This window comes from Phyllobates terribilis, unplaced genomic scaffold (assembly GCF_046119375.1).
Source record: "Phyllobates terribilis strain yellow unplaced genomic scaffold, ASM4611937v1 Scaffold_3__8_contigs__length_932513732, whole genome shotgun sequence".
In the NCBI taxonomy this organism is placed as follows: domain Eukaryota; kingdom Metazoa; phylum Chordata; class Amphibia; order Anura; family Dendrobatidae; genus Phyllobates; species Phyllobates terribilis.
In genome coordinates this window covers 150,450,069-150,522,157 of record NW_027362763.1, presented here as the reverse complement: position 1 = coordinate 150,522,157, position 72,089 = coordinate 150,450,069, and positions in this window count along the sequence as shown.

Genomic DNA, 72,089 nt, shown 5'->3' with positions numbered 1-72,089 from the left:
GCTCTGGGAGGGTATTCTGTCCTCATGCAAAACAATTGAAGCAGAAACCATCCAAAACCTGACAAATTCAATGGACGAGAGAGTTCAGAAGCTCCTTTCGAACAAGGGGTCCTATGTGAAAATGTAACATCACCTAGAATAAAGTTTTGAGTTGAAAACTGATTGATTTCAGTTTCTAACAACCTGCTAATGCTTATAATTTCAAAAATGACCATTTTTTTGGTCTTTATTAAAATGAAAAGGTTGATCGAAAAGTTTGGGGGATCTAAGAGTGTGGCAACCCAGTAGTCATGATTACTTCGAATTCTGACAATATGAGGGTCATGCTGCAGGTCGTGCAGCAAGAAGGCACTTATGTGTCTTGCGCATCTCGGAGCCCCAAAATTATTTTCCAGGCTAGATGCAGCTAAAAATTATTTTTAATTTTAAATCTGGTGAAGCTTATTATAGATGGCCTAATAGGATCAGTGCTGCACACTGCTACAAAGCCCAAATTATTTTCCAGTCAAGGTACAGATAAACATGATTAGTAATTTGAAAGCTTAAAACGGTTGGTAGGGTGATTTTAACCAATCATCAAGCTTTTACTCTCCCCAGGATGACACAGGGGTAGAAAAGTCGTTTCGGATCCATGATTTGTTCATCTTTATGAACGTGAGTCTGTCTACATTATCAGTGGAGAGCCGCGTGCGCTTATCTGTCAGCACACCACCAGCAGCGCTGAACACACGTTCAGACAGAACGCTGGCTGCGGGGCATGACAAGATCTCCAAGGCGTAAGTGGCTAGCTCCGGCCATTTATCCAGATTGGAAGCCCAAAAAGAGCAAGGGTCCAGTGACACAGTCGTGGCTTCAATGTTTACTTGGAGATACTCCTGTACCATCGTCTCTAGGCGTTGACTATGTGTCAGACTTCTTGTCTCCTGTGGCCTTGCAAAGGATGGGCTAAAAAAGTGGTGAAATGATTCCGCAAAATTGATGTTACCAGCAGATACTGTGGTTCTGTTACGGTTTGAGTGCTGAACACTTGACGGTCCCACGGTTGGCAAGTTGGAACTGTGAGATTCACTACGTGCACCACTGGTATTTTGTGGAAAAGCACATGTAAGATTCTGCAACAGTCTCTGCTGATACTCCTGCATGCGTGCATCCCTTTCTATGGCAGGAATAATTTCTGCAAATTTACTTTTGTACCGGGGATCTAACAGTGTGGCAACCCAGTAGTCAGGATTATTTCTAATTCTCACAATTCGAGAGTCATGTTGCAGGTAGTGCAGCAAGAAGGCACTCATGTGTGTTGCGCATCCAGGAGCACCAAGTCCCTGTTGTGTTGGTGGCGAGGTAACAATCATGCTTCCTTCCTCTGTCCTCTCCCCCCAACCTCGCACAACAGAAATGTGATCAAGGTCTCCCTCATCTGATGAGTCTTCCATCAGTTCGTCCTCCACTTCTTCCTGGGCTCCTGCACCTTCCTCACTAGTTTGGCTGCTACCATGCGCCCTGGTAAAACCATCTCCCCCACCCTCACATGCCTGCCGCCTTGGTGCTGCCGACCTTCTGGACCTTGCAGATGTTAGCCCTTCCGCATACAACTCCTCCTCCTCTACTTCCTCCACCTCCTCTTGTGCCACCACCTGACTCCGAATTCTGTTTAACATGTGCTCCAGCATGTAAATCACCGGAATAGTCATGCTAATAATGGCATCGTCAGCACTAAACATCTTCGTCGCCATTTCAAAACTGTGCAGAAGGGTGCATAGGTCCCTGATCTGAGACCACTCCTCCAGCGTGATTTGCCCCACCTCTGAATCTCGTTGGCCCAGGCTATACGTCAGAACGTATTGCACCAGGGCTTGTCGGTGCTGCCACAGTCGCTGCAACATGTGCAGAGTTGAATTCCACCGGGTAGGCACTTCGCATTTTAGCCGGTGAAGTGGCAGGCCCAACGACTTCTGTAGAGATGTAAGTCGCTGAGCTGCGGGATGCGAACGGCGGAAGTGAGCACACAGCGACCGTGCCCTCTGCAGAAGGCCATCTAGTCTGGGATAGTGGGCTAAAAATTGCTGGACAACCAGGTTCAACACGTGAGCCATACAAGGCACGTGTGTGACATTGCCCCGGCGAAGGGCCGCACCCAGGTTTGCAGCATTGTCGCACACGGCCTTCCCTGGTTTCAGGTCCAGTGGAGACAACCATTCATGAAATTGGTTCTCCAGAGCTGACCACAACTCCTCAGCTGTGTGACTCACATTTCCCAGACATTTCAATGTAAAAACCGCCTGATGACATTGCGCCCTACTGCCAGCATAGTAAGGAGGTGTGCAGGATCCCTTCTGCGCAGTTAGAAAGCTTGTGGCATGACCAGACAGGCTTTGGGTGCAGGTGGAAGACCGAGAGGAGGTTGAGGAGGCAGAAGCAGTGGAGGAAAAATGACATAAAGAGGATTGACGCACAACTCGTGGGGACGGCAAGACTTGGACAGCAGCCCCTTGTCCTGCTGTCACCATAGTTACCCAGTGCCCAGTCAGCGACATGTAACGCCCCTGTCCATGCCTACTCGTCCAAGTGTCTGTGGTGAAATGCACCCTGTCACACACAGAGTTTCTCAAAGAAGCGGTGATGTTGTGTGCGACATGATGGTGGAGCGCAGGCACACCTTTCTTTGAGAAGTAGTGCCGACTGGGCATCTGGTACTGGGGCACTGCGACGGACATAAGGTCTCGAAAATCCTCTGTGTCCACCAGGCGGAAAGGCAGCATTTCTGTAGCCAAGAGCTTGCAGATGGTGAAATTCAACCTCTTAGCTTTCTCATGGCTAGGAGGAAATGGTCTTTTACTTGTCCACATCTGAGGGACCGAGGGCTGGCTATTGTGCTTAGACGGGGTTGATAAGGGTGTCCCCGGCAAACTGCCGGTCTGTGAGGAAGATGCAGGCGGACATGTTAGGTTGCCTTGATCCAAAGGTGGTGCTATCGATGTCGGACAGCGCTCAAGACCAGCTGGTGTTACCACCTCCAAAGAAAATGATGACCTGCCAATCACGCTGGCTGTTGCGGGTAAAGAGGTGGCAGGTCTGCGCCCCAAAACAGGTGTGACTGCTGTCCCCCCAGTCACAGAGGATGAAGAGGCTGCGGATGCACAAGATATGGCAGACGGTGGTTAGCCCGGCCGGCTAGACCGCATTGTAGCACAGTGAGCTTCCCACTGCAACTTATGCTTCATGTCCATGTGCCGGTTCATGCATGAAGTACTCAAACTATGTATTTTTTGGCCTCTACTTAGCTTTTGCTGACAAATGTTACAGATAACACGAGTTGGGTCATCTTTATCGATCTGAAAAAATGCCCAGGCTATGCAAGGCTTAGCACCCATGCGACCTGAAGAGCCACCACGACTTGTGGTGAGAGGCAGAGTTGTGTTTGAGGATGCAGTTGTTGACGTGCTTCCAGTACTACGTCTCTGTCCAGGAAGGCGCAACCTGACCTCGTCGTCACTAGCATCTTCCTCCACCTCCTCTGCTGACCTCATCTCTTGGCTGACTGTGGGTTGACAGTAAGTGGGATCTCCGACCTCATCATCATCACCCTGTGCGTTATCACACCAGTCGTCCTCAGAGCCAACCTGTTCCTGCCCTGACAAAAAACTAAAGTTGTCGCTCCAATCAGGTATTTGAGTCTTATCATCGTCTTCCTCATTGTCTCCACCAACAGGAGTTACAGTTTGGGAATGAGGGTCTACATTATGGTCAGAACCTTCTGCGTCTGGTCCTGGATCCGACTCATAAAGATTCTGGGCATCAGTGCAGATCATTTCCTCGTCTGGATTCACAGAAGCGCTGGAGTCGACCTCTGATTCCCAGGCTATAGTATGAGTAAACAGCTCTGCAGACTCAACCATCTGTTCTACCTCATACTCAGACGGGCAGCTGGAGATTTGGGAGCTGTGAGGAAGCAAGTGCGATTTGGGTGACACCTTTGAGGACTGGAGTATTTGTGATGTTGAAGTTGATGTGGAGGAGAGCCCACTTAAAGGAGCACTTGATATCCGTTGAAGCACCTGCTGTTTTTGTGCCTCATCTGGAATTTGTAGCGATTGGCGTGGCCGTAAGAAAGGGATCTTATCACATTGTCCGCTAAAAGAAGTAGACATTTTAGTTTGGCTGGAAGATGGTCTTTCTTCTGCACCTACCCCACGGACACAACCTTTTTTCCCCTTCCCAACACGCCTATTCCCCTTTCCACCAGCAGCAGGCCTTTTTCCACTCATTTTGGTGGTTAACTAATTCACAACTCTGGAGTTGTTTGCACAAAAAAACAATGGATGGTAACCGAGCAGAGCTGAGTGGCCAAACTGTGGTATTAGGCCAAAACTATTGGCTGGGTTAGATGCAGAAAAAAATTATTTTTAATTTGCAACCTGATGGAGGTCAGTATAGATGGACTAATAGACCAAGTCCCACACACCGCTAGAAGCCCAAATATTTTTTCAGAGCTAGATGCAGAAAATTTTTTTATTCAATTTGCAACCTGATGGAGGTCAGTATAGATGGACTAATAGACCAAGTCCCACACACTGCTAGAAGCCCAAATATTTTTTCAGAGCTAGATGCAGAAAAAAATTATTTTTAATTTGCAACCTGATGGAGGTCAGTATAGATGGACTAATAGACCAAGTCCCACACACCGCTAGAAGCCCAAATATTTTTTCAGAGCTAGATGCAGAAAAAAATTATTTTTAATTTGCAACCTGATGGAGGTCAGTATAGATGGACTAATAGACCAAGTCCCACACACCGCTAGAAGCCCAAATATTTTTTCAGAGCTAGATGCAGAAAATTTTTTTATTCAATTTGCAACCTGATGGAGGTCAGTATAGATGGACTAATAGACCAAGTCCCACACACTGCTAGAAGCCCAAATATTTTTTCAGAGCTAGATGCAGAAAAAAATTATTTTTAATTTGCAACCTGATGGAGGTCAGTATAGATGGACTAATAGACCAAGTCCCACACACCGCTAGAAGCCCAAATATTTTTTCAGAGCTAGATGCAGAAAAAAATTATTTTTAATTTGCAACCTGATGGAGGTCAGTATAGATGGACTAATAGACCAAGTCCCACACACCGCTAGAAGCCCAAATATTTTTTCAGAGCTAGATGCAGAAAAAAATTATATTCAATTTGCAACCTGCTGGAGGTCAGTATAGAAGGACTAATAGAACAAGTCCCACACACTGCTAGAAGCCCAAATATTTTTTCAGAGCTAAATGAAGAAAAAAATTATTTTTAATTTGCAACCTGATGGAGGTCAGTATAGATAGACTAATAGACCAAGTCCCACACACTGCTAGAAGCCCAAATATTTTTTCAGAGCTAGATGCAGAAAAAAATTATTTTTAATTTGCAACCTGATGGAGGTCAGTATAGATGGACTAATAGACCAAGTCCCACACACCGCTAGAAGCCCAAATATTTTTTCAGAGCTAGATGCAGAAAATTTTTTTATTCAATTTGCAACCTGATGGAGGTCAGTATAGATGGACTAATAGACCAAGTCCCACACACTGCTAGAAGCCCAAATATTTTTTCAGAGCTAGATGCAGAAAAAAATTATTTTTAATTTGCAACCTGATGGAGGTCAGTATAGATGGACTAATAGACCAAGTCCCACACACCGCTAGAAGCCCAAATATTTTTTCAGAGCTAGATGCAGAAAAAAATTATTTTTAATTTGCAACCTGATGGAGGTCAGTATAGATGGACTAATAGACCAAGTCCCACACACCGCTAGAAGCCCAAATATTTTTTCAGAGCTAGATGCAGAAAATTTTTTTATTCAATTTGCAACCTGATGGAGGTCAGTATAGATGGACTAATAGACCAAGTCCCACACACCGCTAGAAGCCCAAATATTTTTTCAGAGCTAGATGCAGAAAAAAATTATTTTTAATTTGCAACCTGATGGAGGTCAGTATAGATAGACTAATAGACCAAGTCCCACACACTGCTAGAAGCCCAAATATTTTTTCAGAGCTAGATGCAGAAAAAAATTATTTTTAATTTGCAACCTGATGGAGGTCAGTATAGATGGACTAATAGACCAAGTCCCACACACTGCTAGAAGCCCAAATATTTTTTCAGAGCTAGATGCAGAAAAAAATTATATTCAGTTTGCAACCTGATGGAGGTCAGTATAGATGGACTAATAGAATGATGCTATGCCCAAAAGATTTTACTTCACTAGGTGCAGTAAAAAAATTGGTATTCTATACACAGGTGGTATATCTTGCAACACAGATAGGCTACTCCACTGACTAACACACTCTGCAGTAGGCCAAAAAGGATTAGCTTTGCTAGATTCAGCCAAATGCTGTGAAAAAAACTTGCACAGCACTGGCACAGACCTGCCTGGCAAAAACTGATAGGAACTCATGTAACCTAGTCCTGAAAAGGACTGCAATTACAATTAGTCTTTACTCCCACAACCGATCTATTTAAGAGCACAGACCTCCCTGATAAAAGTCGTAGGAAATGCTGTAACCTAGTCCTTAAAAGGACTGCAATCACAACTATTCCCTACTCCCAAGCTATCTGTATATTTGTGCGAAAATTGGCTTGAAATTAACAAGGTATAGCGCACACAGCAACAGCGGTGCCGTCTAACACGCAGCTGCAGCAGTGAGAAAATGGTGGCGACGGGGAAAATGGCTTGGTCTTATAGGGCAAGGACATGTGACATACACTGCCAATCACACATGCCCTTGCTTGTGTGAAAAAAAGCACTTCGCTCCGTGTGTGCGCTGCTGATAGGCTGACAGATTGCACCTCCCCACTGCAAATGCGGGAAAGAGAAAAAAAAATGGAGATCTTCATTGTTCCTGCAGAGATCCATCCCCTGCCCCTCCCCCCACCCCGCTGTACACTCAAACTGCGTATTAACATTAATTTTCATCATTACTGAGAAAAAATCCAGTTATGATTTTGGTGCACGAACAGTTATCGAACATAACCTCGAACAGCCGAATTTTTCTCAAATTGTTCGTGTTCGCCGACCGGCTCGAACACCGCACAAAACAGCTCGAATTTGAGATTGGCGAACAGTTCGAGTAGAACAACGCTCATCTCTAGTTGTAAGGCTAAAACAATTAACTCTTATTACAGATACATATACCATGTATAAAAGTAAAAAATACTGTATATAGGAAGACAAATACCAGTACACTGGTAGCCAGGCAATGTATATTAAAAGTGGGATAAGTACATTGAAAGTTTACAGATAGTCAATACAATAGAAGAAATTTCAAATATCAACAAGTACCTATTAACATATACATAGTGAAAATTGCATATTTCTATGATGTAATGTGTAATTTTTCAGCAAAGTGGAAAATCAATACTACATCTATAGACAAATGAGCTAGGCATATTGGAAATACTATATATACTTTGCAAATAATTAACACAGTGGTCAAAAAGTACTAGATTCCCAGTATGTACGTATTCACATATATCTGGCAGAAAATAATGTATCTAGCCTGGTCATCAGAAACATATAATCCCCAATGCACGTTTCGCATGTAGTATTCTTGCTTCCTCAGGGGTTTAAATCATGTGTTTATCAATTTAACCACCTGAAGAAGCATGAATAATAAAAATTAACTGTTTTAGCCAAAAAACTCCCTGTATGTTCTCTCTGCATTTGTGTGGGTTTCCTCCGGGTACTCTGGTTTCCTCCCACACTCCAAAGACACACTAATAGGGAATCTAGATTGTGAGCCGCAATGGGGAGAGTGATGATAATGTCAGTAAAGTGCTGTGGAATTAATGGTGCCATATAAGTGAGTAAAATAAATAAATAAAGTTTCAAGCTGCTAAGGGTGAATGCACATCACTGTATTACAAATACAGGAGGCACAGATCCCTAACTTTATAGCCATAGATGGTTTAAACCCACCAAAATGCTGAGCCTCACAATAAAATGTTAATTACCTTCCCAACAGCATGATCACCATAAAACTTTAGTACCCCAAAACATAGTGACAAAACACATACCCCCAGATATATATTGTTCTGCAATATCTGCACACAAATATATACCCCCCAGACTCTCCCATTTCATACTTCCAAATAGTTCCAATTTGGTCGATACAATCCTGCCATCTAAGATGAAAAGTGAAGTGACTATTGTAAACCTTTCACCAAAGTTATCATTTTAGGTCTGTCACACCCGCAAGTGGACCCACTTTGCCACAGGACCGAACCTGCATAGGAAGGGGCATATCTAAGCAGCTACCTGGTGTTCACTGGAGCACCTGATGGTGGAGACAGGCTGGGCTGCAGGTAGCCACCAGGTACCACTTCTAGGCAGTCACCGGTACTGCAGCTGCTGACACCAGGCGTCAGGTTTGCTGACATGGTCTCAGGCTATGTTCAGACTGAGCTGCTTCAGAGACTTGTTTTAGCAGTCCGGATACATGGATAATTCGAAGGCACATGTACAGACACAAAGGTCTCGGATACTGGTACTGGCACCGGCCGCACACAGACCGGGAGATGAAGGTCAGGCACTGGCCATACTAGGACCAGGGACTACGAGTTCAGGACTGGTCACACAAGGACCAAGGGGTTCAGGTTCAGGACCCTGGCCATGCAAGGACCAGGTGTTCGGGTTCAGGACACAGGATAAAGGAATAACTGACGGATTAAGGATGGGGGACCTGACAACATACAGTTGCACACACCACACCACTAACAAACTAACTATAGGGGATACTCAGGCACCTCCCTATTGGGGTTGGTGGCTATTATGCAAGTTGTCCCCCCACTATTGACTGGGAGCTATCTTGCAGGTGTACTCATTTACTAAATGCCTCCCAGCTGTTGGCTGGGGAAATTTTACTATGTGGTGCACTGCCCCTTTAAGAGCAGGGGAGCATGTGCACTAGGTGCGCTGCCTGGACTCAGTACGGGATCCACTAGGAAAGGAGGGAGAGAAGTTCAGCTGGAGTGGTGAGTATATTGGCGTCACTGCTTGGAGGGAGCAGAGGAACCATGCAGGGACGCTGGCAAAGGCTGTTACAATAACTATGTATTTTGTGGCAATTTGTTTACATACTAGATACTATATGCACTTTTCACCTCCTTGGACTACATGCCATATCATTCCCATAGATTGTCTGCTGCTCCAAAGTCCCTTATATTTGAGCAGATGATTAGCCGAATGAGCATTCATTCTCGATAATTGCACCATGTAAACAGTGGCAAATAGATAAAAAGTAATCACTTACGATTGGATATTTCTTCATGTAAGCAGAGGATATTCTGCTGACCGCATACAAGCTGTGAAACCCGTTATAAGGCTTTCATCAGACTGAGTAAAATTAAACATGTGCTGATCGACTTTTTATACTGTTAATCTTTGTCCATTATGGGGAGAAATTTGCTTGTGTAAAAGCACCTTTCGTCCTTTGATGAGGAGATAATTGATAAATATCCTACTACTTATCAGGTTGAAAAGAAAGGATTTTCAGCACATGCACCATTAAAATCCTCAATCCTTATTGAAATAACAATCAAAAAGTGATCCCTTATGGATGAAAAACTGACGCATTTCTAGCATATAGTATGCCCTTGGGTGTTAGTTCTTCTTCCATATGGGATCACTTTTTTATGGGGTTTTTTCAAAAAATTTTCTACAATTGCTGCTAATGTCAGTGTTCCAGTTGTCCTTCTACAATTTGACCACTGGTGGCGGCTATTATTCACCTTAATAATTGTGCTGCAGTCGCACACTTTACCACTGGAGGCTGCTGTTAACCTAGTTTCCAGTCTCTAACCTCCTGAACATTCTTACCTGGATTGTTCTCACCTATCTACAGATTGTTTCCTACAACTCCTGTTGCCAACTACAACAACTTTTACTATCGCTTGCTGTTTGGCTCGTGCTCCAACTGCCACTGGTTTCCAGCAGTTCTATGCCAGTATTGTGACAGTTAATTAATAATGGTATCTGGCATCCATGGCCTCAGGGCTGATAGGATAACCATTACTACTAAAATGTGGTAAACTCAATAGATTTTTCTTTTCTGCACTACTAATCTGATTATTGCTAGTGTTGAGCGAGCAGTAAAATGCTCGGGTGCTCAAAGCTCGGGCCGAGCTCACCCTGATACTCGAGTGCTCGACCCAAGCAACGATCCCAATGTTAGTCAATGGGAGACCCGAGCATTTTTGCGGCGGCACCCCCGGCAGTCTGTAGAAAGCCTAAAAAGTGCCCAAAATGATAGTGACAGTGCTCAAATGACATGGGGACAGCATGGGGATCTCCCCAGGAAGCATTTCTGACCCCCAGGTCACTGCTGTCAACAATGTGGTCAGAGGTATTAAGCCACTTTTACGGGCTCACAATAAAACGTTCAAAAACAAAACTGAAACTGCTTTCCTGTGAAATATGTTAAGGAACATCCTTTCCAGGGTGGAGACTTGTGTATAAGGTAAAATAAATAACCAAAAACAAAAATACTCCTCCACAACTTGGGCTATGTTTTAAAGTAGCATTTTTGATGCGTTTTTGCACTTTTGTATTGCTTTCAACCGTGACAAATGCATTCACCGGGAAATGTCATTTTAAGATTTTACCACCTTATCTGGCCATGTGCTGTGTGACACATGCATATAGTTCTGAAAAGACATGCGAACAGCATGGGGAAGACCCCTGGAAGCATCTTTAACACCCAGGTCACTGCCAAAAAGTGTGCCTATCAGAAGTGATCCTTTCCGCATCAGAAGATGCAGACTTGCAACTATCCCTGTGCAAGCCCTTGTCCCAGGGCAGTGTTCAATTGTACCTCCCCCATTCCTTGCAATGCAAGCGCAAGTATGAAGCCTGCCATACACCCACCCACCGGGCTACAATACCATACTGCTTGCTTGCTTGCACTTGAAATTGGGCCTTTTCGGCATGTGGAGGCGGAATCTGGCCACCATGTCATGGCTGCGTCGGCGGCCTGGTATCCATACTCAGTCCCCATCCGCCCCCGGCGGGCGGATGTTCACGCTTGGTCCCCAGCCGCCAGGGGTCGGCCGGGTGTCCATATTCGGTCCCCAGCCGCCCCGCGGACGGGTGCCTACACACGGTACCCAGCCGCCTGGGGGCGGCCGGGTGTCCATAAACGGTCCCCAGCCGCCCCTATTTGTCCCGGTGCGCCTTATACTCAAGCGCGCATACCAAAACATTACCTGTGCACTCCCCATTGCATTTAGTGGGAAGGATAGCCTAACCACAAACACGTGGACCAGTGAATGTGGCCAGGGATGGTCCATCTCACTGACGCCTTCACACTGGGTTAATATTGTGGAAGCCGGGAAACAGTTGGACACTGGGTTGCAACACGTCCTCCAAACATAGAGGATTGCGGGCCCTTGGTCAATCAGGCTTCAACACAAAGTTCAGAAGGTAGACAGCAGCAGTGTTCGGCCTCCTACACAATGAGTAAATTATTCATGATCATGAGGCCATCCATCTCCTTAGCTTTCTGTTCCTTGGAGTGCAAGCGCATGTATGTAGTAGCGGCTAGGCCTGAGGTGGTCAGCGTTTTGACGCATATCCTACCACCTCCGAGAATTGCTGGATGTTTTCCTGCTATTATCCCAGATCTATGACTCCCGTTAAAACAAAGCTTCAGGTGATGAATGATGGATGAGGTGGTGGCAAAGGAGAAAGAGCAGGAGGAACAGGGACCATTCACATCAATATCAGGCCAGTCAACCACACATGTCTTGCAGGATATGTTTCTGTACCAAAAGGAGCGGTTCGGCTACACAATAATAGGGCATGCAGTGAGTGCAATGCCTACCAAAAATTTCGAGGCACTCCTATGCCCCTTGGAAGTGACATGGAGGTCAGAGGTCCTTAAGTAAACCGTTTTTTCCATTTACAGCAACTGGGTCTCCTGTACACTGTTGGCCTAAGCAGTGAATGGAAGGCTTTCCAAAAATTATGAGGAACTGCAATGCCCCTAGAAACAGACATGGATTACAGCGTACTAAAAACCTTCTACCCATTATTGGGGAGTGGGTCTCCCTTAGTGTTCACCTATGCATTGAAAAGCAAAAGCTGACTAAAATTAGGAGGAAATGCAATGCCCGTTGGAAGAGTCGTGGAGGTTAGAGGTAATTAAAAACAACATTTCAATGACCCTTGGAAGAGCTGTGGAGTTCAGAGTAGTTTAACAATACGGTTTTAATGCCTCTTGGAAGAGACGTGGAGGTCACAGTAGCTTAACAAGACGATTTTAATGCCCCTTGGAAGAGATGTAGAGGTCCCAGTGGAATAAAAAGACAATATTAATGGCACTTGGGAGACTGGTGGAGGTGGCAGTGGAATAAAAAGGCAATATCAATGCCCCTTGGAAGAGACATGGAGGTCACAGTAGCTTAACAAGACGGTTTTAATGCCCATTGGAAGAGGCGTGGAGTTCAGAGTGGTTTAACACGACGGTTTTAATGCCCCTTGGATGAGACGTGGAGGTCCCAGTGGAATAAAAAGACAATATCCATGCTCTTTGGAAGAGTGGTGAAGGTCCCAGTGGAATAAAAAGACAATATCAATGCCGCTTGCAAGAGTGGTGGAGGTCGCAGTGGAATAAAAAGACAATGTCAATGCCCTTGGAAGAGTGCTGGAGGTCCCAGTGGAATAAAAAGACAATATCAATGATCCTTGGAAGGGACATGGAGGTCACAGTAGCTTAACAAGATGATTTTAATGCCCCTTGGAAGAGACGTGGAGTTCAGAGTGGTTTACAAGACAGTTTTAATGCCCCTTGGAAAAGACGTAGAAGTCACCGTAGCTTAACAAGACGGTTTTAATGCCCCTTGGAAGAGACATGGAGTTCTGAGTGGTTTAACAAGATGGTTTTAATGCCCCTTGGAAGAGACGTGGAGATGACAGTAGCTTAAAAAGACGGTTTTAATACCCCTTGGAAGAGATGTGGAGGTCCCAGTGGAATAAAAAGACAATATCAATACCACTTGGAAGAGTGGTGGAGGTCCCAGTGGAATAAAAAGACAATATCATTTCCCCTAGGAAGAGTGGTGGAGGTCGCAGTGGAATGAAAAGGCAATATCAATGCCCCTTGGAAAATACGTGGAGGTCACAGTAGCTTAACAAGATGGTTTTAATGCCCCTTGGAAGAGACGTGGAGTTCAGAGTGGTTTAACAAGACGGTTTTAATTCCCCTTGGAAGAGACGTGGAGGTCCCAGTGGAAAAAAATGACAATATCAATGCCCCTTGGAAGAGCGGTGGAGGTCCCAGTGGAATAAAAAGACAATAACAATGCCCCTTGGAAGAGACGTGGAGGTCACAGTAGCTTAACAAGACAGTTATAATGCCCCTTGAAAGAGATGTGGAGGTCACAGTAGCTTAACAAGATGGTTTTAACGCCCCTTGGAAGAGACGTGGAGTTCAGAGTGGTTTAACAAGGTGGTTTTAATGCCCCTTGGAAGAGACGTGGAGGTCACAGTAGCTTAACAAGACGATTTTAAAGCCCCTTGGAAGAGACGTGGAGTTCAGAGTGGTCTAACAAGATGGTTTTAATGCCCCTTGGAAGGGACGTGGAGGTCACAATAGCTTAACAAGATGGTTCTAATGCCCCTTGGAAGAGACATGGAGGTCACAGTAGCTTAACAAGACGGTTTTAATGCCCCTTGGAAGAGACGTGGAGTTCAGAGTGGTTTAACAAGACGGTTTTAATGCCCCTTGGAAGAGACGTGGAGGTCACAGTAGCTTAAAAAGACGGTATTAATGCCCCTTTGAAGAGATCTGGAGTTCAGAGTGGTTTAACAAGACGGTTTTAATGCCCCTTGGAAGAGTGGTGGAGGTCGCAGTGGAATAAAAAGACAATATCAATGACCCTCGGAAGAATGGTGGAGGTCGCAGTGGAATAAAAAGACAATATCAATGACCCTTGGAAGAGACGTGGAGGTCACAGTAGGTTAACAAGATGATTTTAATGCCCCTTACAAGAGCCATGTAGTACAGCATATTACAAACATTATTCTCATTATTGGGGAGTGGGTCTCCGATAGTCTTTGCCTATGCCTTCCAAGCAAAAGCTGCCAAAAATTAGGACGGAGGAACTTGCAATGCCCCTTACAAGAGCCATGCAGTACAGCATATTAAAAACATTATTCCCGTTATTGGGAAGTGGGTCTCCCATAGTCTTTGCCTATGCCTTCCAAGCAAAAACTGCCAAATATTAGGACGGAGGAACTTGCAATGCCCCTTACAAGAGCCATGCAGTACAGCATATTAAAAACATTATTCCCATTATTGGGGAGTGGGTCTCCCATAGTCTTTGCCTATGCCTTCAAAGCAAAAGCTGCCAAAAATTAGGATGGAGGAACTTGCAATGCCCCTTACAAGAGCCATGCAGTACAGCACATTAAAAACATTATTCCCATTTTTGGGGAGTGGGTCTCCAATAGTCTTTGCCTATGCCTTGCAAGCAAAAGCTGCCAAAAATTAGGATGGAGGAACTTGCAATGCCCCTTACAAGAGCCATGCAGTACAGCATATTAAAAACATTAATCCCCTTATTGGGGAGTGGGTCTCTCATAGTCTTTGCCTATGCCTTCCAAGCAAAATCTGCCAAAAATTAGGACGGAGGAACTTCCAAAGCGGGCAACACGAACCACAGTCACCCTGGTGGTATAGTGGTGGTGGAGGCTGAGGATAAGGAGAAGAGCAAAATACAGCTGAAATGAGGAAGCATATACCCATGTGTGGGTGTGAAGCGGTGCATGGGAATACACCTCTCGAAATAACACAGTGGATTTGACTTTATGTTACTCTGCTGTCATTTGGTGGTGATGAGAAGTCTGGCCCAATCCAGCCCTTGTTCATTTTGATAAGGGTGAGCTTGTCCGCATTGACAGTTGACAGGCGAGTGCGCTTATCAGTTATAATTCCCCCAGAGGCACTAAAAACACGCTCCGATAACACGCTAGCGGCAGGGCAGGCCAGGACCTACAAGGCATAAAGAGCGAGTTCATTCCAAGTGTCCAGCTGGGATACCCAATAATTAAAATGCACAGAGGAAGCACGGAGGATGCTGGTACAGTTGGCAAGGTACTCCCTCACCATCTTTTGAAACTTTCCACTCCTTGTGAGAATACCCCGCGCCTCAGACCCTGTAAGCTGGATGGGTCTCAGAAAACTGTACAAGAACGTTGACAGTGTTCCTCTGCCTCTGCTGGATTGGACTTGCGTCTCTTTCGCCTGTACGCCTTGGTTGGGCAACAAACTGTGACCTCAGCCGCTAGCGTGTTCAGATGGGAATTTTTTTTAACAGTTCTGCCTTCTGGTACTGCCCCATTTTTGTAGACCTCTCCACCTCAGGAATAAGAGAGTGAAAGTTCTCCTTGTAGCGGGGGTCTAAAAGTGTCAACAACCAGTAATGACTGTCACCCAACATTTTGACAACGCAAGGGTCACGGTTAAGGCAGCGTAACATAAAGTCAGCCATGCATGCCAGACTGGTAACGGGCAAGACGTCTGTGTCCTCACCAAGATGACGACTGACCATGCTCTCCTCCTCCTCCCCCTGTCCTCTGGCCACCCACGCTGAACCGACGGTATAAGAGTTGTACAGGTACTACCGTCTACAGTGCATGATACCAGCTCCTGTTCTTCCTCCTCCTCCTCCTCTCTCTTATTGTCCCCCAATGTATGTTGGGATGAGATGAGACTGGGCTGTGTGTAATCACCCGCTACGGCTTCTTGATCCTTCTCATCATACTCTGGCTGCAATGCCTCCTCTTTAATTCTCTGAAGAGAGCGTTGCAAAAGACAGACAAGTGGGATGCTGACGCTAATGATGGCGTCATCGCCACTCACAATCTTGGTGGACTCCTCAAAGTTTGTCAGGATGGTACATACGTCAGACATCCAGGTCCACTACTAGGGTCTTATGTGTGGAGTCTGACCTGAATATTGACGGCCTTGTTGCAGCTGGTACTCCACAGATGCTCTCTTCTGCTCACAAGTCCTTTGCAATATGTGAAGGGTAGAGTTACAACCTGTGGGGACATCACACACCAGGCGGTGTGCTGGACGCTGCAAAAGCTGCTGCAACACAACAAGTGCGGCGGAAGCTGTGGCCGAGTTCCAAAAATGAGCTGACAGGCGGCGTATTTTGACGAGCAGATCTGGCAACTCGGGGTACGATTTAAGAAACCGCTGATCCACGAGGTTAAGCACATGAGCCAGGCATGGTACGTGTGTGATCTCGCCTCGCCTCAGAGCCGCCACCAGGTTACAGCCATTGTCACACACGACCATGCCTGGATGTAGGTTCAGCGGTCTCAGCCACAGATCTGCCTGCTGTTTCACAGCGGTCCACAACTCACAAGCAGTGTGAGGTTTATCATCTAAGCTTATGAGTTTCAGCACAGCCTGTTGCTGCTTGGCTGAGGCAGTACTGCAGTGCTTCCAGCTTGTAACTGATGTGGTGATATCTGAGATGGAGGCTGAACATGAGGAGGAGGAGGATGCGCAGGAGCTGTACACTGTGGGGGCAACTCTGACTGACATACGGCCCGCAATCCTCAGTGTGGGGAGGATGTGTTCCGTCCCATTGTCCGACTGGGTCCCGCCTTCCACTATGTTTACCCAGTGTGCCGTCAGGGAGATGTACCATCCCTGACCACAAGCACTTGTCCACGTGTCCGTTGTCAGGTGGACTCTCCCAGTAACTGCGTTGTTGAGGGGGCGGCAGATGTTTTGGGACACGTGCTTGTGTAGTGCGGGGATGGCACACCGGGCAAAATACTGTCGGCTGGGGACCGAGTACCGAGGGACAGCTACCGCCATAAGGTTGTGGAAGGATTCCATCTCCACCAGCCTAAAAGGCAGCATTTCCAATGCAAGCAGTCGTGAAATGTGCGAATTTAGGACTGTGGCCTGTGGGGCGTTGGCTGCGAATTTGCGCTTTCGTTCAAAGGTCTGGGAAATGGACAATTGAATGCTGCGGTGGGAAGTGGACATGGATGTTGATGCTTATTCTTGAGAAACTGCCATAACAAGTGAAGACTGAGAGGAGGGGCCATCTTTGCACAATGTCGGGTGCTTTGCTGACATGTGCCTGATCATGCTGGTGGTGGTCAGGCTGGTAGTTTTGTCACCCCTGCTGATGCTGGCCTGGCAGGTGCTACAAATGGCCTTTTTGGGGTTATCAGCAGAGTCTTTAAAAAAATTCCAGACTCTGGAAGACCTACCGGTTGTACTGGCAACGTCCCTCGTGTTGGTGTTACGGGGAACGGTTGCCTGCCTTCTGTCTGCGACCACCACACTGCTTCTTCCTGCCTGTTGGGGTACTCTGCCTCCCTCCCCCTGTGTACTGCAGTCCTCGCTCTGCGTGTCCTTTTGCCACATTGGTTCAGTTACTAGATCATCCACCACCTCCTCCTCTTCCACTTCTGCACCATGGTCCTCCTCCTCACTTCATGGCAATTGTGTCTCGTCATCGTCCACCTCTTATGACAAATTGCCATAGTCACCTTCCTGTGGCCGTGGCTGTTCAAATATTTGGCCATCTCTACAAGGGATCTCCTCTATCACCACTTCAATTGGAGAAGGCGAGGAGCTCAAATATGAAAATGGACCAGTGAACAGCTATTCAGAGGTTCAACTGTGGGATCAGTTGCTGTCTGACGCCACGCATGGTGGGAGGAAGGAGCATCAGGGTGAGGAGAAATATGCAGTCGAGACTCACGGCTACTAACACTTGACCATTTTGAAGACAGACCAGAGGTGGTGGTGCCCAGTTGACTGGAAGTATTATCTGCTATCCAATTAATCACCTGTTCACACTGATCAGTTAGCAATAGTGGTGCTGTTGTGTGCTTCCCTAGTAATTCGGTCAAGAACTGGGAGCGAGAAGATGTGGCTGTTGGTTGTGGCACATTTTCACCTTGGCCACAGCCCCGTCCTCTGCACGCACCATCCACCTGAAAGTCCAGTTCCACGTCCCTTGCCACACGCCTTGCCCATTGTAAATGAAGTAAAACAGCTTACACTCGCACTATCAATGGCAAAAGGGTAATAGAAAGGAGATTTGAACCGTGGAAGAGGAAAACCACAGTTCTAGTTATCTGGCCTACACCAGAATCATTTAAACAGATATATTTGTGTCTGAACAGTCAGCAAGACACTCAATCTGTTTTTTTTATGGAAAAAAGGCAAAAAAAGTGGATAATACAGAGATTTGAACTGTGGAACTGCAAAACCACAATTCTAGCTATCTGGCCTACACCAGACTCCTTTAATATTTATTTGTGTCTGAACAGTCAGCGAGACACTCAAAATGTTTTTTTATATGGAAAAAATGCTAAAAAGTATATAATACAGAGATTTGATTTGAACCGTGGAACTGCAAAACCACAGTTCTAGCTATCTGGCCTACACCAGACTCTTTTAAACAGATATATTTGTGTCTGAACAGTTAGCGAGACACTCAAACTGTTTTATTTTATGGAAAAAAGGCAAAAAAGTGGATTGCACCCAGATTTGAACCGTGGAAGAGGAAAACCACAGTTCTAGTTATCTGGCCTACACCAGAATCTTTTAAACAGATATATTTGTGTCTGAACAGTCAGCAAGACACTCAAACTGTTTCATTTTATGGAAAAAAGGCAAAAAAGTGGATAGTACAGAGATTTGAACAGTGGAACTGCAAAACCACAGTTCTAGTTATCAGGCCTACACCAGAATCTTTTAAACAGATATATAGTTACATAGTTACATAGTTTATAAGGCCGAAAAAAGACAAGCGTCCATCCAGTTCAGCCTATTTCTTGTGCACTGCAGCTATTCCACAGCGTTGATCCAGGGGAAGGCAAAAAAAAAACCCATGAGTTATAGGCAAATTTACATCATTGAGGAAAAATTCATTTCCCGACTCCAATATGGCAGTCAGATTAAATCCCTGGATTAATTAACTATCACTAAGCAGAAGATGTAATTTTATTGTTCTCAAGAAAGGCGTCCAGGCCTCTCTTGAACTCATTAAGTGAGTTGGACATCACCACTTCCTCTCCCAGAGAGTTCCAGAGTCTCACGACTCTGACCGTAAAGAATCCCCTTCTATGCTGGTGCAGGAAGCTCCTTTCCTCCAGACGCATTGTGCGCCCCCTCGTCTTTGTCACCATCCTTGGTATAAACAGGTCATGGGTGAGATCTCTGTACTGCCCCCTGATGTATTTATACATGTTTATGAGGTCTCCCCTAAGCCTTCTCTTTTCCAACGTAAATAGGCCTAATTTTGACAACCTCTCTGGGTATTCTAGTCCCTCCATTCCCTTTATTACCTTAGTCGCCCTCCTTTGTACCCTCTCTAGCTCCAATATGTCTTTCCTGAGCACCGGAGCCCAGAACTGTGCACAATATTCTAAGAGCGGCCTTATCAGCGCTTTATACAGAGGAAGAACAATGTTCTCATCATATGCCCCTATTCCACTTCTGATGCATGTCATAACTCTATTTGCCTTCGCAGCTGCTGCCTGACACTGGGCACTCCAATTTAATTTGCTGTTAACCAAGATGCCCAGGTCCTTCTCACTGTCAGATTTCCCCAATGGTTTTCCATTTAATATGTATGGGTGACTGCTGTTTTTCTTTCCCATGTGCATGACCTTACATTTATCGGCATTGAACCCCATTTGCCATTTTTGGCCCAACTCCCCAATTTATCTAAATCCTCCTGTAGCTGTGCCCTATCCTCATCTGTATTAACTACTTTACAAAGTTTAGTATCATCGGCAAATATTGCTATTTTACTATGCAACCCTTGCACTAGATCATTAATAAATATATTAAATAATATAGGGCCCAAGACAGACCCTTGAGGCACCCCGCTAGTAACCCTGACACACCCTGAGCTTACTCCATTGATAACCACCCTCTGCTTTCTATCACTCAGCCAGATACTTACCCATTTGCACACATTATCCCCCAGACCAAGCATTCTCATTTTATATACCAACCTTTTGTGTGGCACGGTATCAAACGCTTTGGAGAAGTCAAGGTATACAACATCCACTGACTCTCCCCGGTCCAGCTGTGAGCTCACCTCCTTGTAGAAGGCGATCAGGTTTGTTTGGCAGGAGCAATCCCTCATGAATCCATGTTGATATGGTGTTAGACAGTTATTATCATTAAGATATTCTACAATAGCATCTCTAAGAAATCCTTCAAACAATTTACCCACAACAGACGTTAAGCTTACTGGTCTATAGTTCCCAGGGTCGCTTTTAGACCCCTTTTTGAATATTGGTACCAGATTTGCTTGGCGCCAGTGGGACAGTCCCTGCCCATAAAGAGTGCTTGAATATAAGATACAGCGGTCTGTCTATCACATTACTTAATTCTTTTAGTACCCGGGGGTGTATGCCTTCTGGGCCTGGTGACTTGTCTATTTTGATATTATTTAGGCGTTTCTGAACTTACTCATGGGTTAGGTGGGTGATATTTAGCGGAGGGTTTACTTTATCACTCTGCATTTCCTCCGATAAATTGTTTTCTTTTGTGAAAACAGTGGAGAAGAAGCTATTGAGTAGGTTTGCTTTACCCTCATCGCCCTCTATGATTTTACCCAGGTTATTTTTCAATGAGCCAACTCCATCAGTTTTAATCCTTTTACTGTTTATATAGTTAAAGAACAGTTTGGGATTCGTTTTACTTTCCTTGGCAATTAGTCTCTCTGTCTCCTCTTTTGCTATTCTTATTTGTTTCTTACAGATTTTGTTTTTTTCCCTATAAGATATTAGCGCTTCCTCGCTGCCTTCTTGTTTAAGTTTACCGAAAGCCCTTTTTTTGTTTTTCATTTCCCTCTTGACTTCCTTATTTAGCTACATTGGCTTTCTCCTATTCCTAGCCCTTTTATTCCCATAAGGTATGTACCTTCTACAGTGACTATGTAGGACTGTTTTGAAAATTTCCCATTTTCTATCCGTGCTCCTATTACTGAAGATACTATCCCAGTCTATAAGGTGAAGGGCATCTCTTAGCTGATCAAACTTTGCCCCCCTGAAGTTCAGTGTTTTTGTGACTCCCTTGCTGGGCACCCTACTGAAGCATATGTGGAATTGTATAATGTTGTGGTCACTATTTCCCAGGTGCCCCCCGACCTGCACCTGTTATTCTGTCTGGCCTGTTAGTTAATATTAAGTCTAAAAGGGCGGTCCCTCTAGTTGGTTCCTGCACAAGTTATGACAAATAATTGTCTTTGAAAATTGACAGAAACCTATATTTCTGTCTGAACAGTCAGCGAGACAGTGAAACTTTTTTTTATTCAAAAAGGTGGATTACACCCAGATTTGAACTGTGGAAGAGTAAAACCACAGTTCTAGTTATCTGGCCTACACCAGAATCTTTTAAACAGATATATTTGTGTCTGAACAGTCAGCGAGACACTCAAAATGTTTTTTTCTTATGGAAAAAAGGCAAAAAAGTGGATAATACAGAGATTTGAACCGTGGAAATGCAAAACCACAGTTCTAGTTATCTGGCCTACACCAGACTCTTTTAAACAGATATATTTTTGTCTGAACACTCACAGACACACTCAATTTTTTTTTTTGGGGGGGGGGGATACCAAAAGGTTAATAAGACGGGTACAGTACAGTACAGTACAGTACAGTACAGTCTGAGTGAGGAAAAAAGAAAAAAAAGAGGATTTAGATGAAAAAAAAAGGATTTTTCCTGGCCCCTGCGACCTGGGGCTAAGTCTAGCAATTTGAAAAGCATCACACAGGACTGTAATGCAGTGTTTGCTGGTATTCCACTGCGTCTCCTATACAGCCTGCCTGCCTACCTGCCTTATATCTGGGATGGATATTAGTCCTGAGAAGGACTGTTTGTTTGATTTTGCAGGCTTTAGAGACCCTACACTACCTATTTCGCAGTATAAATCTCTCCCTAGCTCAGCAGCAGTCTCCCTACACCGTCTGATCCGGAGCGACAGTGTCCAAGATGGCGGCGCCCGGTTTTAAATACTCGAGGTGATGCTGTGCGGCCAGCCAGTCACTGTAATGCCCACAACCAACATGGCTGCGGCATTACAGTGACTGGCTGGCAGTCTCTGCATGTTCATTGGCTCTGTAAAGAGCGCCAAACATGAGACCCGAGCTACCCGCCCGGGTAACCCGGAAATGCTCGGTGCTCGCCGAACATCCCGAGTAGGGTGATGCTCGGGCTAGTACTGAGCAGTGTCGAGCATACTCACTCAACACTAATTATTACACTAGACATTTAATGATACAGTATTTTTTGTAAGCCTATATAAAATATAAATGCTGACAATATTTTTCTGCTTTGAGTTCTTCAATGGGGGCAGGTTCTACACAAGACCCTTGCTATTATAATATACTGTACATATAGTGGATGTGATTGTTAATTCTGAAGGCCTGCATCTTAGTTATGCTAATATCCCCCATCCCCTTCTCCAATACACCACACAGTGCTGGCATGATTCAATGTTAAACATAATCTTTTTTCTAACAGTGGGAATGGACATTCAATATTTTTAGGTTATGCAGCCAATTTTAGATGGATCAACTCATGATAAAATACTTATGACTCCGAATTGCCATGTAAGATGGCAGATCGAGGTATAGAGCCAACAACTGATTCAAGCCACTATCAACATATATATATATATATATACTGTATACTGTATATATATGTATATATATATATATATACAGTGCCTACAAGAAGTATTCAACCCCCTGCAGATTTAGCTGGTTGACACATGCGGAATTAACTTGGCATTGTGACATTTGTACTGTAGATCAGCCTGGAAGTGGGAAATGCACTGCAGCAAATTTTTTTTTTTTTTTTTTAAACGTTAAAAGTTAATTCAGAGTGTCATTTATTATTCAACCCCTCTAACCACAAGAATTCTGTTTGGTCCCCCTAAAGTATTAAGAAGTAGTTCAGGCACCAAGAATAATGCGCTTCACATGTGTGGATTAAAGATCTCTTTAGCCAGCCTTTTCTGACTATTTAAGACCCTCCCCAAACTTGTGAACAGCACTCAGACATGGTCAACATGTGAAAGACAAAGGAGCATTCCAAGGCCATCAGAGACAAGATCGTGGAGGGTCACAAGGCTGGCAAGGGGTACAAAACCCTTTCCAAGGAGTTGGGCCTACCTGTCTCCACTGTTGGGAACATCATCCGTAAGTGGAAGACTTATGGAACTACTGTTAGCCTTCCACGGCCTGGACAGCCTTTTTAAGTGTCCTCCCGTGCCGAGGCCAGGCTTGTCCGAAGAGTCAAGGCTAACCCAAGGACAACAAGGAAGGAGCTCCGGGAAGATCTCATGGCAGTGGGGACATTGGTTTCAGTCAATACCATAAGTAACGTACTCCACCGCAATGGTCTCCGTTCCAGACGAGCCTGTATGGTACCTTTACTTTCAAAGCGTCATGTCAAGGCTCGTCTACAGTTTGCTCATGATCACTTGGAGGACTCTGAGACAGACTGGTTCAAGGTTCTATGGTCTGATGAGACCAAGATCGAGATCTTTGGTGCCAACCACACACGTGACGTTTGGAGACTGGATGGCACTGCATACGACCCCAAGAATACCATCCCTACAGTCAAGCATGGTGGTGGCAGCATCATGCTGTGGGGCTGTTTCTCAGCCAAGGGGCCTGGCCATCTGGTCCACATCCATGGGAAGATGGATAGCATGTCCTACCTGGAGATTTTGGCCAAGAACCTCCGCTCCTCCATCAAGGATCTTAAGATGGGTCGTAATTTCATCTTCCAACAAGATAACGACCCAAAGCACACAGCCAAGAAAACCAAGGCCTGGTTCAAGAGGGAAAAAGTCAAGGTGTTGGGGTGGCCTAGTCAGTCTCCTGACCTTATCCCAATTGAAAACTTGTGGAAGGAGCTCAAGAATAAAGTCCACATGAGACACCCAAAGAACCTAGACAACTTGGAGAAGATCTGCATGGAGGAGTGGGCCAAGATAACTCCACAGACCTGTGCTGGCCTTATCAGGTCTTATAAAAGACGATTATTAGCTGTAATTGCAAGCAAGGGTTATTCCACAAAATATTAAACATAGGGGTTGTATAATAATTGACCCACACTTTTATGTTTAAAATGTAATAAAATTCAACTGAGCAACATAACTTTTTGGTTTGTAAGATTTATGCTTCTGTTCATAAAACCTACTCTCGTTTGCAGTTTGAAGGCTCTAACTTATTTGCATCTTATCAAACAAGCTAAATCTGCAGGGTGTTGAATACTACTTGTAGGCACTGTATATATATATATATATATATATATATATATATATATATATATATATATATATATATACAGTACAGACCAAAAGTTTGGACACACCTTCTCATTTAAAGATTTTTCTGTATTTTCATGACTATGAAAATTGTACATTCACACTGAAGGCATCAAAATTATGAATTAACACATCTGGAATTATATACTTAACAAAAAAGTGTGAAACAACTGAAATTATGCCTTATATTCTAGGTTCTTCAAAGTAGCCACCTTTTGCTTTGATGACTGCTTTGCACACTCTTGGCATTCTCTGGATGAGCTTCAAGAGGTAGTAACAGGAAATGGTTTTCACTTCACAGGTGTTCCCTGTCAGGTTTAATACGTGGGATTTCTTGCCTTATAAATGGGGTTGGGACCATCAGTTGTGTTGTGCAGAAGTCTGGTGGACACTCAGTTGATAGTCCTACTGAATAGACTGTTAGAATTTGTATTTGGGCAAGAAAAAAGCAGCTAAGTAAAGAAAAACGAGTGGCCATCATTACTTTAAGAAATGAAGGTCAGTCAGTCAGAAAAATTGGGCAAACTTTGAAAGTCTCCCCAATTGCAGTTGCAAAAACCATCAAGCGCTACAAAGAAACTGGCTCACATGAGGACCGCCCCAGAAAAGGAAGACCAAGAGTCACCTCTGCTTCTGAGGATAAGTTTATCCGAGTCACCAGCCTCAGAAATTGCAGGTTATCAGCAGCTCAGATTAGAGACCAGGTCAATGCCACACAGAGTTCTAGCAGCAGACACATCTCTTCTATAACTGTTATGAGGAGACTTTGTGCAGCAGGCCTTCAATGTAAATAGCTGCTAGGAAACCACTGCTAAGGACAGTCAACAAGCATAAGAGACTTGTTTGGGCTAAAGAATACAAGGAATGGACATTAGACCAGTGAAAATCTGTGCTTTGGTCTGATGAGTCCACATTTGAGATCTTTGGTTCCAACCACCGAGTTTTTGTGTGACGCAGAAAAAGTGAACGGATGGACTCTACCTGCCTGGTTACCACCATGAAGCATGGAGGAGGAGGTGTGATGGTGTGGGGGTGCTTTGCTGGAGACACTGTTTGGGATTTATTCAAAACTGAAGGCATATTGAACCAGCATGGCAACCACAGCATCTTGCAGCGGCATGCTATTCCATCCGGTTTGTGTTTAGTTGGACCATCATTTATTTTTCAACAGGACAATGACCCCAAACACACCTCCTGGCTGTGTAAGGGCTATTTGACCAAGAAGGAGAGTGATGGGGTGCTAACCCAGATGACCTGGACTCCACAGTCACCAGACCTAAACACAATCAAGATGGTTTGGGGTGAGCTGGACTGCAGAGTGAAGGCAAAAGGGCCAACAAGTGCTAAGCATCTCTGGGAACTCCTTCAAGATTGTTGGAAGACCATTTCCGGTGACTACCTCTTGAAGCTCATCAAGAGAATGCCAAGAGTGTGCAAAGCAGTCATCAAAGCAAATGGTGGCTACTTTGAAGAACCTAGAATATAAGACATATTTTCAGTTGTTTCACACTTTTTTGTTAAGTATATAATTCCACATGTGTTAATTCATAGTTTTGATGCCTTCAGTGTGAATGTACTATTTTCAAAGTCATGAAAATACAGAAAAATCTTTAAATGAGAAGGTGTGTCCAAACTTTTGGTCTGTACTGTATATATATTCAATTTTATTTAAAATGCAATTTATTTCCCCCATTTTCAGTTTTCATTGCAATATATTACACCAACTGGAGACTTGTCAGCGGTGATCATTCTCCCAGCAGACAATTAACCGGAGAAGATTTTCACTGACAATATGTATTAGAGGAGCTTCAGTCTCTTGAGGTAGCACAGTGCAATAGAGTTGTATGAATGGGTTTTATATTGAAATGAAAACTGACAGTGGAAATAACCTATTAAATAATGTTTTTAAATCTAAGAAATTTTCAAAAAAGTGCTCATTATGACTGAAATAGTTTATAAGAAGCCTGTGACCCTTGTGCCTTGGAGGTCCAGGTCATTATCCATCCCTGAGCTCATCCATTTCAGATGGTCGCTTTGCTAGTGATACACTGTCATTTATATCATTAGCTTACAAGGAATTGTAATGGGAAAGTCAGTAGAGAGCCAGAGATAGCACACTACTGGCCTACACAGTCCTATGAATAGAAAGTAGAGGAGTAGTGCTTTTATACTGTGCCTTGCTGTGTCAACTTGCTGTATATATCCTCATATAACTGTACACCTCATCACTCTCCAGTCTCGTCACTACAACCTAACGACTTCTGTGCTGATTCCTTCAGCACTGCATTCAATGTCTTCTTTGACTCTTCTAGGACTTTAACACAAAACCGAGGTTTCCACTGCCATGCAAACCTCTGACATCACAATACGACACATGTCGTAACTTTAGAGACCCCCTCAGTGATGAAAGCTGATAACTAAACTGCAGATGATGAATATCGGGACATCAGAGGTCTACTTGGTTCAGTAGAGTTGAAGAGGAGAGAAGAGTTGAAGAGCCAAAAAGAATGTTGTGTTCACTGTGCTAAAGGGATAGGTGACCAGCAATGTGCTTACATTCACCCCATTTTTGTCAATCTACAAATCAGCAAAATAGTGGCCAGCCTCCATTATGCTCCATTTGTATGTAGGGGGCATATACATAACCACATGGATTACAAATTAATTTGATGTAGATCCCTAATTTTATACTCACAGAATGTATAAACCTCTCCCCCCCAAGTTCTGGATCACATATCAATTTTGACCCCCCCCCAGCATGGTCTCGTGATGCATCATTATCAGACTATTGTGCCCCACAGATATAGTGCACCATATATATGTCACCAGATATATACTGCTGTGCCATATCTGCACTTGAATCAATTTTCACACAAAGTTAATTTTAAAGTTGATTTTAATCAATAGATCTTGGAATAATAATTTCCACAATTGGACGTGTTTACATTTCTTTTCCTGTGCTGAGATAATCTTATAAATGTGTCCCCATACCACATCTCCTGGGCGGGGGAGGGGAGGAAAAGTATAAAAACATCCAATTGTGAAAATTATTGTTATTTCAAGATCATTGATTAAAATTAACTTTGTTTATGGGTCAACCCCTTTAAATATATGCAAACATCAGACCTTTCCATTTCATACTTTCAGCAATTCCAATTTTGCTGAAAAAATCCCACCACCCAAGTTGAAAAGGGAAGTAACAATTGTAAATCCTGCCCAAAAATTGAAGTTTTGGGGAGCGTCCATGTGTTTTGAGTAGTGATGAGCGAGCACTAAAATGCTCGGGTACTCGTTGCTCAGGTCGAGCAAATTGGAATACTCTGGTGCTCGACCCGAGCAATGAGCCCAATGTAAGTCAATAGGAAATTCGAGCATTTTTCAGGCAGCTCCCCCTGGCGGTCTGCAGAGGGCCTAAAAATTGCCCAAATCAATGGGAACAGTGCTCAAATGACATGGGAACAGCATGGGGAAGACCCCTGGAAGCATCTCTGACTCCCAGATCACTGCTGTCAGCAACATGGTCAGAGTATTACGCCACTTTTACAGACTCACAATAAAACATACAAAAACGAAACCAAAATGGATTTTCCTGGAAAATATGTTAAGGAACATCCTTTCCAGGGTAATGACTTGTATATAAGGCAAAATAAATAACCAAAAATAAAAATACTCCTCCACAACTTGGGCTATGTTCACGCATAGCGTTTTTGATGCATTTTTGCACTTTTGCATTGCTTTCAACCAAGACAAATGCATTCACCAGGAAATGTCATTTTAACATTTTACAACCTTATCTGGCCATGTAGTGTGTGACACATCATCAGACACATGCATACAGTGCTGATGCTGAAAAGTCATGGGAACAGCATGGGGAAGATCCCTAGAAGCATCTCTGACTCCCAGGTCACTGCCAAAAAGTGTGCCCATCATACGTGATCCTTGGAGCATGCGAAGATGCCTCCCGCCATGCACCTGTCGCTGCAGACTTGCAACAATTACCGTCCACGTCCTTGTCCCAGTGCAGCGTTCAGTTGTCTCTACACCATTCCTTGGAATGCAAGCGCAAGTACGCAGGCAGACACCCAAACACCCACCCACAGGCTTCAATACTATACTGCCAAATTTTTGACAGCTGCTTGCACTTGAAATGTGGCCTTTTAGGCTCGTGGAGGCGGAAGCTTTTCATAAACTCATGCCGGCGGCGGTCTGGTGTTCATAATCGGTCCCCAGCTGCCACTATATTTCCCGGTATCGCCTCCGCCTTCCACAAGCACGGGTCCCACAACATTACCCGTGCCCTCCCCAGTGCACTTACTGGGAAGGACCGCCTAACCTCAAATACATGGACAGGTGAATGTGGCCAGGGACTGTACGGAGCCAGTCCACAACTTTTTTTGCTGAGAGTAGTATTTAGCTCGGTGAAAGGACTGGCATAGAGGTAAACCATATCTACCCTGCGTGTCATTTCTCCCAGCAAGTCCTGTAATTGAGCTTGGTGCAGAATCAATGGCAGCCCGTCCAACATCAACTCGCACTTGTCGGTGGTGCTTTGACACACACACACATCTTTCTTTGCACATTTAATGTCTGGAATACAGAGTTGGACAATGGCCTGATCTGTAATGCGTTTTGAGAAATAACATGCATAAACATGGCCTATCCACATTAAAAAAGCAGCCATAGAGCGTCCTGGAACCTTCCCCCACACTTTTCTTAGCCAGGGCTGCTTTTCGGCAGGGTTGGACGGGCCCACCAGAGAACGGGAGACTCCTCCGGTGGTTCCTGGCTTCTCCTTCAGGAGAGTTCATAGTGCCGAGGTGAGGTCATGATGATGATGGAGACCACCATCTGCTTAGTTTTCTGTTACTTGGAATGCAAGTGCAAGTATGCAGCCAGCCACCCACCCACCCACAGGCTGCAACACTAAACTGCCAGATTTCTGAGCAGCTCTTTGCACTTGAAATATTGCCTTTTAAGCTCGTGGAGGCAGAAGCTTTTCACAACCTCATGCCGGCGGCGGCCGGGTGTCCATACTCGGTCCAAGCCGCCACTATATTTCCCGATATCGCCTCCACCTTCCATAAGCACTGGTCCCACAACATTACCCATGCCCTCCTCAGTGCACTTACTGGGAAGGACCGCCTAACCACAAACACGTGGACAGGTGAATGTGGCCAGGGATGGTACAGAGCCAGTCCACAAATTTTTTTGCTGAGAGTTGTATTTAGCTAGGTGAAAGGACTGGCATAGAGGGAAACCGTATCTACCCTGTGTGTCATTTCTCCCAGGAAGATTAGGTGAGAAACGCAGCACAACTGGACCAGGGTGCACTAGCAGGGTCCAAGACCATAGAAATTGTAGTAAAACCTCGGCACACCATAAATAGATTTTTGCTAATTTATTATGGCAGTCCACATCAAACGTTTCGGTCCACACCTGGACCTTCGTCAGTGTACTGCAGGTAAAACATGAACATAACACGAGTATATCAATTTATAAGAAAAATGTGTATACAGGACAGGTCAAATGTGCCTGAGAACATTATGACATTCAAATTGAGATGAAGAATCAACAACATCAGAGATGACAAAATTCACACAAGATAATTACATACCAATATGTTAAAGAATGGGGAATTGGAGGAAGGAGTGGGAGGCGTAGTGTCCCTGACAGGGAATCCTGGGGATATAAACAACATTTGTGGTTTTAGTGGGACAGCCATACTAAGTGCAATCACTGGTGCAAAAAAATAAGGATCAACCAGGTATTTTTTAGCCTGCTAGATATTAGAGGGTGAACAGCAGCACATTGGATCAGTGGTTAGCACTGAAGCCTTGCAGCACTTGGATCCTGGGTTAAAATCCCAGCAAGGACAACATCTGTAAGGACTTTGCATGTTCTCCCCGTGTTTGCGTGTGTTTCCTCCTCAATAAAAATAGAGTGTCCGGGAATCTTCTCACACACTTTTCTTAGCAAGGACTGTTTCTCAGCAGGGTTGAACGGTCCCACCAGAGAATCCTCTGGTGTGCCTTGGCTTCTACCTCAGCAGAGTTCATGATAGCGCTAACTTTGCTGCTGCTATGGGGCTCTTGATCGTGTGAGAAAGGTTATCCCTCAGAATTAAATCCTGTGGTGGGCACAATGTTTTTCAATCTGAAACAGCTTCTCAGTGGGAGTTGTATTTCACCACAGCCATATTCTTTAGCTCGGTGAAAGGACTGGCATAGAGGGAAACCGTATCTACCCCGGCTGTCGTTTCTCCGTCACCAGGTTCAGCCCATTGTCACACATGACCATGACTGGCTGTATGTTCAGCGGTGAGAGCCACAGATCAGTGTTACAGCTTTCAACAACTCTGCAGCGCTGAGAGGTTTGTCAATTAAGCAATAAGCATGTTATCTTCAGCACTGCCTGTTGCCGCTTGGCCAAGACAGTGCTGCAGTGCTGTCAGCTTGTGACTGATGTAGTCATTTCGAAGATGGAGGAGGAGGTGCACGAGCTGAACAATGTGACTACATTGAGGTTAAATTGGTGATGCTGTTTTTTATACTAAAGAAAGATCCTATTGTTTTGTTTTTTTTACATTATTTTTTAAGACAAATGCTTTCACCGGGAAATGCCATTTTAACATTTTACAACCTTATCTGGCAATGTGGTGTGTGACCCATCATCAGACACATCCTGTTTTATTTATGAAGAAGCGACTCTGAAAGTCATAAAGCGCATTTTTATAGGGCCATCAGACAGCCCTTACTTTTCTTAAAAGGCCAGCAGTCGGCCCTCGCTATTGTTAGAGAGCCATCAGCCGGCTATGCTTTGTTGTTCCCATTATTAACAAGTGGGTCTCCTATACTGTTATTGCGTATCCAGTGACTGCAGGGCCTGCCAAAAATTTGGACACAACCCAATACCCCTTTGAAGAGACATAGAGGAAGGTCTCAGTAAAAAAATGTACCCATTATAAAGGAGCGGGTCACAGCCAGGGCAGCCCATGCTGTGACTGCAAGGGCTGTCAAAGTTTGGGATAAACCCACTAAGAATTTAAAGACACATAGAGCAGGGCCACAGTAAAGACAAATTCCATTTAGAAAGGAGAGAGTCTGCTATACAGTTAAAGGGTATGCAGTGAGTCCAACGGCTGACCAATTTTAGGAAAAACCCCACTAAGAATTTAAAGACAGACAGAGCAGGGCCACAGTAACAAGGTATGACATGTTCCCATTAGAAAGGAGAGACTCTGCTATACAGTTATAGGGGATGCAGTGAGTCCAACGGCTGACCAATTTTAGGAAAAACCCCACTAAGAATTTAAAGACATATAGAGCAGGGTCACAGTAACAAGGTACTGTATGACATGTTCCCATTAGAAAGGAGAGAGTCTGCTATACAGTTATAGGGGATGCAGTGAGTCCAACGGCTGACCAATTTTGGGAAAAACCCCACTAAGAATTTAAAGACACATAGAGAAGGGCCACAGTAGCAAGGTACGATATGTTCCCATTAGAAAGGAGAGGGTCTGCTATACAATTATAGGGTATGAAGTGAGTCCAACGGCAGACCAAATTTAGGAAAAACCCCACTAAGAAATTAAAGACACATAGAGCAGGGCCACAGTAATGAAAAATTCACATTAGAAAGGAGAGGGTCTGCTATACAGTTATAGGGTATGTAGTGAGTCCAACGGCAGACCAATTTTAGGAAAAGCCCCACTAAGAAATTAAAGACACATAGAGCAGGGCATCCACAGTAACGACAAATTCCCATTAGAAAGGAGAGAGTCTCCCAGAGTGTTGGCCTATGCAGTGAATGCAAAAATCCAAAAATTTGGAGGCACTTCAATGACTCTTGGAAGAGACGTGGAAGAGGGCCTCATAAAAAAATGTTCCCATTAGAAAGGAGCGGGCATCCTATACTTGTAATGCCCATGAACTAAGTGTATGGGCTGACAAACATTTACCCCTGGGGGGTATACATGAACTTACTGTATAAAACATTTTTTTACGGGCATCATAAAACCCTTTAAAAAAATTATGTGGGTGTTGCGTCACGGACCACGTTAACACTCGTGATATGGTGGTGCAGGATGAGGAGAAGGAGGAGGACAAGAGCATATAGCCAAAATCAGGAAGCGTATACCCATGAGTGGGTATGAAAAGGTGCATGGGAATACACCTCCCAAGAAAAGACACTGGATTTGAGTTTATGTTACACTTCTATCATTCGGTGGTGTTGAGAAGTCTGGTCCAATCCAGCCCTTGTTCATTTTTAAAAGAGTCAGCCTGTCAGCATTTTCAGTTGACAGGCGGATGCGCTTATCAGTTATAATTCCAACAGCAGCACTTAAAACCCGCTCTGATAAAACGCTGGCGGCAGGGCAGGCCAGGACCTCCAAGGCATAGAGATCCAGCTCATTCCACGTATCCAGCTTGGATACCCAATAATTATAAGGCACAGCCGAATCACGGAGGACGTTGATACGGTCGGCAGGGTACTCCCTCAGTATCTTCCCAAACTGGATTGAAGTTGTGTCTTTCTCACCTGTACTCCTTGGTTGTCCAACGAAGTGAGCCCTCTGCCACCAGCGTTTTCACATGGGAATTCCTTTAATAGTTCCGCAACAAGGGCCTTCTGGTACAGCCCCATTTTTGTAGACCTCTCCGCCTCAAGAATAAGAGATAGAAAGTTCTCCTTGTAGCGTGGGTCTAGAAGTGTCACCAACCAGTAATGACTGTCACCCAAAATTTTGAGAACATGAGGGTCATGGGAAAGGCAGCGTAAAATAAACTCAGCCATGCGTGTCAGACGAATAACAGGCAAGACTTCCGTGTCCTCACCAAGAGGATGACTGATCATGCTCTCCTCCTCCTCCTCTCTGTCCTCAGGCAATCCACGCTGAACTCAACCAATCCACGTTGGGATGAGATGAGGCTTGGCTGTGTGTAATCACCCTGTATGGTTCCTTGCTCCATCTCATCATGCTCTGCCTGCAATGCATCCTCTTTGATTGTGATCAGAGAGCGTTTCAGAAAACAGAGAAGCGGGATGAGGACGCTAATTATGACACCATCGCCGCTCACCATCTTGGTGGAGTCCTCAAAGTTTTGGAGGATGTTACATATGTCTGACATCCATGTCCACTCCTGAGGTCTTATGTGTGGAGTCTGAACTGAATACCGACGGCCTTGTTGATGCTGGTACTCAACAACTGCCCTCTTCTGCTCACAATAATCCTTCCCAACATCTGCAGTCTACAGTTCCAACGCGTGGGGACACCACACACCAGTCGGAGAGCCGTAAGCTGCAAACGCTGCAGAAACACGGCAAGGGCGGCGGAAGCTTTAGCTGACTTTCTAAAATGGGCACACAGGTGACGTACTTTAACAAGCAGATCCGGCAGCTCTGGGTAGGATTTGAGAAACCACTGAACCACGAGGTTAAGCACATGGGCCAGGCATGGTATGTGTGTGAGCTAGCCTCGCCTCAGAGCCGCCAACAGGTTCCGGCCATTTTCACACTCTACCATGCATGGCTGTAGGTTCAGCGGTGTGAGACACAGATCTGCCTGCTCTTTCAGAGCTGTCCAAAACTCTTCAGCATTGTGCGGTTTGTCACCTAAGAATATTAGTTTCAGCACAGCCTGTTGCCGCTTGGCCGAGGCAGTGCTGCAGTGCTTCCAGCTTGTGACTGATGTGGTCATTTCAGAGATGGAGGCTGAAGAGGACGAGGAGGTTGAAGAGGATGAGGTGTGGGAGCTGTAGACTGTTGGGGCAACCCTGATTGACCTAGGGCCCGCAATCCTTGGTGACGGGAGGACGTGTTCCGTCCCACGGTCCGACTGCGTCTCGGCTTACACTATGTTAACCCAGTGTGCCGTCAGCGAGATGTACCGTCCCTGCCCACAAGCACTTGTCCACGTGTCCGTGGTTAGGTGGACTTACTGTTAACTGTGTTGTTGAGAGTTCGGCTAATGTTTTGGGACACGTGCTTGTGTAATGCGGGGACAGCACACTGGGAGTAATAGTGGCGGCTGGGGACCGAGTACCGAGGGACGGCTGCCGCCATCAGGTTGTGGAATGGTTCAGTCTCCACGAGCCTAAAAGGCAACATTTGAAGCGCAAGCAGTCGCAAAATGTGAGAATTTTGTATTGTGGCCTGTGGGGCATTGGCTGCATATTTGCGCTTGCGTTCCAAGGACTGGGGTATGGACAACTGAACGCTGCGCTGGGACAAGGACATGGACGTGCTTCCTGATGCTGCTACTTGAGAATGTGCAATGACAGGTGCAGGGCAAGAGGCTTCTTCCCATGCACCATGGACAGGGGATTGGCTTGCATGCACAACAGCGGAAGAAGCAATGGTGCCACCCGCAGACACTGTTCCTGGACCCTGGGGTTCAGCCCACAAAGTCGGGTGCTTTGCTGCCATGTGCCTGATCATGCTGGTGGTGGTCAGGCTGGTCGTTTTGCCACCCCTGCTGATGCTGGCCTGGCAGGTGGTGCAAATGGCCTTTTTGGAGTTATCGGCAGAGTCTTTAAAAAACAACCAGACTCGGGAAGACCTAACAGTTGTACTGGCAACTTCCTTCATATTGGTGTTACGGGGAACGGTTGCCTGCATTCTGTCTGCTGCCACCGCACTGCTTCTTCCTGCCTGTTGGGGTGCTCTGCCTCCCTCCCCCTGTGTGCTGCTGTCCTCTACCTGCATGTCTTCCTGCAAGGTTGGGTCAGTTAATACATTATCCACCACCTCATCTTCCACTTCCCCACCCTGGTCCTTCTCCTGACATTCTGGCAATTGTGTCTCATCATCGTTGTGACACTTTCCCATCATCGCCTTCGTGTGACCGTCCGTGGCTGCTGAAATATTTGGGCATCGCTACACACGATCTCCTCTTGTCCCGCTTCAAGTGGACCAGGCGAGAGGCCCGAATCTATAAATGGAAAAGTGAACAGCTCTTCAGAGTGTCCAAGTGTGGGATCAGTTGTCTCTGGGTACTCGGTATGGTTGGAGGAAGGAGGATCAGGGTGAGGAATATGCGGTCCAGACTCACGGCTACTGAGACATGACTGTGTGGAAGACAGGGTGGTGGTGGTGGTGGCTAAGTGACTGGAAGCATTATCCGCTATCCAACTAACAACCTTTTTACACTGCTCTCGGTTCAATAGTGGTGTGCTGCAGTCCCTTAGAAATTGGGACAGGAAGGTCTGGCGAGAAGATGTGGGTGTTTGTTGTGGCACAATTTCGGCTTGCCCACGGCCTTATCCTCGGCCTCTGCATGCACCATTACCATCACGTCCAGTTCCCCGTCCCTTGCCACGTGCCTTGCCCATTTTAAAAGGAGGACAGTAGCTTCCACGCTCACTACAAATTAGTGAGTTTGGAGCGAACTTATATGTGATCCGTGTGATGGAGAAAACAGAGTTTTAAATAGCTGGCCTGTAGGTAAGTAGGTTGAACAGCAAACTGCGGTGAATTGCGTCAGCATGCTCACTCATAACTAGTTTTGAGGCATTTTGGGGCGAATAAAAAAAAATGTTGATGATTTAGGAGAATCCACTTTTTTAAAAAATTTGAAACAAAATTCACTAATTTACTCTTATTTAGCATTTAGTAAAAATAAAATTCTATAACCAATGTGGTGCCTGTCAGGTTTGTGATACCTTTTTCCACAATTTCTGCAAAACCACAAAACCATAATGTGTAAATCGCCTTGGAGCTGAGCAATATTTTGATGTAGAATTGTTGCCAACACAATTTGTAAAGTGACTAAATTGATATATCACTGCATAATTCCAAGACTTGAGTATAAAATTGCACTCTGTGATAAGCTGCATCCCCTGAAACCATGCCTCTTATTTATCCTGAGTTGGTAATTTTGAGTAAAAAAGTGGTCAACCCAGTGACAATGTATCAAACTGAAGCTACGGTAGAATATTATGGTCACTGTATCCGAGATAGATCCAAATAAGGCCATGAACACCATATAAATCTATTAGAGAAAAGATGCTTAATACAGACCTGTAGGCTACATCATGTGCACCATCAAGGGACTGTCTTAAAAAGATTGCCTTGCCAAGAACCCATACTAGAATTTTTCAAAAAATCACTGCTCTTAGGGGAGACACTGGTGCCTCATGTAGGCACCATTTGGTAACAATTGGAATGCCTTTGGCTTGGTGATTTGAAGCTAAAAGGATTTTATGTTTGGTTCTGCATGGTGTGTTCTGGCTTAATTCCAGTTTCCTCAAGGTTTTCCACCCCTTCCTGCCATATAATGTATATTTATGTAATATATCAAGTGTGGGTATATGAAGCAGGCTCATGAGAATATCGTGTTTGTTGGCATATGCAACAGATTAGGACTTATTATAAGTGAAAGGAGGACTTTATACTAACCAGACAGCAGATGGCGATAGTGTGTAAAGTTATATGCTTGCTGTAATGTGGGGAGGGAAGCTTCCAATTTTTGGTTGTTTTTTACTTCCTGTGTTTTTTTCTTTCCTGCATGTGTTATGTCAGCAGCACACGGACTGTGTGACACTGAATTGTATCTCATGTTTATCCAGTATGAAGTAAATACTGTTTACTCAAGATATCTTGCTGATTGAAGCTCTCGTAAGTACAGTGGTGACTGTAAGAAGTTGCACTCTGCGACGGTGTTTACCCCAAAATGATACCAGTAAAAAATAAAACTTATCGTGCAAAAAACAAGCCTTAACACAGCACCGATGGAAAAAAAAAAGTTACGGATCTCAATTTCATTCTTTTTTTCCAGAGATTTAAGATTTTTTATTAAACAATTAAGATATAAAACAAAGTATACAAATTTAGTATCGTTGTAATCGTACCAACCTGAAGAGTCATGTTGCCAAATTATTTTAACCACACAATGAACCGTGTAAAACCAAAACCCAAAACATAATGTCGTAAACGCATTATTTTCACTATTTTACCTTACTTGGAATTTCTCTAGTTTTTTTCTCAGTACATTACATGGTTAGATGAATGGGGTCATTCAAAACTACAACTAATCTCACTGGCAATAAGCCCTCATAAAGAAAAACAATAAACATTTGGCTTTTGGAAAAAGGGTAGGGGGAAAACAAAAGCTTATAAAAAATCACCCAATTGGGAAGGTGTTAAAGTACTTTTTTGTCACCTACTTTTTTGTCACCTATAAATATAGTGCAGGATCTCATGTGGTTCAATAGCGTATCGATAGTACAATCTAAGGGTGCAGTCAGATGGCTGTATAACACAGACTACGATCGCTTCAAAGTGCTCGGACTGGCCGGTGGCTCTCCTGACTCCAGAACGATAGCTGCATAGAAATACACACTGTCACGCTTGGGTCAGGAGAGCCACCGGCCAGTTCGGGCATTGGGATGCGATCCTCATCCATTTTTTATGGCCATCTGACTGCGCCCTAGTTGATATTTGATAACTGCTAAGCAACATCCAAAACTTTTTAATTATACTAAGAGGAACTTTGACACAGGAACTCAGTTAAAGAAAGTTTGGAAAATGTATGGTTTTTCCATAAGCATGTTATTTTAGCCTGAATATTCAATGAATCTTTCTTATGTACGTTTCTAGTGTTACAGCACCTTATGGTTGTAACTTAGCTCAAAAGATTGTCATGAATGTTTAATGATCTCTAGATTTCACTAAATTAAGAAGGTTGTATTCTTTATCTGGAACACAACACTTTCTTAAAAGTTCAGAAAAAGGGCTGCTATTTATTATCATGATAGAGGAAATGTATATCTCCAATGGTTTCTATATTTTCAGGATAGTAATAAATTCATGTGAAGTTCCCACATAATATTCACATGGGGTTTAAGTGTTTGGAGAAATAAGATGTGAAAATGTGTTATATAAAGTGTCTCCCGAGAAGGATTTTTTAGCCAACAGAATTAACATTTAATGTTACCATACTGCTGGATTAAACTCACATACCATTTATCATACCAGTCTATAGATCTATACATCGCCTCAGCTTTCATGATTCATCATTATGGACAATTAACCACAAACAAACAGTGATACACTCTGCATAGACCGTACTGAGGCAATTATAGAATTATTGTACTATGTACATAATTATTGCGTTATTCATTGTAATTACTTTGTGTCAGTGTCTTTTCTGTGCAAAATAAAACTGTTAATGAATTATTGAGTGAATTAAATCATAGTGGGTGACAAACTGCTGTGCTCTTTGGTGTACAATAGAACAGATGCCAGTAAAAGGACTCGTGCACACATTCGTATTATATCTATGTACAACCTCCTAGTTGTAAAACTAAAGAAATGGGCAGGCACATCTGTTGGTATAAGTGTAAAGTTTAGGTGCACATTCACACTGGCCCTTAACAGATGGAACCTAGAAAAAAACAAATGAGCAAATACCCTGCAGTAAGTACATGTATAGATAGTAATAGTGCTTGTAAATAACCTAGGGTATTTAGTTGACTTGACACCATTTTGAGCAAAACAGCGTAAAAGCCTTCCCTTCATGATAAGGTGTACCAAAGATGGACCCTAACTCATGTAGTTCACCTCACTACGTGCCAGCAGGCCTCAAAGTAGACAGGGGCAGAGTAGGACCCAGACTTGATCGTTTAATAATTTCCCGTGAAAAGCTATACAAACAAAATGCAATATCCAAAATGGGGGACCCACGACCCGTATGTAAAAAGTACACGAAAATAAAGGAAAACCAAAGAAATGGGCTGGCACACCTGTTAATATAAGTGCAATGTGTAGGTGCACATTCAAAACCTCCTAGTTGTGTAGATCCTAATAGCGCACCCATAGTATTTTTCTGTTGGACTTTAAGTCATTACCAAAGAAAAAAATCCTTATGATATTTATCTATTGCTCAAAATAAAAAATGGGGCAAGGGTGCTTGAAACTTTTTTAAAATCCTATAGAAGTGAAAAGAAAGTCATACGTGTGTTGACATAATGCAGGACCCACATTTTTCAGATTTCTTTAATTTCTCAGTTTGTGGTACCAAGGGAGATTTTGACACTTGCTGATAGGTAGAACCACAGCTTACAGATAATTAGTGTGGGTCTTAAAGCTGGGACACAGTGTGGTCACCACCAGGTATAATATCCTTGTTTTGCCTTATGTTGACCTGACTGATTGTTACTACAGATTAGTGAATTTTTAAAAATTTGCAAAGGCTTCAAATTAGTCTAAATCAACTGAAAAAATTGATTAGTATCAAATTTATCATGAATTGCAATGCCCCATAAAGGCATTTACTTTGTTTTGAAGTCTCCCCAGATTCCAAAGCATACAAAATATAGATGAAGAATAGGGTTAAAAAACACAAACTATTCGCACCTGTCCTAAAGTTACCTCTCATTTGTCCTGCCAGCTGCAATTCCCCAACTGGCCATCTGGTCTTCACTTAGGATTAGTGATGAGCGAGCATGCTCGCTACTGCTCGGTGCTCGCCGGAGCATCTCACTGCTCGAGATGCTCAACGCTCATCGAGTATTTCCGGGGTTGCTCGGCGGGATCTCGGGTCTCCTCCCTGCATGTTTGGCGCTCTTTAAACAGACAATGAACATGCAGGGATTGCCTGCCACACACTGTAATGCTGTAGCCATGATGGTTGTGGCATTACAGTGATTTGCTGGCCGCACATCGTCATCAGGTCTATATCAGACCTGGCGCTGCCATGCTCGTCACAGTCACTCCGGAATCAGACAGTGTAGGGAGAGGTGCTGCTGCGTCAGGGAGAGATTTGCTTGTTTCTAGTTAGTGTAAGTGTACCAAACTATATTAGAGAAACATATCTATCTCAACAAACAGTCCTTCTGAGGACTAATCCATCTGCAGAGATATCAGGAAGGCAGTGTATATAGGCAGGCAGGCAGGGTATAAAGCAGACTGCAGAGCACATAGCACAAGAGGCTCCATTCCAGTTTTGTCTGCTGCTGCTGTTTGATATTTCTAGAAATAGGACCAGGTCACAGGGGCCAGGAATATTCTTATTATATCTTAATCCTCATTATTTGCTTAAAAAGCAATCCAGAGAACACCGTTGTTCTGCGCCATTTGCTTGTTGGCACAGCAGAATACAGCCAGGTCCTTTCCATATTACAGCGCTAAAAATCCAGCTATTTAAAACTGTGGTTTGTCCGTCACACGGATCACATATAATTGCGCTGAGAATACTGCCATTTCAGGCCTCCATTAAAAATTTGTTTCAGTGTGTCAGTGAAGCAATTGACACCAGTTTGCAGTTCAAAATAGTTACCTACAGGCCAGGTATTTAAAACTGTGGTTTGTCCATCACACGGATCACATATATATTTTTAGAAAATACTGCTATCTTTGACCTCCATTAAAAATTTGTTTCAGTGTGTCAGTGAAGCAATTGACACCAGTTTGCTGTTCAAAATAGTTACCTACAGGCCAGGTATTTAAACACTGTCTTCTCAGTCACACGGATCACATATATGTTTTCAGAAAATACTGCCATTTCAGGCCTCCATTAATTTTTTTTTTTTAGCGTGTAAGTGAAGCAATTGACACCAGTTTGCTGTTCAAAACAGTTACCGACAGTTAAAACTGTGTTTTCTCTGTCACACGGATCACATATAGGTTTTCAGAAAATACTGCCATTTCTAGCCTCCATTCAAAGTTTGTTTCAGCGTGTCAGTGAAGCAATTGACACCAGTTTGCTGTTCAAAATAGTTACCTACAGGCCAGCTATTTAAAACTGTGTTTTCTCTGTCACACAGATCACATATACGTTTTTAGAAAATACTGCCATTTCTGGCCTCCATTAAAAAAAATTTCAGTGTGTCAGTGAAGCAATTGACACCAGTTTGCTGTTCAAACTAGTTACCTACAAGACAGGTATTTAAAAATGTGTTTTCTCTGTCACACGGATCACAAATAGGTTTTCAGAAAATACTGCCATTTCTGGCCTCCATTAAAAAATTTTTCAGTGTGTCAGTGAAGCAATTGACACTAGTTTGCTGTTCAAAATAGTTACCTACAGGCCAGGTATTTAAAACTGTGGTTTGTCCGTCACATGGATCACATATAAGTTCGCTCCAAATTCAGCCATTTGTATTGAGCGTGGAAGATATTGTCCTGCATTTAAAATGGGCAAGGCACGTGGCAAGGGACGGGGAACTGGACATGATGGTGATGGTGCATGCAGAGGCCGAGGCCGAGGGCAAGCTGAAATTGTGCCACATCAAACACCCACATCTTCTCGCTCGACCTTCCTGTCCCAATTAATAGAGGACCGCAGAACACCAAAATTGAACACAGAGAAGTGTGAAAAGGTTATTGGTTGGATAGCAAATAATACTTTCAGTCACTTAGACACTACCACTACCACCTTGTCTTCCACACGGTCAAGTCTCAGTAGCTGTTAGTCTGGACCGCATATTCCTCACCCTTAACCTCCTTCCTCCCACCATGCCGAGTTCCCGGAGGCAACTGATCCCACACTTGGACACTCTGAAGAGCTGTTCACTTTTCCATTTATAGATTTGGGCTTCTCGCCCCGTCCACTTGAAGCGGGGCAAGAGGAGATCGCATGTAGCGATGCACAAATATTTGAGCAGCCACGGTCACATGAAGGCGATTGTGGGAAAGTGTCATAAGAGGTGGATGATGATGAGACACAATTGCCAGAAAGACAGGAGGAGGACCAGAGTGCGGAAGTGGAAGACGAGGTGGTGCATGACATAATAACTGAACCAACCTGGCAGGAGGACATGCAGAGCGAGGAAAGCAACACGCAGGTGGAGGGAGGCAAAGCACCGCCTCAGGCAGGAAGAAGCAGTGCTGTGGCCACAGAAAGAGGGCAGGCAGCCGTTCTCCGTAACACCAACACGAAGGAAGTTGCCAGTACAACTGTTTGGTCTTCCCGATTCCGGTTGTTTTTTAAAGACTCTGCTTATAACCCCAAAAAGGCCATTTGCATCACCTGCCAGGTCAGCACCAGCAGGAGTGGAAAAACGACCAGCCTAATAACCATCAGCATGATCAGGCACATGGCAGCAAAGCATCCGACTTTGTGGGCCGGACCCCAGAGTCCAGGAAAAGTGTCTGCGGGTGGTACCACTGCTTCTTCCGCTGTTGTGCATGCAACTCAATCCCCTGTCCATGATGCATGCAAAGATGCCTCTTGCCCTGTACCGGTCATTGCACACTCTTAAGTAGCAGCATCAGGAAGCACGTCCACGTCCTTTTCCCAGCACAGAATTCAGTTGTCCATACCCCATTCCTTGGAACGCAAGCGCAAATATGCAGCCATTGAACCAAAGGCCACACTACTAAATTCCCACATTTCGCAACTGCTTGCGCTAGAAATGTTGCCTTTTAGGCTCGTGGATGCATTCCACAACCTGATGGTGGCGGCCATTCCTCGGTACTTGGTCCCCAGCCACCACTATTTCTCACGGTCTGCCATCCCCGAATTACACAAGCACGTGTCCCAAAACATTAGCCGTTTGGGAAAATCCACCTAACCACAGACACGTGGACAAGTGCTTGTGGGCAGGGAACGTGCATCTTGCTGACGGCACACTGGGTTAACATAGTGGAAGCTGGGACCCAGTCGGAACTTGGGACGGAACACGTCCTCCCGACACCAAGGATCGCAGGCCCTAGGTCAATCAAGGTTGCCCCCATAGTCTACAGCTCCTGCACATCATCCTCCTCAGCCTCCTCCTCCTCTTCAGCCTCCATTTCCGAAATGACAACATAAGTCACAAGCTGAAAGTACTGCAGCACTGCCTCGGCCAAGCGGCAACAGGCTGTGTTGAAGCTAATATGCATAGGTGACAGACCGCATAATGCTGAAGAGTTGTGGACAGCTCTGAAAAAGCAGGCAGATCTGTGGCTCACACTGCTGAACCTACAGCCAGGCATGGTTGTGTGTGACTATGACTGGAACCTGGTGGCGGCTCTAAGGCGAGCTCACACCCGTACCATGCCTAGGCCATGTGCTTAACCTCGTGGCTCTGCTTGTTAAAGTACGCTACCTGTGTGCCCATTTTAGAAAGTCAGCTACAGCTTCCGCCTCCCTTGCCGTGTTTAAGCAGCATTTGCAGCTTCAAGCTCACAGACTGGTGTGTGATGTCCCCACGCGTTTGAACTCTACACTGCAGATGTTGGGAAGGATTTGTGAGCAGAAGACGGCAGTTGTTGAGTATCAGCATCAACAAGGCCGTCGGTATTCAGTTTAGACTCCACCCATAAGACCTCAGGAGTGGACATGGTTGCCAGACATATGAACCATCCTCCAAAACTTTGAGAACTCCACCAAGATGGTGAGCGGCGATGACGCCATAATTAGCGTCACCATCCCGCTTCTCTGTCTTCTGAAACGCTCTCTGCTCACGATCAAAGAGGATGCATTGCAGGCGGAGCATGATGAGATGGAGCAAGGAACAATACAGGGTGATTACACACAGCTCAGCCTCATCTCATCCCAATGTGGATTGGGTGGCAATGAGGAAGAGGAGGAGGAAGAACAGGAGCTAGTTTCATGCGCTACAGACTGTACTACCTGCACAACTGTCATACCGTCTGTTCAGCATGGATGGCCCGAGGACAGAGAGTAGGAGGAGGAGCAGGAGAGCATGGTCACTCGTCCTCTTAGTGAGGACATGGAAGTCTTGCCTGTTAGCAGTCTGGCATGAATGGCTGAGTTTATGTTAAGCTGCCCTTCCCATTACCCTCGCATTCTCAAAATTTTGGGTGACAATCATTACTGGTTGGTGACACTTCAAGACCGTGCTACAAGGAAAACTTTATATCTCTTATTCCTGAGGCGGACAGGTCTACAAAAATCCTGCAGTACCAGAAGGCCCTTGTTGCGAAACTATTAAAAAAAATTACCATCTGAAAACGCTGGCGGCAGAGGTCATAGTTCTTTTGACAACCAAGGACTACAGGTGAGAGAGACACAACTTCAATCCAGCAGAGACAGGGGAACACTGTCAAAGTTCTGGGAGAATTTCCTAAGCCCATCCAATCGCACAAGCCCTGAGCTGCGGGGTACTCTCATAAGGAGTGCAAAGTTTGGGAAGATGCTGAGGGAGTACCTTGCCAACCGTACCAACACCCTCCGTGATTCCTCTGTGCCTTATAATTATTGGGTATCCAAGGTGCATACATGGAATGAACTGGCTCGCTATGCCTTGGAGGTCATGGGTTGCCTGCCGCTAGCTTTTTATCAGAGCGGGTTTTTAGTGCCGCTGGTGGAATTATAACGGATAAGCACATCTGCCTGTCAACTGAAAATGCTGACAGGCTAACTGTTATAAAAATGAACAAGGGTTGGAGTGGGCCAGACTTCTCAACACCACCGAATGATAGCAGCGTAACATAAACTCAAATCCAGTGTCTTTTATTGGGAGGTGTATTCCCATGCGCCTTTTCACATCCACACATGGGTAAACGCTTCCCGATTTTGGCTATTTGCTCTTGTCCTCCTCCGCCTCCTCATCCTCATCCTCCACAACCATATCAGCAGGGTGACCGTGGTCCGTAATGCAACACCCACATCATTTTTTTAAAGGGTGTTTATGATTCCCATGAAAAAAATTTTTTTGGATACACTATGTTCATGTATACCCCACAGGGGTAAATGTTTTTCAGCCCATACACTTAATACATGGGCATTACAAGTATAGGAGGCCAGCTCAATTTTAATGGGAACATTTTTTTATGAGGCCACTAAGTTTCTTTCAAGGGGCATTGGAGTACCTCCAAATTTTTGGCAGCCCTTACATTCACTGCATAGGCCAACAGGATAGGAGACCCTCTACTTTCTAATGGAAATTTGTCGTTACTGTGGCCCTGCTCTATGTGTCTTTAAATTCTTAGTGTGCTTTTTTCTGATTTTGTCAGCCGTTGGACTCACTGCATACTCTATAACTGTATAGCAGACTCTCTCCTTTTTAATGGGAATTTGTCATTACTGTGGCCATGCTCTATGTGTCTTTAAATTCTCAGTGGGGTTTTTCCTAAATTTGGTCATCCTTTGGACTCACTGCATACCCTATAACTGTATAGCAGACTCTCTCATTTCTAATGGGAACATGTCGTACTCGTTACTGTGGCCCTGCTCTATATTTCTTTAAATTCTCAGTGGGGTTTTCCTAAATTTGGTCATCCTTTGGACTCACTGCATACCCTATAACTGTATAGCAGACTCTCTCCTTTTTAATGGGAATATGTTGTACTCGTTACTGTGGGAGCCCTTGCAGTCACAGCATGGGCATTACCATGACAGGAGACCCGCTCCTTTATAATTGTAACATTTTTTTTACTGAGACCCTCCTCTATTTCTCATCAAAGGGATATTGGGTTGCATCTGAATTTTTGGCAGCCTTTGCAGTCACTGCATACGCAATAACAGTATAGGAGATCCACTCGTTAATAATGGGAACAACAAAGCATATCCGGCTGATGGCTCTCTAACAATAGCGAGGGCCGACTGCTGGCCTTTTAAGAATAGCAAGGGCCGCCTGATGGCACTATAAAAATAGGCTTTGTGACTTTCAGAGTCCCTCCATCATAGATGAAACAGGATGTGTCTGATGATGTGTCATACACCACATTGCCAGATAAGGTTGTAAAATGTTACAATGACATATCCCAGTGAATGCATTTGTCTTAAAAAATAACGTAAAAAAAAACCAGTAGGATCTTTCTTTAGTATAAATAACAGAGTCACCAATATAACCTCAATGTAATCACATTGTTCAGCTCCTGCACCTCCTCCTCCATATCCAAAATGACCACATCAGTTACAAGCTGACAGCACGGCAGCACTGCCTTGGCCAAGCGGCAACAGACTGTGCTGAAGATAACATGCTTAATGCTTAGGTGACAATCCGCCCAGCACTGCAGAGTTGTTCAAAGCTGTAATACAGCAGCCGGATCTGTGGCTCTCACCGCTGAATGTACAGCCAGGAATGATCGTGTGTGACAATGGGCGGAACCTGGTGAGGGAGAAATGACAGCCGGAATTGATACGGTTTCCCTCTATGCCAGACCTTTTACCGAGCTAAAGATTATGGCTGTGGTGAAATACAACTCCCACTGAGAAGCTGTTTCAGATTGAAAAACATTGGGCCGACCAGAGGATTTGATTCTGAGGGCTCAACTTTCTCCCCAGCTCAAGAGCCCCATAGCAGCTGCAAAGTTAGCGCTATCATGAACTCTCCTGATGTAGAAGCCAGGGCATACCAAAGGATTCTCTGGTGGGACCGTCCAACTCTGTCGAGAAGCAGTCCTGGCTAAGAAAAGTGTGTGGGAAGGTTCCCGGACACTATGGCTGCTTTTTTACTGAGCTGGAAGCCCACGCAAACACGGGGAGTACATGCAAAATCCTTGCAGATGTTGTCCTTGCTGAGATTTGAACCCATAATCCCGGCGCTGCAAAGCTCCAGTGCTAACCACTGATCCCATGTGCTGCCATTCACCCTCTGATATCTAACAGGCTGGAGAAACTTGCACTTACTGCCACTCTATCTTCAGCTCCTTTGTAAGAATCTAATGTATCTGTGCAGCCACTCAGTGTACCAAATAAAATTCCTGAGAAGGAAATTGGGGATGGCTTCTCTACTGGTACTGGGGGCAGTGTTAATACCATGGCGTCGTACCATAGTTTACTGGAAATATTCAAGTCTGGTAGGAGGCAAGCAGATTCCCATAGAAAAGTACCAGCAGTAATGTTCAGGGACCCACGCTTGTAGAAGGCGGAGACAACACCGGGAGAAATAGTGGCGGCTGGCGACCGAGTATCGACACGAGGCATGAGGCATGAAGTTGTGAAAAGCTTCCACCTCCATGAGCCTAAAAGGCCATATTTCAAGTGAAAGAAAGTGTGGGATAAATGACAGCTGGAGTAGATAGGGTTTCACAAGTCCTTTCACCAAGCTAAAGAATATGGCTGTGGTGAAAAACAACTCAGCAAAAAAAGCTGTGGACTGGTTCTGTACCGTCCCTGGCCACATTCACTTGACCACGTGTTTGTGGGTATGTGGTCCTTCCCAGTAAGTTCACTGGGGAGGGCAAGGGTAATGCTGTGGGACCCGTGCTTGTGGAAAGCGGAGACCAAACCGGGACAAATAGTGGCAACTGGGAATCGAATATGGACACCCGGTCGTCACCGTCATAAGATTTTGGACAGCTTCCACCTCCATGAGCCTAAAAAGCCACCTTTCAACTGCAAGCAGCTGTCAAAAATTTTGCAGTATAGTATTGCAGCCTGTGGGTGTGTGGTGGCTGGCTGCATATTTGCGTTTTCATTCCAAGGAATGGGGTAATGACAACTTAACGCTGCACAGGAACAAGGACGTGGATGGTGATTGTTGCAAGTCTGCAATGACAGGTGCATGCCGGGAGGCATCTTCGCATGCGCTAAGGATCACTTATGATGGGCACACTTTTAGGCAGTGACCTGGGAGCCAGAGATGCTTCCAGGGGTCTTCTCCATGCTGTTCCCATGTCTTTTCAGCACTGTATGCATGTGTCTGATGATGAGTCACACACCACATGGCCAGATAAGGTTGTAAAATGTTAAAATGACATTTCCCTGTGAATGCATTAGTCTTGGTTGAAAGCAATGCAAAAGTGCAAAAACGCATCAAAAAAGCTACGTGTGAACATAGCCCAAGGTGTGGAGGAGTATTTTTTGTTTTGGTTATTTATTTTGCCTTATACACAAGTCATTACCCTGGAAAGGATGTTCCTTAACATATTTCCCAGGAAAATCCATTTTGTATTCGTTTTTGTATGTTTTATTGAGAGTCTGTGAAATTGGTGTAATACCTCTGACAACGTTGTTGACAGCAGTGACCTGGGAGTCAGAAATGCTTCCAGGGGTCTTCCCCATGCTGTTCCCAGGTCATTTGTAGAGATGAGCGTTGATCTACTCGAACTGTTCGCCAATCTCAAATTCGAGCTGTTTTGGGCGGTGTTCGAGCCGTTCGGCGAACACGAACGATTTGAGAAAAATTCGGCTGTTCGAGGTTATGTTCGATAACTGTTCGTGCACCAAAATCATAACTGGATTTTTTCTCAGTGATGATGAAAATGAATGTTAATACGCAGTTTGAGTGTACAGCGGGGTGGGGGGAGGGGCAGGGGATGGATCTCTGCAGGAATAATGAAGATCTCCATTTTTTTTTCTCTTTCCGCATTTACAGTGGGGAGGTGCAATCTGTCAGCCTATCAGCAGCGCACACACGGAGCGAAGTGCTTTTTTCACACAAGCAAGGGCATGTGTCATTGGCAGTGTATGTCACATGTCCTTGCCCTATAAGACCAAGCCATTTTCCTCGTCGCCACCATTTTCTCACTGCTGCAGCTGCGTGTTAGACGGCACCGCTGTTGCTGTGTGCGCTATACCTTGTTAATTTCAAGCCAATTTTTGCACAAATCTACAGATAGCTTGGGAGTAGGGAATAGTTGTGATTGCAGTCCTTTTAAGGACTAGGTTACAGCATTTCCTACGACTTTTATCAGGCAGGTCTGTGCTCTTAAATAGATAGATTGTGGGAGTAAAGACTAATTGTAATTGCAGTCCTTTTCAGGACTAGGTTACATCAGTTCCTATCAGTTTTTGCCAGGCAGGTCTGTGCCAGTGCTGTGCAAGTTTTTTTCACAGCATTTGGCTGAATCTAGCAAAGCTAATCCTTTTTGGCCTATTGCAGAGTGTGTTAGTCAGTGGAGTAGCCTATCTGTGTTGCAAGATATACCACCTGTGTATAGAATACCAATTTTTTTACTGCACCTAGTGAAGTAAAATCTTTTGGGCATAGCATCATTCTATTAGTCCATCTATACTGACCTCCATCAGGTTGCAAATTGAATATAATTTTTTTCTGCATCTAGCTCTGAAAAAATATTTGGGCTTCTAGCAGTGTGTGGGACTTGTTCTATTAGTCCATCTATACTGACCTCCATCAGGTTGCAAACTGAATATAATTTTTTTCTGCATCTAGCTCTGAAAAAATATTTGGCCTTCTAGCAATGTGTGGGACTTTCTCTATTAGTCCATCTATACTGACCTCCATCAGGTTGCAAACTGAATATATTTTTTTTCTGCATCTACCTCTGAAAAAATATTGGGCTTTTAGCTGTGTGTGGGACTTGTTCTATTAATCCATATATACAGACCTCCATCAGGTTGCAAACTGAATATAATTTTTTTCTGCATCTACCTCTGAAAAAATATTTGGGCTTCTAGCTGTGTGTGGGACTTGTTCTATTAGTCCATCTATACTGACCTCCATCAGGTTGCAAATGAAAAATAATTTTTATCTGCATCTACCTCTGAAAAAATATTTGGGCTTCTAGCTGTGTGTGGGACTTGTTTTATTAGTCCATCTATACTGACCTCCATCAGGTTGCAAACTGAATATAATTTTTTTCAGCATCTACCTCTGAAAAAATATTTGGGCTTCTAGCTGTGTGTGGGACTTGTTCTATTAGTCCATCTATACTGACCTCCATCAGGTTGCAAACTGAAAATAATTTTTTGTCTGCATCTAGCTCTGAAAAAATATTTGGCCTTCTAGCAGTGTGTGGGACTTTCTCTATTAGTCCATCTATACTGACCTCCATCAGGTTGCAAATTAAAAATAATTTTTATCTGCATCCAGCTCTGAAAAAATATTTGGCCTTCTAGCAGTGTGTGGGACTTTCTCTATTAGTCCATCTATACTGACCTCCATCAGGTTGCAAATTAAAAATAATTTTTATCTGCATCCAGCTCTGAAAAAATATTTGGCCTTCTAGCAGTGTGTGGGACTTTCTCTATTAGTCCATCCATACTGACCTCCATCAGGTTGCAAATTCAAAATAATTTTTTGTCTGCATCTAGCTCTGAAAAAATATTTGGCCTTCTAGCAGTGTGTGGGACTTTCTCTATTACTCCATCTATACTGACTTCCATCAGGTTGCAAATTAAAAAATAATTTTTATCTGCATCTAGCTCTGAAAAAATATTTGGCCTTCTAGCTGTGTGTGGGACTTGGTCTATTAGTCCATCTATACTGACCTCCATCAGGTTGCAAATGAAAAATAATTTTTATCTGCATCTAGCTCTGAAAAAATATTTGGCCTTCTAGCAGTGTGTGGGACTCATTGTATTAGTCCATCTATACCAAGCACCACCAGCTTTTAAATTAATAATAATTTTTAGCTGCATCTAGCCCTGAAAATAATTTTTCTTCCCAATAGTGGTAGCAATAGAAATATGGGGCGCGCCTGGCTTACAAAAATATACGCTTCATAACAAAAAACACCAGCCTAGCGCACTGCATTAATAAGATGGCATCATCGTCTCCCCCAGTGCTAGGCCTACTACCCAGGCTAGCATTCCTGTGCCTAAAACACAATGTATGGGTCCGCGCTAGCCACTATGCTGAGGGGTCTAAAGCTGCTGCTAACGCTTTATTACAATTCAGTTGGCAGATTTTCACAGAGCTCTTCCACAACGCCCACTCATCGGGCAACAGTTGCCCACCTTCCCTATGGGATCTAGTGGCGAATAGTTGATGCCATTAATCAGAGTGTCAGTTGCCCCGTCGACGTGGCAAGCATACGGTAAGGCATGGGAAGAGTGGACACGACTAGTAGCAGGCAGACGGGTTGACCAATGTGAACAAGCCAGATTACAAGTCACCATAGAATTTCTCCACCAGCTAATTATGAGGGGCATATCAGGGGCGTCAGCGCAGCGGTGTCTGACCGGAGTAGCATTTCACTTCCAACTACTGAATTGGGGAGATGTGACAAAGGTTCATCATCAGACAATCCATAAAAGGGTGGAAAAGGGGTCAGCCAAGTCAGGAGTGTAGACGTCCCGTCCCATGTCACTAAAACTGATTTCTCACATCATATCCCTAAGACCATTAACATGACACTCACAATTTGAAGTAACACTACTGTCTACTGCATTTGTGATCGCCTTCTTCGGGGCGCTATGCATAAGCGAATTAGTCCCTCAATCCAAAATTACCACCAGTGGAGGCTTATTACACCAGGACGTAGTCATAGCCAATAATGCAATACGTCTACGCATACACAAATCGAAAACGGTTCCAGCGGGCAGGGGCACTTGGGTACTTCTACAACCCACAAACGGTACACTGAGTTGGATAACAATAGTAAAAACATATCTAACCATCAGATCACAAAGTAATTTCTTCCTATCACACATTGATGGAATGCCATTATCAAGATACCAGTTCCAAGCTATATTTAATAAATGCATAACATCGGCAGGGAACCACCCCAAAGATTACGGGACACACTCATTCCGCATAGTCGCGGCCACGGAAGCAGCAAGAGCAGGACTGTCAGAAACGGAAGTTCAGAGGATAGGGAGATGGCGATCCACGTGTTTGGCAAGATACATAAGACCGGACTTGTTATCCTAACGTGGTTTGTTTCTTTTACAGGTGACGCTAAGCCAACAGTGTGGGTGATAGGCCACTCGTATATGTATTGGGCAGAAAAAAGGGCAAAAGTCTGCCCAGGTGGGAGGAAATTAGAGTTTCATAACACATATTTCAACTAGAGAGGTATTAGAGGCCTGCTATGGCCACAGGTACTAATGGAGGTAATCAAGGTAGGGAGAGAGGCAAGATGTCCGGTCATCTTAGTTATACAGGCCGGGGGAAACAACCTAGGTCATCATAACAGCGCATAACTAATGGCAATAATGAAACTAGACTCTGAGCGCTTCAGAAAATTTTTCACAAAACTAGCGATAGCATGGTCAGAGATTGTGCCGATAGCGGTATGGCAAGGTGCGCAAGACATCACGGCCATCGAACGGACAAGGCGGGTAATAAATATTCGGATGGCAAAATTTAGAAGAGACAGAGGCGGTGTAGCGGTACGACACCGACAACTGGAAGGAGATAAAGCAGGTCTCATACGGCCCGACGTTGTTCACTTAATGAATATTGAACTGGACATATTCCTGTCAGGACTCCAGGACGGAGTGGAACAAGCGTTAAGAGTGATGGGTGGGGGTCAGAGTCCTGCATACGAGTACGCAGGATCCTCCATGGCCTGGAAATAGAAAGGACATGTTGGAGAGTTAAACTTGTTGGCCAACTTGCCGGAGTGGAGACCCAGGGCATGCTGCAACAAGCTGAATTATTTTAGAAATAAAATGCCTTTCTAATGGAATGAGTATAAAGAGTTAATAAAGCTGTGACCGATCCTCACCCATACAGTTGTAAGAGTTACATTATTGTATTGTCAAGGAAAGGGGGGCGGTAGGGGGGCTGAGCGTCTGGGTTTGGTTGGGGGTCCCCACAGTCTGCCTAGGCTAGATGCATTTAAAAATTCTTATTAGATACACAGGCGGTGCAGCTTGCTTCGCAGCTGGGCTACTACGCCCAAAGTATTGCCTAGGCTAGATGCAGTTAAAAATTCTACGCTGACTAGCAGACACTGAAGATTTGGAGCAGACCTCTGAGCTCTTCAGACTCAACCATCTGTGTTACCCCAAGCCATAGTGTATCTAGTTTCTTACAGTTAAAAAGGGGGGGGAGCGACCCAACCCACCTGGAATTGACGATGCCAACGTCACGTAAGACACAGCAAGGGGACTCCAAAAAGAGTCTCCATTTTTTCCCAAAATTGTGGCACAGACACCACTTAACCCTAGAACGCATACCTGGGGACTCGCAGGCCCGCCCTGTTAATTGTTTTCTATTTTCTGCAAGATTACTTTAGTTAGAATTTTGAAACTCTAGGTATTCTTCATGTATATAGTTGTTTGTCATTTGAGTTTGAGTTATTCCATGTTATTTGCACACGAGCCTAAAAGGCCCCAGGTATATGAAAGTGTAGATTTTTATGGTCATGCGTTCTAGGGTTAAGTGGCATCAATTGCCCCATAGTTGCTTAAAACGGTTGGTGAGGTGATTTTACCAAATCCTCAAGGTTTTAGTCTCCCAAGGATAACACAGGGGTAGAAAAGTCCTTGCGAATCCATGATTTGTTCATCTTTATGAACGTGAGTCTGTCTACATTCTCAGTGGACAGACACGTGCGCTTATCTGTCAGCACACCACCAGCAGCGCTGAACACACGTTCAGAGAGAACACTGGCTGCAGGGCATGACAAGATCTCCAAGGCGTGAGTGGCGAGCTCCGGCCATTTTTCCAGATTGGAATACCAAAATGAGCAAGGGTCCAGTGACACAGTCATGGCTTCGATGTTCACTTGGAGATACTCCTGCACCATCCTCTCTAGGCGTTGACTATGTGTCAGACTTCTTGTCTCCTGTGGCCTTGCAAAGGATGGTCTAAAAAAGTGGTGAAACAATTCCACAAAATTGCTGTTACCAGCAGATACTGTGTTACTGTTATGGTTTGAGTGATGAAGACTCGACAGTCCCACGGTTGGCAAGTTAGAACTGTGAGATTCACTACGTGCACCACTGGTGTTTTGTGGAAAAGCACATGTAAGATTCTGCAACAGCGTCTGCAGATACTCCTGCATGCGTCAATCCCTTTTTATGGCAGGAATTATTTCGGCAAATTTACTTTTGTACCGGGGATCTAAGAGTGTGGCAACCCAGTAGTCGGGATTACTTCGAATTCTGACAATCTGAGGGTCATGTTGCAGGTAGTGCAGCAAGAAGGCACTCATGAGTCTTGCGCATCCAGGAGGACCAAGTCCTTGTTGTGTTGGTAGCGAGGTAAGAATCATGCTTCCTTCCTCTGCCCTCTCCCCTCAACCTCGCACAACAGAAATGTGATCAAGGTCTCCCTCATCTGATGAGTCTTCCATGCCCATCGCCAGTTCGTCCTCCACTTCTTCCTCGGCTCCTGCACCTTCCTCAACAGTTTGGCTGCTACCATGCGCCCTGGTTAATCCCTCTCCCCCACCCTCCCATGCCTGCCGCCTTGGTGCTGCCAACCGTCTGGACCTTGGAGATGTTATCCCTTCCGCATATGACTCCTCCTCTACTTCCTCCACCTCCTCTTGTCCCACCACCTGACTCTGAATTCTGTTTAGTGTGTGCTCCAGCATGTAAATCAGCGGAATAGTCATGCTGATAATGGCATCGTCGTCAGCACTAAACATCTTTGTCGCCATTTCAAAACTGTGCAGAAGGGTGTGTGGCGCCCCTGAGGGTTCAGTCGCCACAGAGTTACTGCATCTCACCCAGAGGTGTGGTATCTCACCCTCAGGTAAGGAAGGCATATGGCTCGGGACCCTAACACCTGCATCCAACACATACCCGCAGTGGGGGTAGGGCAAGATTGCTCCTAAGGGAGAGCACAGTCCCAGGTCCCTAGCTGGTGGAAGGGTCCTATGTAGTGGGTGCTTAGGGGAGCAGCTTAGCGGAGCACATGACAGGGAGAGTATAAATAGGAAGCTATCTTAGAAAGAGCAAGCCAGTCAGAGGAGGAAAAGTGACAGGAGCAGAGGCTCGGCATGAGCTCTGCTCCAGAGGCGGGCCTAGCCTGGGAGGCCCAGGACTGAAGGAGAGAAGAGAGGAGTGGGAGCAGAAAGGCTCCAGGAACCGAAGGGACCCTAGGGCTATGGGCCGTGCAGAAGGCCACCCGTACTCCTGCTGCTACCAGGAGGTAGAGGGGTCAGACCAGATAAGTGGAATCGGTCCCTCAACTAGCGGAGAAACAGCAAGGCTCAACTGGAAACCGGAGGCTGCAGCATTTCATGTACTGCAGGTAAAAGTCCACACCAGTCTCACTAAGAAGGTAGCCACATAGGACCCAGGGGACGGAACACAAGTCGCCCGCCAAGGCCCGAGGATACCGGATAGAAGTGTCACTGGGTGTGAGGTGCAGGTAGCAGGCCAGAGAAAGGACACACAGAAGGGGGTCCTGCTAAGTACTCCGGAGCTATCTGGGGGTGGACTGAGCCCCTCACTGAGTACGCACAGCACGACGGGTGAGATTGCTCTGGTACCTGTAATCTGGACTGCAACAACTGTGAGTAAAGATCTTGGGACTGCATCACACGGACTCTGTGTTCATTACTGACTCCCTGCACTACAACCACCATCATCCACCCACACTGCCCTCAAGCTACACTCTTCCTGTGGTGAGTAATAATACCATTGCTGCAAAACCACCAGCTTCAGAGGACTGTTCCACAGCGGCGGCCCCTTTTGCCCCACTCCAGATGTGGCGAAGTCGGACATTATAAAACCCATATATACAAATTACCCTTGGATTGACCGCCCTGGATCACGGACCCGGTCACCGCCACAGTGACTACAACCCCCAGCGTCTACCGGCCCGGCTCAGGGTACCCCATGGCCCAGGGGGCGCGTCAACTTCATAGGTCCCTGATCTGAGACCACTCCTGCAGCGTGATTTGCCCCACCTCTGGATCTCGTTGGCCCAGGCTATGCATCAGAACGTATTGCACCAAGGCTTGTCGGTGCTGCCACAGTCGCTGCAACATGGTCAGAGTTGAATTCCACCGTGTCGGCACATCGCATTTCAGCCGGTGAACTGGCAGGCCCAACGACTTCTGTAGAGATGTAAGTCATTGAGCTGCGGGATGCGAACGGCGGAAGTGAGCACACAGCGACCGTGCCCCCTGCAGAAGGCCATCTAGTCCGGGATAGTGGGCTAACAATTTATGGACAACCAGGTTCAACACGTGAGCCATACAAGGCACGTGTGTGACATTGCCCCGGTGATGCAGCATTGTCGCACACGGCCTTCCCTGGTTTCAGGTCCAGTGGAGACAACCATTCATGAAACTGGGTCTCCAGAGCTGACCACAACTCCTCAGCTGTGCGACTCACATTTCCCAGATATTTCAAAGTAAACACTGATGCCTTGAGCCCTGCTGCCAGCATAGTAAGGAGGTGTGCAGGATTCCTTCTGCGCAGTTAGAATGCAGGTGGCATTACCAGACAGGCTTTGGGTGCAGGTGGAGGACCGAGAGGAGGTTGAGGAGGCAGAAGCAGTGGAGGAACTTCGAGATAAAGAGGATTGACACACAACTCGTGGGGACGGTAAGACTTGGACAGCAGCCCCTTGTCCTGCTGTCACCATAGTTACCCAGTGCCCAGTCAGCGACATGTAACGCCCCTGTCCATGCCTACTCGTCCAAGTGTCTGTGGTGAAATGCACCCTGTCACACACAGAGTTTCTCAAAGAAGCGGTGATGTTGTGTGCGACATGCTGGTGGAGCGCAGGCACACCTTTCTTTGAGAAGTAGTGCCGACTGAGCATCTGGTACTGGGGCACTGAGACGGACATATGGTCTCGAAAATCCACTGTGTCCTCCTGGCGGAAAGGCAGCATTTCTGTAGCCAAGATCTTGCAGATGGTGAAATTCAACCTCTTAGCTTTCTCATGGCTAGGAGGAAATGGTCTTTTACTTTTTCACATCTGAGGGACCGAGGGCTGGCTGTTGTGCTTAGACGGGGTTGAGTAGGATGTCCCCGGCAAACTGCTGGTCTGTGAGGAAGATGCAGGCGGACATGTTAGATTGCCTTGATCCAAAGCTGGTGCTCTCGATGTCAGAGAGCGCTCAACACCAGCAGGTGTTTCCACTTCCCAATGAACTGATGACCTGCCAATCACACTGGCTGTTGCAGGTAAAGAGGTGGCAGGTCTGCGTCCAAAAACATGTGTGACTGCTGTCCCCCCAGTCACAGAGGATGAAGAGGCCGCGGATGCACAAGATGGGGCAGACGGTGGTTGGCCCAGCCTGCTAGGCCGCATTGTAGCACAGTGAGCTTCCCACTGCAACTTATGCTTCATATCCATGTGCTGGTTCATGCATGAAGTACTCAAACTATGGATTTTTTGGCCTCTACTTATGTTTTGGTTACAAATATTACAGATAACACGAGTTGGGTCATCCTTATCATTCTGAATAAATGCCCAGGCTATGCAAGGCTTAGAGCCCATGTGACCTGAAGAGCCACTACGACTTGTGGTCAGAGGCAGAGTTGTGGTTGAGGATGCAGTTGTTGACGTGCTTCCAGTACTCCATCTGTGTCCAGGAAGGCGCAACCTAACCTCGTCGTCAATAGCATCTGTGACGCCCCGCTGTGCTTGGTATCACATATCCTAGAAGAGTGTATTGATGGAATCCTCCACAAGAGGCCCCCATAAACATTCACACATCTCCACCTTCCACCTCAGACCAGCAGAGGGAGCCCGTTAGGGTTATAAATAGGGAAGGTGGAGCTAGGCAGTTCAGTTCCTCTGAAGAGTTCCTGCAGTAGAGAAGCCTAAGAGAGGTCAGTCTGCAGTGGAGCTCAGTCTAGTCTAGAGAACTCAGTTAATAGTTCAGCAGTGGAGCACGAGGCTCCTGCTAACTAGATTCAGTAAGGCATAACCGGAATCCCTGGAGAACTACAAGTCCCAGGATGGCTAAGGTGCTGATACGTAACAGAGCCAGGAGATGCTTAGGCCCCACATAGTGGGAGCGTGAACTCCAAGAGAAGGTCCTACCACAAGGTCAGCCAGCGCAGGACAGAGACAAAGTTAGGCCTAGCTCCAGGCAGGTCAATAACTTACTACGCAGAGGCAAGAAACAGGAGGCCCTACACCCGCTCATTGGGGAGGATCCTGATATTCACCCTTCACCCTACAGTGCTCCGGGATGTGCCTGAATTTCCTCCAGTAAAAGGTACTGAAGTGACTACCGTGTCCGTTCCCGTTCTTGCTCTGACCCAGCTGGGTCTCGCCTGTCCTGCATTCCCCCTGCATACGCTGCCCTGAGACCTAGCTCCACCTGTGGGGAGCTATACCATCGAGCAGCCTTATCACGGGTCTCAGTGGACTGCTGCAGCGCTGGTGCTTCTCACCAGATACCACAGGTGGCGTCACAAACTCTTATAAAATTAACAATTATCCACTCTTTTAAAGAGTGACCCCAGGGTACGGGCCAGGGAGCCGACCATCGCGACATCCCCAAGGCCAGGCAAAGGCCCGGGTACCGAGTCATCCCCATCCCCTGGGCTAGTCACATCCTCCTCCACCTCCTCCGTTGACCTCATCGACTAGCTGACTGTGGGTTGACAGTAAGTGGGATCTCCAACCTCGTCATCATCACCCTGTGTGTTATCACACCCGTCGTCCTCAAAGCCAACCTCTTCCTGCCCTGACCGAAAAGTCAAGTTGTCGCTCCAATCAGGTATTTGAGTCTCATCATCGTCTTCATCATTGTCTCCACCAACAGGAGTGACAGTTTGGGAACGAGGGTCTACATTATGCTCAGAACCTTCTTCATCTGGTCCTGGATCCGACTTATAAAGATTCTGGGCATCAGTGCAGATCATTTCCTCGTCTGGATTAACAGAAGCTCTGGAGCAGACTTACATTTCCCAGGCTATAGTATGAGCAAACAGCTCTGCAGACTCAACCATCTGTGTTACCCCATACTCAGACGGGCAGCTGGAGACTTGGGAGCTGTGAGGAAGCAAGTGCGATTGGGGTGACACCTCTGAGGACTGGAATATTTGTGATGCTGAAATTGAGGTGGAGGAGAGCCCACTTGAAGGAGCACTTGATATCCGCTGAAGTACCTGCTGTTTTTGTGCCTCATCTGGAATTTGTAGCGATGGGCGTGTCCGTAAGAAAGGGATCGTATCACATTGTCCACGAAAAGAAGTCGACATCTTAGCTTGGCTGGAAGATGGTCTTTCTTCTGCAGATGTTACCCCCCCCCCCACTGCGGGGGGGCTCGACCCACCAGCGGACAGGCACCAGTATTGGGAGAGGGGGGCTGGCCGTCAGGGTCCACTGCGGCTCTGGCACAAACCCGGCGACACGGAGGTGGCACGGGCAGGAACGAACTGGCCGTGTCGGCTTCTCACTTTTTGGATTTTAGAAGGGCATGACTTGCCTATATCTGTGTCTCCCCCTCCTTTTACTCCTCCACCTCTTTTCTTTTCACATGACTATATGTACTTGTCACTTTTCCATGTGTTAGTTATGTCTTCTGAGCAGTTTGTCAGCTTTTGGACACCTTTGAAGGTGTTTTCTATGTGTTTCTATGTGTTTTTGTTTGCCTGCCATTGGTTTTAACGGTGTTCGAAGGTGTTCGATGAACAGTTCGACGAACAGTTCGGCGAACACACGGGTGTTCGACAAACCAAACCGAACTCGAACACTACGGGGGCGGCTCAACACTAGTCATTTGAGCACTAGTCCCATTGATTTGGGCAATTTTTATGCCCTCTGCTGACCGCCGGGGGGAGCCGCCTGAAAAATGCTCGAGTTTCCCATAGACTTACATTGGGCTCGTTGCTGGGGTCGAGCATCTGAGTATTCCAATTTGCTCGATAATTACCTTAGGTTTGATAGCGAGGATCCCAACTAACTGGATTGGTGAATCAGTGGAAGATCTGAGACCTGCTTGAGAAACTACTTCTTTGGGTTGCAACGAATTTGGCTTAGGGCTAAAGTGAGGAGTGGAATCCAAAGGAATCCCTTGTCTTTGTCTCTTAACCTCTACACAAGCATGTGGACTTTGATGCAATAAATACCAAGGTTACAACTACATAAAAGTCTACATCAACATCCAGGTAATCGTTTCCAATACTCAATGACAAAAGTAATAATGATCAAAATAATTTTTATTTCTATAGTGCCAACATATTCCTTAGTATTTACATTTCAAAGGGGACTTGTACAGGCACTAAAGACTATACAGAGTAACACATAATTTGACAGATACCAAGATGCGTGAGGGCCCTGCTCGAAACTTACAATCTACGAGGACTAAGTTTAACTGTGAAGAATAGAAATATCAGCTGAAGTTAAAGAAGCCCTCCCGTTAACTTTTTTCATTAAATGTGTATAAATGTGCATGTAATGTAGTGTGAGGGTGTTAATATAGTCACCTATCGCTGCGTTCAGCACCATTCTTCTCAGCTTCTGAGTGGCATCATTGCAATTGCAACTAGCCAGCTTGTACTATGCGCTATGCATCACCAGTAAGTCGCTATTATAATGAAAGCCTATGGATCCTTGTTATGACGCTCCATAGGCTTTCATTGTAAAAGAGACTTATGAGTCACACGGAGTGCAGCGTGACCTGTCCAGTCTGCAGAGTGGTGACATAATAAAGAAGCCAAAATGAAGGGCGTTGGACACTGGAGAGAGCAGCGGTAGATGAACATATTAATACACTCACACTACATTACATGCAAATATACACACATTTAAAGAAAAAAAAGATAGTAGGAGAGCATGTTTAAGGCAAGCTGAGTTCTCTTGAAATGGTAAATGGAAAGTCAGCGTTGGCAGCAGAACGGAAGCATCGTCAGATACAAGCTAAGTTAGAAACGAAGATAAACAATTAAGAAAAACACCTTAACACAGATGAGAGACCTGTCAATCAACTGAAGCTGGGCTAGGAGAAGCTGACCAGAGGTCATGCCGAACTAGCCAGGTGTCTCCCCATAGTTCCCGGGTGGCTCCTCCAAATATGTTTTCTCTGAAATGCTTTTCAGAGTAAAATATACCTGGCAGTCAGGATCTGATGCATTCTGATTGTGACTTGCGCACCATAAATCGAGTAACACTTTTTCTTTTTTTAAGAAACCATGAATCTACTAACACATGTCCTAGAGGTGCCTCCCAAGTCCTATCTGTAGGTGAGCATGTAAAGCAATAGTTTGCAACTGTACAGCAGGAGGAGAGCAGTGAAGAGGAATTCATCAGAATAGGACCAATGGCAACAAGCACAGCAGTGATCATTAGTGACACCCCAAAAACCACTTGTCTTTCTGCTTTAACCAGTACTGGATAAGAATGTCCTGTGAAACGTCATGCTGCCAATAATATTATTAGCTTTAGCTTTCTGTAAACTAAAATTTCAAATAAAGAAGGGAACAAAGCAGTCAAGCAATTTCCATGGAACAAGACTTTTTAGTTCTTTGCAGTGGTGTTGATTCCACTTCATAAGTGTTAATAAAGTAAGCTGATTATTTTCTGTTCCTCAGGTGTGAAGGTGGATTCTGAACGTTATGTCCAAAAACAAAGGTCATTACGATTACCTACAGTAATTTTTTAATGGAGTCTCCTGCATTTGTTAGATAACAATACAATACATACAGCAAACTATTTTGGTTACTATGATTTCGATCTAAAGTTTTGGGTGGCTAAGTATGACCATTGGACATGGTGCGGTAGAACATAATTTCATCTTTTAAATCCTACTTTCCGGCTCGATGTCATTATTAGAGAAGAGCGTTGTTCTACTCGAACTGTTCGCCAATCTCAAATTCGAGCAGTTTTGGGCGGTGTTCGAGCCGTTCGGCGAACACGAACAATTTGAGAAAAATTCGGCTGTTTGAGGTTATGTTCGATAACTGTTCGTGCACCAAAATCATAACTGGATTTTTTCTCAGTAATGATGAAAATTAATGTTAATACGCAGTTTGAGTGTACAGCGGGGTGGGGGGAGGGGCAGGGGATGGATCTCTGCAGGAACAATGAAGATCTCCATTTTTTTTTTCTCTTTCCCGCATTTACAGTGGGGAGGTGCAATCTGTCAGCCTATCAGCAGCGCACACACGGAGCGAAGTGCTTTTTTTCACACAAGCAAGGGCATGTGTCATTGGCAGTGTATGTCACATGTCCTTGCCCTATAAGACCAAGCCATTTTCCCCATCGCCACCATTTTCTCACTGCTGCAGCTGCGTGTTAGACGGCACCGCTGTTGCTGTGTGCGCTATACCTTGTTAATTTCAAGCCAATTTTAACACAAATCTACAGATAGCTTGGGAGTAGGGAATAGTTGTGATTGCAGTCCTTTTAAGGACTAGGTTACAGCATTTCCTACGACTTTTATCAGGCAGGTCTGTGCTCTTAAATAGATAGATTGTGGGAGTAAAGACTAATTGTAATTGGAGTCCTTTTCAGGACTAGGTTACATCAGTTCCTATCAGTTTTTGCCAGGCAGGTCTGTGCCAGTGCTGTGCAAGTTTTTTTCACAGCATTTGGCTGAATCTAGCAAAGCTAATCCTTTTTGGCCTATTGCAGAGTGTGTTAGTCAGTGGAGTAGCCTATCTGTGTTGCAAGATATACGACCTGTGTATAGAATACCAATTTTTTTACTGCACCTAGTGAAGTAAAATCTTTTGGGCATAGCATCATTCTATTAGTCCATCTATACTGACCTCCATCAGGTTGCAAATTGAATATAATTTTTTTCTGCATCTAGCTCTGAAAAAATATTGGGCTTCTAGCTGTGTGTGGGACTTGTTGTATTAGTCCATCTATACTGACCTCCATCAGGTTGCAAACTGCATATATTTTTTTCTTCATCTACCTCTGAAAAAATATTGGGCTTCTAGCTGTGTGTGGGACTTGTTCTATTAATCCATCTATACAGACCTCCATCAGGTTGCAAACTGAATATATTTTTTTCTGCATCTATCTCTGAAAAAATATTGGGCTTCTAGCTGTGTGTGGGACTTGTTGTATTAGTCCATCTATACTGACCTCCATCAGGTTGCAAACTGAATATATTTTTTTCTGCATCTAACTCTGAAAAAATATTTGGCTTCTAGCTGTGTGTGGGACTTGTTGTATTAGTCCATCTATACAGACCTCCATCAGGTTGCCAACTGAATATATTTTTTTCTGCATCTACCTCTGAAAAAATATTGGGCTTCTAGCTGTGTGTGGGACTTGTTGTATTAGTCCATCTATACTGACCTCCATCAGGTTGCAAACTGAATATATTTTTTTCTGCATCTACCTCTGAAAAAATATTGGGCTTCTAGCTGTGTGTGGGACTTGTTCTATTAATCCATCTATACAGACCTCCATCAGGTTGCAAACTGAATATATTTTTTTCTGCATCTACCTCTGAAAAAATATTGGGCTTCTAGCTGTGTGTGGGACTTGTTCTATTAATCCATCTATACAGACCTCCATCAGGTTGCAAACTGAATATATTTTTTTCTGCATCTACAGTACAGACCAAAAGTTTGGACACACCTTCTCATTTAAAGATTTTTCTGTATTTTCATGACTATGAAAATTGTACATTCACACTGAAGGCATCAAAACTATTAATTAACACATGTGGAATTATATACTTAACAAAAAAGTGTGAAACAGCTGAGAATATGTCTTATATTCTAGGTTCTTCAAAGTAGCCACCTTTTGCTTTGATGACTGCTTTGCACACTCTTGGCATTCTCTTGATGAGCTTAAAGAGGTAGTCACCGGAAATGGTCGCCAACAATCTTGAAGGAGTTCCCAGAGATGCTTAGCACTTGTTGGCCCTTTTGCCTTCACTCTGCGGTCCAGCTCACCCCAAACCATCTCGATTGGGTTCAGGTCTGGTGACTGTGGAGACCAGGTCATCTGGCGTAGCACCCCATCACTCTCCCTCTTGGTCAAATAGCCCTTACACAGCCTGAAGGTGTGTTTAGAGTCATTGTCCTGTTGAAAAATAAATGATGGTCCAACTAAACGCAAACCGGATAGAATAGCATGCCGCTGCAAGATGCTGTGGTAGCCATGCTGGTTCAGTATGTCTTCAATTTTGAATAAATCCCCAACAGTGTCACCATCAAAGCAACCACACACCATCACACCCCCTCCTCCATGCTTCACGGTGGGAACCAGGCATGTAGAGTCCATCCGTTCACCTTTTCTGCTTCGCACAAAGACACAGTGGTTGGAACCAAAGATCTCAAATTTGGATTCATCTGACCACAGCACAGATTTCCACTGGTCTAATGTCCATTCCTTGTGTTCTTTAGCCCAAACAAGTCTCTTCTGCTTGTTGCCTGTCCTTAGTAGTGGTTTCCTAGCAGCTATTTAACCATGAAGGCCTGCTGCACAAAGTCTCCTCTTAACAGTTGTTGAAGATGTGTCTGCTGCTAGAACTCTGTGTGGCATTGACCTGGTCTCTAATCTGAGCTGCTGCTAACCTTCAATTTCTGAGGCTGCTGACTCGGATAAACTTATCCTCAGAAGCAGAGGTGACTCATGGTCTTCCTTTCCTGGGGCGGTCCTCATGTTAGACAGTTTCTTTGTAGCGGTTGATGGTTTTTGCAACTGCACTTGGGGACACTTTCAAAGTTTGCCCAATTTTTCGCACTGACTGACCTTCATTTCTTAAAGTAATGATGGCCACTCTTTTTTCTTTACTTAGCTGCTTTTTTCTTGCCATAATCCAAATTCTAACAGTCTATTCAGTAGGACTATCAGCTGTGTATCCACCAGACTTCTGCACAACTCAACTGATGGTCCCAACCCCATTTATAAGGCAAGAAATCCCACTTATTAAACCTGACAGGGCACACCTGTGAAGTGAAAACCATTTCCGGTGAGAACCTCTTGAAGCTCATCAAGAGAATGCCAAGAGTGTGCCAAGGTGGCTACTTTGAAGAACCTAGAATATAAGACATATTTTCAGTTGTTTCACACTTTTTTGTTAAGTATATAATTTCACATGTGTTAATTCATAGTTTTGATGCCTTCAGTGTGAATGTACAATTTTCAAAGTCATGAACATACAGAAAAATCTTTAAATGAGAAGGTGTGTCCAAACTTTTGGTCTGTACTGTACCTCTGAAAAAATATTGGGCTTCTAGCTGTGTGTGGGACTTGTTGTATTAGTCCATCTATACTGACCTCCATCAGGTTGCAAACTGAATATATTTTTTTCTGCATCTACCTCTGAAAAAATATTGGGCTTCTAGCTGTGTGTGGGACTTGTTCTATTAATCCATCTATACAGACCTCCATCAGGTTGCAAACTGAATATATTTTTTTCTGCATCTACCTCTGAAAAAATATTGGGCTTCTAGCTGTGTGTGGGACTTGTTGTATTAGTCCATCTATACTGACCTCCATCAGGTTGCAAACTGAATATATTTTTTTCTGCATCTACCTCTGAAAAAATATTGGGCTTCTAGCTGTGTGTGGGACTTGTTCTATTAATCCATCTATACAGACCTCCATCAGGTTGCAAACTGAATATATTTTTTTCTGCATCTACCTCTGAAAAAATATTGGGCTTCTAGCTGTGTGTGGGACTTGTTGTATTAGTCCATCTATACTGACCTCCATCAGGTTGCAAACTGAATATATTTTTTTCTGCATCTACCTCTGAAAAAATATTTGGCTTCTAGCTGTGTGTGGGACTTGTTCTATTAATCTATCTATACAGACCTCCATCAGGTTGCAAACTGAATATATTTTTTTCTGCATCTACCTCTGAAAAAATATTGGGCTTCTAGCTGTGTGTGGGACTTGTTGTATTAGTCCATCTATACTGACCTCCATCAGGTTGCAAACTTTATATATTTTTTTCTGCATCTACCTCTGAAAAAATATTGGGCTTCTAGCTGTGTGTGGGACTTGTTCTATTAATCCATCTATACAGACCTCCATCAGGTTGCAAACTGAATATATTTTTTTCTGCATCTAGCTCTGAAAAAATATTTGGCCTTCTAGCAGTGTGTGGGACTTTCTCTATTAGTCCATCTATACTGACCTCCATCAGGTTGCAAATTGAATATAATTTTTTTCTGCATCTAACCCAGCCAATAGTTTTGGCCTAATACCACAGTTTGGCCACTCAGCTCTGCTCGGTTCCCATCCATTGTTTTTTTGTGCAAACAACTCCAGAGTTGTTAATTAGTTAACCACCAAAATGAGTGGAAAAAGGCCTGCTGCTAGTGGAAAGGGGAATAGGCGTGTTGGGAAGGGGAAAAAAGGTTGTGTCCGTGGGGTAGGTGTTAAAGCAACAGTAACATCTGCAGAAGAAAGACCATCTTCCAGCCAAACTAAAATGTCTACTTCTTTTAGCGGACAATGTGATAAGATCCCTTTCTTACGGCCACGCCAATCGCTACAAATTCCAGATGAGGCACAAAAACAGCAGGTGCTTCAACGGATATCAAGTGCTCCTTTAAGTGGGCTCTCCTCCACATCAACTTCAACATCACAAATACTCCAGTCCTCAAAGGTGTCACCCCAATCGCACTTGCTTCCTCACAGCTCCCAAATCTCCAGCTGCCCGTCTGAGTATGAGGTAGAACAGATGGTTGAGTCTGCAGAGCTGTTTACTCATACTATAGCCTGGGAATCAGAGGTCGACTCCAGCGCTTCTGTGAATCCAGACGAGGAAATGATCTGCACTGATGCCCAGAATCTTTATGAGTCGGATCCAGGACCAGACGCAGAAGGTTCTGACCATAATGTAGACCCTCATTCCCAAACTGTAACTCCTGTTGGTGGAGACAATGAGGAAGACGATGATAAGACTCAAATACCTGATTGGAGCGACAACTTTAGTTTTTTGTCAGGGCAGGAACAGGTTGGCTCTGAGGACGACGGGTGTGATAACGCACAGGGTGATGATGATGAGGTTGGAGATCCCACTTACTGTCAACCCACAGTCAGCCAAGAGATGAGGTCAGCAGAGGAGGTGGAGGAAGATGCTAGAGACGACGAGGTCAGGTTGCACCTTCCTGGACAGAGATGTAGTACTGGAAGCACGTCAACAACTGCATCCTCAAACACAACTCTGCCTCTCACCACAAGTCGTGGTGGCTCTTCAGGTCGCATGGGTGCTAAGCCTTGCATAGCCTGGGCATTTTTTCAGATCGATAAAGATGACCCAACTCGTGTTATCTGTAACATTTGTCAGCAAAAGCTAAGTAGAGGCCAAAAAATACATAGTTTGAGTACTTCATGCATGAACCGGCACATGGACATGAAGCATAAGTTGCAGTGGGAAGCTCAGTGTGCTACAATGCGGCCTAGCCGGCCGGGCCAACCACCGTCTGCCATATCTTGTGCATCCGCGGCCTCTTCATCCTCTGTGACTGGGGGGACAGCAGTCACACCTGTTTTGGGGTGCAGACCTGCCACTTCTTTACCCGCAACAGCCAGCGTGATTGGCAGGTCATCATTTTCTTTGGAGGTGGTAACACCAGCTGGTGTTGAGCGCTGTCCGACATCGATAGCACGACCTTTGGATCAAGGCAACCTAACATGTCCGCCTGCATCTTCCTCACAGACCGGCAGTTTGCCAGGGACACCCTTTTCAACCCCGTCTAAGCACAATAGCCAGCCCTCGGTCCCTCAGATGTGGACAAGTAAAAGACCATTTCCTCCTAGCCATGAGAAAGCTAAGAGGTTGAATTTCACCATCTGCAAGTTCTTGGCTACAGAAATGCTGCCTTTCCGCCTGGTGGACACAGAGGATTTTCGAGACCTTATGTCCGTCGCAGTGCCCCAGTACCAGATGCCCAGTCGGCACTACTTCTCAAAGAAAGGTGTGCCTGCGCTCCACCAGCATGTCGCACACAACATCACCGCTTCTTTGAGAAACTCTGTGTGTGACAGGGTGCATTTCACCACAGACACTTGGACGAGTAGGCATGGACAGGGGCGTTACATGTCGCTGACTGGGCACTGGGTAACTATGGTGACAGCAGGACAAGGGGCTGCTGTCCAAGTCTTGCCGTCCCCATGAGTTGTGCGTCAATCCTCTTTATGTCAAAGTTCCTCCACTGCTTCTGCCTCCTCAACCTCCTCTCGGTCTTCCACCTGCACCCAAAGCCTGTCTGGTCATGCCACAAGCTTTCTAACTGCGCAGAAGGGATCCTGCACACCTCCTTACTATGCTGGCAGTAGGGCTCAACGTCATCAGGCGGTTTTTACATTGAAATGTCTGGGAAATGTGAGTCACACAGCTGAGGAGTTGTGGTCAGCTCTGGAGAACAAATTTCATGAATGGTTGTCTCCACTGGACCTGAAACCAGGGAAGGCCGTGTGCGACAATGCTGCAAACCTGGGTGCGGCCCTTCGCCGGGGCAATGTCACACACGTGCCTTTTATGGCTCACGTGTTGAACCTGGTTGTCCAGCAATTTTTAGCCCACTATCCCAGACTAGATGGCCTTCTGCAGAGGGCACGGTCGCTGTGTGCTCACTTTCGCCGTTCGCATCCCGCAGCTCAGCGACTTACATCTCTACAGAAGTCGTTGGGCCTGCCACTTCACCGGCTAAAATGCGATGTGCCTACCCGGTGGAATTCAACTCTGCACATGTTGCAGCGACTGTGGCAGCACCGACAAGCCCTGGTGCAATACGTTCTGACGTATAGCCTGGGCCAACGAGATCCAGAGGCGGGGCAAATCACGCTGGAGGAGAGGTCTCAGATCAGGGACCTATGCACCCTTCTGCACAGTTTTGAAATGGCGACGAAGATGTTTAGTGCTGACGATGCCATTATCAGCATGACTATTCCGGTGATTTACATGCTGGAGCACATGTTAAACAGAATTCGGAGTCAGGTGGTGGCACAAGAGGAGGTGGAGGAAGTAGAGGAGGAGGAGTTGTATGCGGAAGGGCTAACATCTGCAAGGTCCAGACGGTCGGCAGCACCAAGGCGGCAGGCATGTGAGGGTGGGGGAGATGGTTTTACCAGGGCGCATGGTAGCAGCCAAACTAGTGAGGAAGGTGCAGGAGCCCAGGAAGAAGTGGAGGACGAACTGATGGAAGACTCATCAGATGAGGGAGACCTTGATCACATTTCTGTTGTGCGAGGTTGGGGGGAGAGGACAGAGGAAGGAAGCATGATTGTTACCTCGCCACCAACACAACAGGGACTTGGTGCTCCTGGATGCGCAACACACGATTGCCTTCTTGCTGCACTACCTGCACCATGACCCTCGAATTGTGAGAATTAGAAATAATCCTGACTACTGGGTTGCCACACTGTTAGATCCCCGGTACAAAAGTAAATTTGCAGAAATTATTCCTGCCATAGAAAGGGATGCACGCATGCAGGAGTATCAGCAGAGTCTGTTGCAGAATCTTACATGTGCTTTTCCACAAAATACCAGTGGTGCACGTAGTGAATCTCACAGTTCCAACTTGCCAACCGTGGGACCGTCAAGTGTTCAGCACTCAAACCGTAACAGAACCACAGTATCTGCTGGTAACATCAATTTTGCGGAATCATTTCACCACTTTTTTAGCCCATCCTTTGCAAGGCCACAGGAGACAAGAAGTCTGACACATAGTCAACGCCTAGAGACGATGGTACAGGAGTATCTCCAAGTAAACATTGAAGCCACGACTGTGTCACTGGACCCTTGCTCTTTTTGGGCTTCCAATCTGGATAAATGGCCGGAGCTAGCCACTTACGCCTTGGAGATCTTGTCATGCCCCGCAGCCAGCGTTCTGTCTGAACGTGTGTTCAGCGCTGCTGGTGGTGTGCTGACAGATAAGCGCACGCGGCTCTCCTCTGATAATGTAGACAGACTCACGTTCATAAAGATGAACAAATCATGGATCCAAAACGACTTTTCTACCCCTGTGTCATCCTGGGGAGAGTAAAAGCTTGATGATTGGTTAAAATCACCCTACCAACCGTTTTAAGCTTTCAATTTACTAATCATGTTTATCTGTATCTTGGCTGGAAAATAATTTGGGCTTTGTAGCAGTGTGCAGCACTGATTCTATTAGGCCATCTATAATAAGCTCCACCAGATTTAAAATTACTAATCATGTTTATCTGTATCTTGACTGGAAAATAATTTGGGCTTTGTAGCAGTGTGCAGCACTGATCCTATTAGGCCATCTATACTAAAGCTTGACCGGATTTAAAATTAATAATAATTTTTAGCTGCATCTAGCCCGGAAAATAATTTTGGGGCTCCGAGATGCGCAAGACACATAAGTGCCTTCTTGCTGCACTACCTGCAGCATGACCCTCATATTGTCAGAATTCAAAGTAATCATGACTACTGGGTTGCCACACTCTTAGATCCCCCAAACTTTTTGATCAACCTTTTCATTTTAATAAAGACCAAAAAAATGGTCATTTTTGAAATTATAAGCATTAGCAGGTTGTTAGAAACTGAAATCAAACAGTTTTCAACTCAAAACTTTATTCTAGGTGATGTTACATTTTCACATAGGACCCCTTGTTCGAAAGGAGCTTCTGAACTCTCTCGTCCATTGAATTTGTCAGGTTTTGGATGGTTTCTGCTTCAATTGTTTTGCATGAGGACAGAATACCCTCCCAGAGCTGTTGCTTAGATGTGAACTGCCTCCCGCCATCATAGACACTCCTTTTAATGATGCTCCAAAGGTTCTGAATGGGGTAGAGGTCAGGGGAGCATGGGGGTCACACCATAAGTTTGTCCCCTTTTATGCCCATATCAGCCAGAGATGCAGATGTTTTATGTGTAGCATGAGATGGTGCATTATCATGCAGAGAAATGATCTTGCTGTGAAATACACGGTTCTTCTTCTTGAACCATGGCAGGAAGTGCTGTTTGAGAAAATCCACATACATTATGGAGTTCATCTTTAGCGCCTTCAGGGATCCTAAAGGGGCCGACAATCTCTCTCCCCATGATTCCAGCCCAAAACATTACTCCACCTCCTCCTTGCTGGCGCTGTAGCCGTGTTTGCGTGGGGTGTCCATCAACCAGCCATCCTCCACTCCATCCATCTGGACCATCGAGTGCTGCACGGCACTCATCCGTGAACAAAACAGTTTTGAAATCAGTCTTCATGTAATGTTTGGCCCACTGGAGCCGTTTCTGCTTGTGTGAAGTGGATAGAGGAGGTCGACAGGATGGCGTATGCACAGCTGCAAACCTCTGAAGGACCCTGCATCTTGTTGTTCGGGGGACGTTGGAGGCACAAGCAGCTTCAAAAACTTGTCTGCTGCTATGACAAGGCTTTTTTGCCGCTGCTCTTTCAACCTGACGTAATTGCCTGTAGGAAAGAGTCCTCAATTTGCCCTTATCAGCACGCACACGTGTGTACTGTGAATCAGCTACATACTTCTTGATTGCCAAGACACTTCATCCTGATCATCGCACAATGTTGATTGTAGTCATGCCTTGACCTAAACACTCCACAATTTGTTGCTTCTCAGCAGCCGACACATCCTTTTTCTTTCCCATTTTGGCAGAAAATGTAGGCTGCTTAATAATGTGAGACAGCCTTCTTAAGTAGTCTTGCCTTTCATTGGACACACCTGCCAAACTAATTAGCACAGGTGTCTGCAATTGCTTACAGTGATATAAAGAGCCCTGACACACATCACCATCAATGAGTTTAACTGACAAACAAACAAATTCTTCCCTTATCACTCCTAAACACTTTTTGCATAATAATTTGGAACACAGTGTACATGTGCTTTTCCACAAAACACCAGTGGTTCACGTAGTGAATCTTACAGTTCTAACTTGCCAACCGTGGTCTGTATGGAGTTGTTCAATAAAGGGCCCAAAATTAAGATAACATAGATGGGAGAGGTCTCTATGAATAGGAATTCCTAAGTATTTGATACCCTGTGAGGGCCAGGCAAAGGGAAAGTTGGACTGGATGGAATCCTATATGGATTTGGGGAGCGAGACATCGAGGGCCTCAGACTTCGCTGCATTGATTTAAAAATTTGACCATGTAACAAAGTGATCTATTTCAGCCATAACAGCATGGATGGATATATGTGATTGAGTGATATATACTAGGACATCATCAGCAAATAGAGAGCACTTGTACTCGGTGCCTCCCACCTCAATCCACCTAATATTGGGGTTATGGCGAATTGATGAGAGCAGGTGCTCCGTCACTAGGATGTATAAGAGAGGGGACAGAGAACATCCCTGCCTTGTCCCATTGGTGATTGTGAAAGGTGATGAAAATGTTCTGACGCGCCCCCTGGGCCTTG